This window comes from Arvicanthis niloticus, chromosome 12 (assembly GCF_011762505.2).
Source record: "Arvicanthis niloticus isolate mArvNil1 chromosome 12, mArvNil1.pat.X, whole genome shotgun sequence".
In the NCBI taxonomy this organism is placed as follows: Eukaryota; Metazoa; Chordata; class Mammalia; order Rodentia; family Muridae; genus Arvicanthis; species Arvicanthis niloticus.
Window position 1 is genome coordinate 33,911,796 of NC_047669.1, and position 69,229 is coordinate 33,981,024.

At 40.4% G+C, this 69,229-nt stretch overlaps 1 protein-coding gene across 1 annotated transcript; it reads right to left on the minus strand.

Annotated features, from left to right (window-relative positions):
* Positions 1-15,454: 15,454 nt before the first annotated feature.
* C12H3orf85 (chromosome 12 C3orf85 homolog) lies at positions 15,455-59,994 on the minus strand. Its single transcript, XM_076943001.1, has 5 exons — positions 59,917-59,994; positions 59,759-59,811; positions 49,073-49,209; positions 42,008-42,100; positions 15,455-15,618 (listed from the first exon to the last, which is right to left on the minus strand). Exons 2-5 carry the CDS (start codon positions 59,805-59,807, stop codon positions 15,490-15,492), a joined length of 408 nt encoding a protein of 135 aa, XP_076799116.1. The 5' UTR covers positions 59,808-59,811; positions 59,917-59,994; the 3' UTR covers positions 15,455-15,489.
* Between the last annotated feature and the right edge of the window lie 9,235 nt (positions 59,995-69,229).

Sequence of the window (69,229 nt, forward strand, 5' to 3'; positions counted from 1 at the left end):
GTCAACAAAAGGATGGACTGGGTATTAGGACTATCTTGTACCTCACTGGTACAAATTGGCATAATTATGCTCTAATTGTATTTTGAGAGAAAAGTTTCATTTTAACAGGAAGGGTGATGTGTAGGAGGAACTAAGGTAGGAAGAGTACTGAGAGGAAGAAAAGGAGTAAGAAGAGGAGAAGAAGAAGGAGAGGAGAAGCTAGGTGATGAAAGAGAGAAAGAGGGGGGAGACAGGGAGGCAGATATTCATGTATCTCCACCAGTCAAAGATAGTTGTTATATCTAGGTTGGTTAGTGGGTTACACCTCTGATTGAACAATTCCAAACTTATAAAGCTTATGATTAACATTATTTTAAAAAAATGTATAAATGCAAAAAGGAAAAGGGGGCAAGGGATAGGGGTTTTCTAAGGGGGGGGGAATGGGGAAAGGGGATGGCATCTGAAGTGTAAATAAAATATCTAATAAAAAAAAAAAAAAGAAAGAAACTTACCAATGCCTATAGCACTGAAGAAAATGCTTACCCCCTTCACAGTGAAGAAAATGTCTCCTCTCCCATTCACATATTAACTACCTATAGATTTTTTGGGCAAAGCAGACTCTCATGAACCTTTATCTCCTCCAAGACAGAACATCAAAAGCGACTTCATTTCAACTAAGTACCATCATGTAGTTTAGTATACTCTTGTCTATGACGTAACAGGAGTGCAGACTGTCTTCTAAGAAGATGTTGGAGGTCGCTCCTGGACTTTTTAGGAGTAGGAATGAATAAACATTTTGACTACGAAGGATCAAGAGAAGAAAACTGATGAGCTCTCTGTGTGAAAAGGTGGCAGAGTAGCAATTTGCAAATCAGCCCACAAGTATTTCCAGGGACTCTGCCAGTTTTCAGTGTTTAATGGAGAAGGTAATTGAGGGATATAAATTACATACAGGCATTTATCTATTTAGATAGCATGATCACTTCTGGCAGGACTCTAAAAAAGCTGGAGCATAGTCTTAGTTAAGAAGAAAAGGGTGGATGGTGTCCTTTGCTGAGTCGGAATGATGACAAACAGTGAATTATAACAGGCTATTAAAGGCTCAGCAGGAACAGAGCACTGCTATTGAGAAGATTTTAGGTATCACTCTGAACATCAAGTAAAAACCTACCTCTGATGTTGATGATAAGCAGAGGAAACTCCAACGTTAGTTGGAAACAAACTTTAGTTGTCAAAATATTAGTAAATTGTCAGATGACCTTAACAAGAGAAGTCCAAAGCAAGGAAAAGGACAAGATGACCAGGTGCCAAGTGACTGCTCCAACTTTCAGGGATTACTGGTTGAAAGTTCACAGCCAAGGGGGTAGGGAAAGCCAAAAGAGTCTTCAAACCCTATGTTCTGCCTCACTGTCCCTGTAGATGTTAACGTCGAAGTGAGAAACAGTTCGGTCCAAAGAGGAAATGCAGCTCATGGTTTTCACCGGTTATCCTGTCATTGTTGGGTTGCAGCCTCAATTATGGCTCAAATCTTGGTGTCTGTCCTCTGATCCTAACACGGGTCATTTCTGACAAACCGCAGGATTGTATAAATGGGATGGCTTTGAGATACTGAGCAATAGCAATACAGAGTGTTCATCTCTGGGGTCGACCAGATATCCCAGTGGGTGTTTAACATAGCTAACATCCCAGTATTTATTTTAAACTAGAGCTCAGTAACAAGATGCGTGAGACAGACACATCTTCAAAGATCCCTGAGTGGGAGAGTAAAGATGGTATGCAGAAGAGGTTAAGGCGGTTTATGGTAGGGAAGGAGGGAAAGGGCCTCTTGAAGGACTGGGAACCTAGCTTGTGGCATCTCTTCCCCTTGGCCATTTAGTGCTCCTGGTATAGTTTTATTATCTTGTTTAAAGCTGAAAAGATTAGAAAAAAAAATCCAGTGGTGGCGCGAGCCTTTAATCCCAGTACTTGGGAGGCAGAGGCAGGCGAATTTCTGAGTTCGAGGCCAGCCTGGCCTACAGAGTGACTTCCAGGATAGCCAGGGCTACACAGAGAAACCCTGTCTCGAAAAACCAAAAAACAAACAAACAAACAAACAACAAAAAAAAAAACAAAAACAAAAACAAAAAAAAAAAAAGAAAAGAAAAAGAGAAAAAAAATCCAGGGGTTCTTGTCAAAAGGAATGGGTCAAAGTACTTCTGCATGGAGAGCTGGGTAGAGCAGACTACTGTGCCTACTTGTAAGGCAACATGCCAAGTGGCACAGCACTTCTTTTTTCTTTAAAAGTTGTTTACTATTACAGAAGTAATAAGCACATGATGTAAAAAATTAACATAGAAAGAATTTTTTTTGTTTCTTTCTCTGTGAGAAGCCCATGGTAGCCCTTTAATACCTATCCTGTTAGAATTTTCTCTGTGCAAGGAGACACGGGGAGCCACATACTTACTACACATGGTATATGTAATATGGAGCACGTTCATATTTTAGTTGTATCTTAGGTCTATATAGATAATTTTACACTTACAGAAAAGGTAGGAAGAGGAAAACAGCAAAAATGGTACTCGTGAGCCTTTCCCGAGACTCCTAATGATAATTTGCCCATTTCCATGACTGTTTATACTGTCTCTCTGTCTAGAATTGTCATCCTTGAATTATTTGTAGTTTAATGCAGCAGATAAGCTATGTGTATAATGCTTTCTCCCTTAAGTACTTTTGGAGGTAATACTTGGTATTAGGTGACTTGGAATTTTGGAATAGGAAAGGTAATTTAGAAGCTGGCCTTGGAGCCGGGCAGTGGTGGTGCACACCTTTAATCCCAGCACTTGGGAGGCAGAGGCAGGTGGATTTCTGAGTTCAAGGCCAGCATGGTCTACAGAGTGAGTTCCAGGATAGCCAGGGCTACACAGAGAAACCCTGTCTCCGAAAAGAAACAAAGAAACAAACAAACAAAAGCTGGCCTTGGGAATAAAAGTCTATACACCAAATTCCTGAGGATATTCAAGACCTTCCTAGTAAAAAGAGAGTTAGTTTAAGGCTAGCTTGGGAAACTTAGTGAAACATTGTCTCAAAATAAAAAGGAAAGAGAGGAAGAAAGAAAGAAAAAGAAAGAAAGAAAGGCAGGCTGGAGATGTGACTCAGTGGTAGGGCACCTGCCTAGTATGTGTGAAGCCATAAGTTGCTAGTACCACCAAAATCCTTTAGAATGAATCTAGAATTGGGATAAGGTACTAGAAAATATTTAATATTTAAGACTTGCACTAATTGTATCTAGCAGATTTGTTCTGTATAACTGTTGAGTACCATTCAAAAAAGGAAGTATATGGATTTAATGGAATATATATATATATATATATATATATATATATATATATATTCTGATTTTGAACCTTAGTATCTATAACTTAATTCAGCTGCTCATTCTTTATTTGTTGCCTTTCCTGGAAGTGAATATTTTAAACATGGATGTTTACAGAGCAGGAAGTGGGGCTCGAGAGATGGCTTCATGGTTAGGAGCATTTCTTGCTCTTGCAGAGGACCTGGGTTCAGTTCCCTCGAACCCACATTGGGATTGGACTGGCCACAACTGCCTATAACTACAGATCCAGGGTTCCCTGATTTCCTGGAGCCTCTAAGAGCACCAAGTACACACATGGTACACATATATACATGCAGGCACTCAAACATAAATATAGAATAAATCTTTTAAAATGACAAGGAATGTTTTCAATTTCTCTTCTTAAACATAGAATAATTATCTTCCCAGCCTCCAGAATGGATTGTCTAGAAAAGCTGACTTGGGAAGAGGAAAGAGGCTGAAGGGATTGTTCAGAGGTAAAGAGAGCACGTGTTGCTCCTGCAGAGAACTGGGCTTCAGTTCCCAGCACAGTGGATCACAACCACTCTAGTTCTAGGGGATCTGCCTCCCCCTTCTGGCCACCATAAACACTGCACACACATGCACAGACCAAACACACATAAAATTAAATCAAGAATAAAAATGAAAGAAAGAAGAAGGTTATTTTCTTTGGCAGGGAAGGAATAAAGAGGAGACAAAGAGCAAAAGGTGGGAGGGAAAAATGAGATAAATACGGATTTTAAGTTTTCCCACATCATTTTTTAATAATCTGTTCTGATTTACAAAGTTTGTTGCACAAAAGTAAGTTAGTATTTCTGAAACCAGATGGAAGTGGCTTTGGATGGTGTATACTCTCACCTGTCTCTGAGAGTGCCAGCAATCAGAAGTGCAAAGAAAAGCAAGCTCAGGTTCTCTAATAGCACAAAAGAAGGCTGAGGAAACATAGCTTATCAATTAAAGCCTGTCAGTAAAATCAGACTAAAGCTAGAGATGAACCTTTCATATTCTAACTTCCAGTGTTCGAGTGACTACTGCACATTATTCTGTTTCTAATGAGTGCTGATTATTTGGAAAAAATATAATGTGTTATGGTTTGAATATAAATTGGCCCAGGGAGTGGCACTATTTGGAGGTGTGGCCTTGTTGGAGTAGGTGTGTCACTGTGGACATGGGCTTGAAGACCCTCGTCCTAGCTGCCTGGAAGTCAGTCTTCCTCTAGCAGCCTTCAGATGAAGATGCAGAACTCTCAGCTCCTCCATCACCATGCCTGCCTGGATGCTGCCATGCTCCCACCTTAATGATAGTGGACTGAACCTCTGAACCTGTAAGCCAGCCCTAAATATATGTTGTTTTTTCTAAGACTTGTCTTGTTCATGGTGTCTGTTCACAGCAGTAAAACCCTAACTAAGACAATATGTGAATTGTATATAATATGTGTATTATATATAAAATGCATGTGATACTTAGGTATATATACATATATATTTATATTACATATATTACATATGAAGAGACTCTGCTGGCTCACAGTGCTGGGTATGCATGACTGTGCTGTGTTTCTCGTCTTGCTGCTCAGATGGAAACGAAAGAGCCCAACCAGGTCATTTTGTCCACTCCTCATGTCTATTCAACTGCAGTGCCTCAGGTAACGAAAATTTCCCTGTGAGCTGAGAACCGAATGCAGAACTGAACTGCAATAAAAATTAGGCCTAACCCAGTGAAGACCAAGTCTGATCAGTTAATTTTTTATATAGTATTTTTGAGGTAAGCTATCACTATGCAGCCCAAGCTGGGTTTGAACTCAGGGAGATCCTCCAGACTCAGCCTCCCAAGTGAAGAGACTGCAGGCATATGTGACCACAACCTGCTCAAGGAAAAGAAAGAACAGGGAGAGGGGGAGGGAGAGGGAAATAGAGAAGGAGAGGAAGAGAGAGAGAGACAGAGAGAGAGGGAAAGAGAGAGGGAGGGAGGGAGGGAGGGAGGGAGAGAGAGAGAGAGAGAGAGAGAGAGAGAGAGAGAGAGAGAGAGAGAGAGAAGCAAAAGCAGGCTGGCCTTGAAAAAGCAGATGCAGATCTCCCATACCTTATCCAAGGCTGCCAGCAACTGAGAGATTGTACACCATCTGTCCAGGCTCATGACCAGAGTCTGTCACCCCTGGAAACTACTTTGCTGCTTCCTCAGGAAATCTCAGAGCAGCTTGTTAGAGATTCAAGTCACTTCCATTTTGTTCTTATCTCATAGATAAAATTTTAAATTAAGACAAATATTTCTTTTCAAACTTTTATTTTATTTATTATTACTGAATGTGTATTAAGTGCATGTGTGGGGGCCTGGACATGTATGTCATGGTGTGCCTGCAGAGGCTAGATTCTCTTCTTCCATCATGTGGCCTTCAGGGATCAATCTCAGGTAATTAGGCATGGTGGCAAGGATGTTTACCCACTGAGCCATCACCCACCTGAGAAGAGCAAGTCTTTAAAATTCTGAGGTTTTATTCAACACAGAGAAAGCTTTGCTAATATTGTTTGAGCTGCCTTCTGTGACCTCTGCACGATTGGTCCATTAAAAGCTTTGTAACCTGCTAGATCATTAGAAAAGGTGTTTGGTTAGTGCCTCTTCCAGTCCCTCCTGACTCCCTTAGCCACTCTCCTTTTAATTCCTTTGGCTTTATCTCTTGTTCTCTCTCCTTTTCTCTATTCCAGCTACATTGGCCACTACCCCGTTTCTCAAACATGGCAGAGAATTCCCACTGTACACAGTGGTACTCCTATTGCCTTTGCTTGAGTTTCTCTTTACCATGGGCTTCATGTGTTTGTGCCATGTCCGTGAGGTCTTTTCTTCTACTTTTGGTGATGTCAATCCAGGATACCTCATGGAGATTTCTATTCCTTCTCTATAATACATCCAAAATCACAGTCTTGGGTTAGTCTTTCCCCCTTGGTACTTAGCACTTTCCAGCCCAGAATATGTATAAGTATGTATGCCATGTTCCCTCTCAGTTAAACCATGTGATAATGGAATGTTTTCCTAGTTTTTGTTTTCTGCAGCTTTTCCTAGAATATGGAGAAGAGGCTGACATTCATAGAGATTTATTAAGTTCGTGAGAAATGAACGGAGCTTGCCTGTGAGGAGAGAATAGATGAACCTGTAATTTAATGGATCCACTGATGTCAGCTCAATAAATCCCCAGCACTCACTCATCCTAACTGAACAGGATCAGAAAACTCTTGCCAGAAATTTATTTGAAATCCCATGTTCAAAACAAAACAAACAGACAAAAACTAATTAAAGGGATAGTTATTGCTTGATCATGCGAGGGCCTAACTTTAGAGACATACTGCCAGACAAAAGGAGAAGATCTGTTCCTAAAATTGGCAAAAACAAAAAAATAATGCACAAGAATCTGATGAGAGAGACATACAGGAAACAGAGGGGCAATCAGGACAGTTCACATTTAAAGGACATGGTCCTGATAGAGATGTGCATCATGGGCCTAAATGGCTAATGTTGGGGGACATGGGGGTGGTCCATGACACAGCCAAAGATGAGAGAAACCACGTGACCAGGCAATCCAACATTAAGTAGTCCCCTAAGCTGTTATGTAACTATTCCTGGCAGCATGCTGCCTCTGTGTGGATTTTTTTTTTTTTTAATAAGTATGGCCTTGATGCCAGATGCCTTCACCAACCCCAGCCTTGTCCCTATGTGTCAATCTGTAGGTCTGTGTGTTCACCTCCATGTGACCATCTGTCCATCAACATGTGTGTCTTTTGCCTGCCCGTGTATGGCACATTTGTGCTGGTGTGTGCCTGGGTACCTGCTAGAATTTACCAGCTTAGTGGCCTTCATCCACAGTAAATGAAGCACATATTGAACAATCTCTTTAAGCTTCCAGGTTCCTTTGACCCTCTTCTTTTCCTGATGTTGGAGCTTGGATCTTGAAAGACCCCTGCATTGGATTCCTATTTCTTATCTTTCCTAATTAACAAATGAAGGATATGATGACAGATTATCAATCTCCCTGACATCTCTTTGTGTAATAGGTGTTTGGTCCAGCTACCCTGGCTGAAGCTCACATTCTTTCTTGTAAATTTCAGTCTACAGACAAAACAGCCTGAGCTTGATCTGCTCACTGCATTCTCCCTTGGATTATACAGATTCACTAAATATTTCCAGAGACCAAAGGGACAGTTACACAATTTAAATACATGGAGCAGACCCACTCTGAGTATGTGGAACGGATCTTCAGATGTCTTGTCTCCACAAGATTGGATTCTGGAATGCAAAGATAAATCAATAGCCTATGCTCTTTGAGATGCCACTTCTGAATTGGACTGTCTTATGAGCAGGTGAGATACATTTAAAAAGGAAAGTGGGCTTCTGAGCATCTCCCAAATTTACTCCTGTAACAGGACAGACGTATGCAGGTTAAGGAGCTACCCTAGAGTCACAGGATAGCTAATGCCACAGCTACAGTAGAATCTGCCTTCTGACCCAATTCTCTTATAAACCCTGCTTTACCTAGTGCTGTTATATTCGCTCCAGCTGGAGATATGAGCTCCATCCTCCTCCATTAGGAGGTCAAATATATTCAGTGTACTTAAAAACCATCCCCTGAACAATTCATGTACCTTATAGGCTCCGTCTTCTAACCATTCCCCAAGGTTCACCTGCACCCCACTGACAGTCTTCTAAGTCATTTCCTGTTTTTCCTCTTTTCAAAAAAAGGGGTCCAGAAGAGCAACAGGAGCGGAAGTTACAGGTGTGAGCAGTTATGGGTACCAGGAACTGAGCCTCGATCCTCTGGAAGAGCAAGTGCTTTTAACTGCTGAACCATCTTTCAAGCCCTGTTCCCTTTCCTCCCCTCCTCCTATTTTTAATATTTAGGTTTAAGTTTTTAAATTGTGTGTGTGTGTGTGTGTGTGTGTGTGTGTGTGTGTGTGTGTGTGTGCATACGAGTGTAGATGCTTTTAGAGGCCAGAGGCATTGGATCCCTCTGAAATTGGAGTTACAGGTACCTGTAAGCCATCTAAAATAGGTGCTAAGAACTGAACTCAGGTCCTCTGGAAGAGGAGCAAGTGTTCTTAAAGGCTGAGCCACCTCTCTAGCTCCATTTCCTTTTCAAAACTCACCTCTTCGCATGTTTCCAACAAAGTAATGGTGTCTTTTTTGGTAAAGACATCCAAATTCTTCAATAATCAATCCTCAGTCATTAGAGAATACCTGTGTGCATTTATTTGCTTATTTATTTTTTCTATACAATGTAACAATTCCAGCCTGACCTTACCATCTATGCATCACTCTTTAGCCACAACATACCTTCCAAGTCTCCACATTATTAGGATTTGATTTGTGTGCACTGCACAGGAAAAAGCTATCAGTATCTTATAAAAGATGCAAATTCAAATTTCTCTTACATTAAAGACAACTAAGAAGTAGGAATTCTAGAAAAATGCAGTAACTCTAGTTGTCAGTGTCTAGAGCCTCCATCTTATAATCCTTGATACATGGCTTGCATTATTTTTTTTAGTATAGAATAGAGTTTATTCAGAGCATGGGAGGGGAGTTAAGAGGGTAGTAGAGGTAGAGAAAGGCTGAGGGAGAGAGTAGAGAAGTAGAAGAGTAGAGGAGTAGAGGCCCATCATGAGCACTTGGAGGGGGTGGGGAAGGGAATGAAAAGAGAGTGGGAAAGGGAAGCAGAGAAAGAGCAAGAGAGGCACAAGAGAGCGGCTGGCATTATTTTTATTTATTTATTATGTTTAGTGCTGGACCTCAGACATGCTAGACAAGCCCTCTACCACTGAGTGATAATGGCAGCCCATTGTTTATGTTATCAGCATATATTAAATATATATTATTAGGTAATGATGGACTTCATTATAACATATTCCTACATGTATGTAATGGACTCTGATCATTTTCATCCCCCTTTACCCCCTTTTATCCTCCCTGCTACTCCTGCTGATCCTTTTTGTCTTTCTAAATCTCTCTTTCTTGTGTCTTCTCGATGATGCAATGGATTTCATTAGAATTACTTACCAGAGCATGGATATAGCTCTTATTTCAGGAGCATGGGAATCTTACCATAGCTACACTACTGAAGAAAATGTCTCTCCTTTCTCTAGTAACCATTAACTGCCTATAGATTCTCAAGTTACTGGGCTGCAGGAAAAAGCAGAATGCAGGGAACATTCATTCAGAAGGGGTTCTAGTTTTCCATTTGCCTTCACTTGGGAACAGCCTTAGTGACAGTTTTAACTCTCTGGACCAAGACTCCAGGCTATATTGAAAGAACTGGGCTTTATTAACTTCATTTGGATAAGTCAGAATTTTAGCTGCAAAAGCAAAGTATGCAAAGACACGTAGTATAAGCAGAAAGGACATCCCAGCAGAACTGACTGAAGGTCGACTCAGCGGCGTTGGAATCATGCTGGGGAAGCTGACATAGTCAAACAGGGTGGAAGATGTTAACTCTAGCCGGAAACCCTGATGGAAAGGGTCTCTGGCCAGCATTCACAGCACCATTAGACACAGGGGTTTTGGTATTCTGTGGGTTTCTGGCCCCAGAACATTGTCCCCTCCAGTAACGGTTCCTTGTGTGGTGTGAGCTGTGACACTAGCCTTTGTTTCTCATCAATTCCTGAAGATCTCCCAAACTTTCTCCCTAGGTATTATATATTGCAAAATATGAGGACTGGACTTTACCACAGCACCTTCCTCTCCAGGTGGTGGATCAATTTCCTTTTCTCCAGATGGCTCTCATGGGCTAGCCAAAGAGGAGACTGGGCTGGCCATCTGTTTCCTGTTGCCTTTTTAAGTTGCCTGGTTGCTCAGCAAGACTGACATAGCCCAGAGCACCAGCTGTCAGTCTTAGCTGCCCCCAGTTGGCCTCACACTTTGTCATAGTAGTCTGGATAGGACAGGGGCCATGCTCAGAACAGTTTGACACTCATGAAGAAAGATGGTTTGTTTTTCATCTGTTCCAGCCAACTTGCCTTAAGGCAAATAGAAAAGATGCTTCCAGGTACTTAATGTCCACAAGCTGGGGGTGGTGGTAGTGATTTTGGAGAGGGAAAAGGCAAGGATTGTGTGGGTAGGCAGAACATAACATAACATAACATAACATAACATAACATAATTCTGAATTAATGCATCAGTAAGCAGTTTGATCATAATTTACAATTTACCCTCTTAATTTTGGTTTGCTACCTATTCTTTCTAATTATACATTTATTTGTTTACACTGACAAAATAAAGATATATTCTTGGTAGAAAGTTTGTACATACAGCTAGAAAATTAAGATAATCACCTACTATCCTGCACACCATAAAGAAAACTACTATTTGTTTTATTAAGTCTCTGTTCAGTGCTCTGTACGGACAAATGCCTTAACTATATCCTCTATATCGTTTCTTCTGTAGGATTTATTTCTTAACACCACAAAATCAAACATTAAGTACTTTTGATGAGTAAGTGACATCATTGTGTGTGACTATAGCAGAATTTATGTGGCCATTCTCTAATTGTTGGATGTTATTTTTTCTATTTTGTTACTAGTTTAGATCATTCCATAAGGAATAGCTGTATATAAACCACATTTAAAGTATGTCTACTTCCTTGGTGTAGGTTGAAGATATCAATTCTAAGAGACAGGTTACTGCACTGTTTAATTGCCTCAAGAAGAGTATCATTGCCTTCATTGCCTTCAGTGGATTATGTTGTCTCCAACAGATTGCCTGCTTACCATATTCCTTCCTTCCTTCCTTCCTTCCTTCCTTCCTTCCTTCCTTCCTTCCTTCTTTCCTTCCTTCCTGATGCATTTTTTTCTTCCACAAGAGCCATCACTGAAGGATAGATGTGAGCTAAAGAAGCTAAGTCTGATACAACGGAGCCAGAGACACTCATTTCTGCCAGGTTCCCATAGTGACCTGGAGTGTAATCTGAACCTGACTCAGCAGGAGGAATGGATGATGATGATGCTTCATCCTGGGCTTGAAAGGGATCCACAGAGCTCTGCATCCCAGGAGGTGCTCCCCTTTGAACAATCTCCATTTCCATTAGCCAACTCTGTGGGGATCATGGCTGGCTCTGGGTCTTTAATGGCTCCTTTCAGTGGCCAGGTGGTCCCACCTACAGGGAAGAGCACAAGTGCTCTGAAGAGTGGAGAGTTGTTAGCCTGTGTTGGGCATGGTGGCTGGCTCTCAGAATAGTGATTCTTCAGGGGTGTTGGCATCCTCTTGAGCATCCAGGCTGCTTCATGAGTGAGGGTCACACACCAGCCTTCTGTGAGCTTGAAGAGATGACTTAGAATGCCTTGAGGTGGTGCTATACAATCATGTTCGATTGTTGTTATACCACCTACTAGCTTCAGATTTATGTTTAGTGTGTCTTTCAAGTATCCAACTTAGTATAGCCTTTCCACTTTCTGCCTGGCATAACTGTACTGTCTTCCCTGTGTGACAAACTAATTCTTGCCAGGCTGGTTCTCATCTAGTTCCTTCAAGTCACACACATTGGCAATCCTGGGCTGCATTTGTCATATATATATATATGGAATATTATATGGAATATATGTGTATATATATACATATATATGTATATATACACAGATATATACATATATACACACATATATGTATATATGTGTATATATATATATATATATATATATATACACACACACACATATATATTCCATACAATTCTAAATGTTAGGTCTATAATAATTAGCTCTGATGCCAGACATTTTGTCACTTGACAAACAACACTCTTGTATTTTCTCCGTAACTTGTCTAGATAAGTAAGTCTGGTGGCTTCAACAACATCATGGTTTTGTAAAAAAGAAGCTTGAGTCTTTGCTTTATGCTTCTGTTTCATACCTTTCCTTGAGTTCTGGCCCCTCAAGGCAAGCATCCACTTCATTTTCTAGGCATAACATGACTCAAAGTCTGTCCTATCCAGATCTAAATCTGTTCTTGAATTCCCTGTCTACACGACATCCTGTGACCTCTCTTCTTCTTACACCAATCCAAGATCCGAATTTTCCATTGCTCAGATCTGACTGCTTATGTCCATTTTATTTGTGTCCTCCTGGACAGGTTAGGCTCTAGCCAACCTCCTTCAATCCATATCATGACTAAAGTAGTCTTTGAGAAATCCTAGTTAAACCATGCTACATTCTGTAGTCATGTCTTAAATTCATGTGTTTTTTTTAAAAAATTAACCCTATAAATTTGTAATATTGTGGCAAAATATATAGAGAATTTACCTTTTAATTCACTCAGTGGCATTAAATATGTCCATGTTGTACAGTCATCACCGCTAGTTCTAAAACCTTTCATTACCACTAGACAAAGCTCTATAACCATTTTCAATTACTTTTCCTCCACAGCTCCTGTAACCTCTATTATATTTCCTGCCTATGAATTTGTCTCTTGGGCCTATTTTTTGTCAATAGCCTCAGACTATTTAAACTTTTTATTCAGGTGTCTTTGCTTAGCACGTTTCCAAGGTTCATCTTTGCTGTAGTATGTGTCATAAAATCATTTTTTTTGATTATCGAGTAATATTGAATTGTATAAATATATGGTATTTGTTGATCCAATCATTTGTAGAAGGACGCTTGATTGCTGCCTCCTTTTAGCTCGTATGAACGATGCAGTATTGATGTTTGGCATACAAGTGCCTGACTTTTCGTTTTTAATTCTCTTTCCTCCTATTTAACATTTTAAAAGCAATTTTATGAACATATCCTATAAGGTTTTGCATTGTTCAGCCACTGCCCCTCTGCTTCTCAGAATTTTCTTCTCTCTGTACTCTCTTCTTCAGAATCCTCATGTGCAAGGCTCCTTCTTATGTTGGGGCCTTGGTGTAGCTGTCCTATGTGACCATGACTCCGGTTCCTCCAGATTTTCATCTCTATTTCTCATCTCCACATTTTCATTCAAGTGCTCTTACTCAGGAAAAGGTCCCCTTCCCCTAACTCCCTCCCTTCTTTTTCCTCTTCTTCCCTTCCTCATTTGATCAGAATGGAAATAATGTGTATACCCCAAAGCAACATTAGTCACTATAATTTTGATATCCCAATTACAATACAAATTAGAGACAAAGATTTCAACTCAACTGTGTCACTGCTTCAGAATAAATAAGATTTTTTTTTTTGAAGTCACAGTAACACCTAGAAATGGTAAGTACATATGTGTTGAAATTTGGTTGGAAAGCTAATTAATTAAACTTTCAAGCCATTCAACAGAATTACAAAAAAAGAAAAAAGAAAAAGAAAAAGAAAAGGGAAAATTGAATTCCCATGAGATGCGGTGCTCTGGAATCATCAACACTGAGCAGGAGACATTAGAATAGCTAGAGTGGAGATGCAGGACTCCACAAATCCTTTAATCAGTCTTCTGTTCGTCTTTCTTCACAGTCAGAGACCTGCAAAGACCTGAAGATGTGTAGGGTGAGTCCTACCATGAGCAGCTATAACTGTGGCGAGAGTCCGATTGTCTGCCTCCATGAACAGCACGTGACAAGGGTAATGCACACGATCTTTAGGTCTTCTGATTCATTTCCTGCCTCTTCCCGCATGTCTACATGAAACCCTTCAGGATCATGGCACTGCACACAACGGCAGTCCTTCCCGCAGGTCTTTGGTTGGTTGACCTGACTTTCAGTTTCTATGAATAAAGGCCGGGGGTGGGGGTGGGGGTGGGTGGACTATGAGACCACAGCGCTCTGCAAGTGAGAAATTGCTGCTGTCTGGGCCTTTCTAGTGTCCTGCCCAGTTTTCCCACAAGCCATTTCAAGTCCTGATGAAGCTCAGACAAGGCAGGAAAAAAAATAAAGCCAGTCAGATGGAGAGGTGAGCCCTCATCTTTCTCCCTCATCACTCCGTAACTCACCCACCTAAGGAAGCATCTTCAGACCTTGAAGTCCAGATTCCAACCACAGTGTCTCTGGGCACTGTGCATTTCGCTTTGATTGTCTCTTCAACAATTTGCTTTTCCAGGTAGCATTTCTTTAGATTTTCTTCAAGTTGCATGTCAAGACTTTTAAATCCCGACTTGAATTCTTTCCTAGCCCTGGTGAGTGCCTCTTGCTAGATGTTCAACAAGTATTTGTTAAAAGAAGGTTAAAAGAAGACAAGGTAGAAACACTATGGTTTTTTTTTTTTTTTTTTTTTTTTTTTTTTTTTTTTTTTTTTTTTTTTTTTGAGTCCCTAGTATATTTTTTAAGGGCTCTTGGCACATGGTATATATTCAATGATTTTTTTTTTTTTTTTTTTTTACTTAAGCTTACAATTATTCATGTTCCATTTTATGTTGTAAGAAGAATACATTATGCCAGAATAATGAAACCACAGAGATTCTAGAATTCAAGAGGCATCTGCTAATAGCTTGCATATTTTTTTTTGGCAATGATTATATCTTCATAGCATCCAAGAAATACTCTTTGTCAGGTACCAGAAGATGCAGTGATTCAAAGTATCCATTCCTCAATATGGTAAACACTGAGTTACCTGATGACATAGCAATTCCACTCCTCAGTATAAACCCCAAAGGGATGAGAACATATGTCCACACAAATACTCACACTCGAGTGTTCATAAGACTCTATTTTGCTTGTCAGCCTAGCCTTTAACAGCTGAGACTTCTCTCCAGGTAGTTCATAAGAATCTAAAGCTGAAGCAACACAGATGCTTTCTTCAGCCATTTAAATGGATACATAAAATGTGTGTACGCATGCAGTGGAATGTTATAGAAGAAGTGGATTACTGATACATGGACCATCAACAGCAAAGGACCACATATTGTACACTTGCATCCACCCAAAAGGCCCCAATACAGGCCAGGGGGAACATTCAGAGGTAGATTACATTCAGAGGTAGATTAGTGCTTCCTAGGGTTGGGCAACTAGAGGAATGGGGAGTGAAGGAAATGGATATGGGGTTTCTTCTGAGTGATAAAAATATTTTAAATTTCATGATAGTGATGATCTTCAAAAATACTAAATACTAAAAAAATACTCAAAAATAAAAAATAAAAAAACACTGTTTTTTTTTAATTTTTATTTATTTATTTATTTATTTATTTATTTATTTATTTATTTTGTTGTTTTTTTGAGACAGGGTTTCTCTGTGTAGCTCTGGCTGTCCCGGAACTCACTCTGTAGACCAGGCTGGCCTTGAACTCAGAAATCCACCTGCCTCTGCCTCCCAAGTGCTGGGATTAAAGGCGTGCTCCACCACCGCCTGGCTGAATTTTGTGTTTTTAAAAATAGCTTCCATTACCTGAAATACATACCAATAAAGGTTTTATTTTTATTTAAAAGTAACAGTGTGCTTCAAACCCGCTGTCTGGGTTTAACCTATGGCCTCCTCACTTCCTAGTGATGTGGTCGTGAGCGTGTTGCTTTGTTTTTCAGAGATCGTAATGGTAGCCACATGATGTGAAGTGTTATGAGAAAGATTAAGTGACTTAGGTTGGGCGTTGTAGCATGCAATTGCAATGCCACAACAAAATATGCAAGCACCCTGGAGGCCAAGGCAAGAGGTTCACAAGTTGAGAAACAGCCTGGGTTACATGGCAAGATCCTGTCTACACAACAGACAAAGCCTAACTAACTAACACATAGCAAATGAATGGACCAGAATAGCTAAGTCTTTCCGCACTTACCTGCCATGTGTGAGGCCCCAGAGAGAAGCCTCAGTGCCACAAATAAGTAAACAAATAAAGAACAAGTGTGCATGTAAAGCATGCATAAGGATCTGGAACTTAGCAAATGTTCAAGAATTGCAGTCTTTTTCTAAGATTGTTTTCGCACTGTCCTGGAAGGATCCATTTGCAGTTACCCAGGTCTTCCCATTTAAGCACTATGTTCAGCTGACTGTGCCTCAGGGAAGGGCTCACATCTCACTCATTGCTGTCCTATCATTTATCCTGCTAGTCGCTGGTCTCTGGTTCCCTCTTTTTTAACAGAAATTTCTTTTCATCTTGATTTTAATATGTAAAATAGATTTTTCTTGCAACTACTACCCTTATTTATTAAGTTACTGATGTCTTCGGGTAATTTCACTTTGCTTAGGACTGCTTTATCACCTTTCCATGTGAGAACGTGACAAGCTCAGTGATGGATATTCAGAGATAACACTGAGGGTTGAATTGTGTTCATGGAGGCAGGACAAACCATCATCAGAACACAGTTGTCCAATAGTAAGTACACTCAAGCTACAACATGTCGTAGTCTTGACTATGTGCCACCTGACCATAAAGGATTTATAGGATGAAGGCTGAGTAACTTGGGTGAAGATCTGACACAGTAGCTGATCCCAGTCCACTGAAAGATGTAAGACTACCGTGAGCGTCTGTAATTGTGTTAACCATGAAACCCTGTAACACTTTTTCCTATAGTAAAGCTTTCTTTCTTTCTTCCTCTTTCTCTCTTTCTCTCTCTCTTCCTCTTTCTTTCTTTCTTTCTTTCTTTCTTTCTTTCTTTCTTTCTTTCTTTCTCCCCTTTCTTTCTCTCTCTCTCTCCCTCCCTTCCTCCAACCCTCCCTTCCTTTCTTGAGACAGGTCTAACTATGAAGCTCTAGTTGTCCTGGAACTAGCTCTGTAGACTAGGCTGGCCTTGAAATCACAGAGATTCCCTCCAACTTTGCTTCCTAAGTACTGGGACTAAAGGCATGATCCACTATGCCTGGCAATAAAGTTTAACTTATAAATTAGGTAAAGAAGATTAAAAGTTCAAACATAAAATAATTACAATAATGTATTATCAAGTTAAGAGAAAATCGCTCATCTGTCTATCTATCTATCTATCTATCTATCTATCTATCTATCTATCTGGGTTGTAGCTCAGTATAGCATTTACTTAACATATACAAAACTGTGAGTTCGGTGCCCAGCATTGCAAAGAAATCATTCTTACTGTGCTGTATGCACAGCATTCTGTCAGCAACACCATGCAGGTGTACTGAAGAGAATGCTGACTAAGCACTTTTCATGTATCATGAATTTACCTCTTCTTATCAGCTTATTTTATATTGACACGTAACAATTGTATGTTCATATAGGCCGCAGTGAGATAACTAATACACATACATATTATGTAATGATACGATTAAATTAATTCCTGTTCCCATCACTTTACGTTTTTGTTATTTCTGTGTATTGGAAAACCTTGCATTTCTCTCAATTAGTTCATAAAGTGTATATTAGGTAAATGTGAGAAACCATGCTGACATGTGGTAGAGGACACTAGGAGTTAATTCTTGCAGGTGTACTGGCACATGCCTGAAATCCTTACACGTGTGAAGCTGAGAAAGGGAGATTACATGCTCAAAGGCAGTCTGGACTACATAATGAATTTGAAGTGTACTTGGGCATATAGTAATACCCTGGATCAAAACAAAACAGGAAAACAAATGAACAGTCTTCTTCCTCCTACATAACTGTCTTCTGGTGCCCATTATCCAGCCTCCTCTGACATACTGCTTCCTAATCTTCAGTGATCACTCTCCAGTTTTATGAAATCAACTTGAGTTTTGCTTCTTTTAAAAAGTCAGTTTATCCACTGATAGACATCTTGGATGATTCTGCGCCATGGCTATCACGAATAGAGCTTTAATACGCATGAGTCTCTCTTTTCTTTCCTCCTTCTCTCTCCTCTTCCCCCCTTCTGCTTTCTGCACATAGGCTGGGCCTGAACTCTATATGTAGTCTGGCTAATGGCAAATTCATGATCCTCTTGCCTCAGCCTTCCAAGTATTGGGATAACAGATACATGTTACCACATTAGCATGAAGATGGTATAATGATTTTTTATTTCTTTTGAATATATAACTACTAGTAGTTAAGTCCTATTATACTTTTATTTTTAATTTCTTGAAAAAAACTTTTATACTATTTTCTATAATAACTGTCCTAATCTATTTTTCTATCAACTATATATAATCATTTTTTTTTCATGGCTGGGTATGTAGCTCAGTTAGTACAATGTTACTTAGCATGCATGAGGCCATGGATCTTCTCCTAGCACGGCATAAACCAAGTGTAGTCACATCTCCAATACCAGCACTTAGAAGGTGGGAACAGAAATTCAAGGCCAACCCGAGCTATAAAGGAAGTCTAAGCTTGGCCTGGGCCGGTGATCATATTAAAAGCATCATTTCCCTACATCTTCATCTGATCTTATTTATTTCTGATTATAGCTATTCTAATTAGGCTACAGTGGTATCCCACTGTGGTTTCTATTTTTATTTTTTTTGTAATTTGTATTGAGCATTGTCTCACATAATTGCTGGCCGAAGAAAAAGACGGATGCAGCAACAGAGAAGAATCCCCAGTCAGGAGTACAGATATCTTATACTTTGAAGTATGATCATCTAGAGGTATTGGCACAAGTAAGCTGGTAGATGTGGTTAGGAATATATGGTTACCTTGTTAGTGGTTCTATTTTTTAAAATATTTTTATTCATTATTATTGATCATGCATATCTGAGTGTATTATGTGTGAGTGCAGAGGCTTGCTTGTGCCAGACCATACCTGGGGAAGTCAGAGGACAGCTTCTGGAGTTGATTCTCTCCTTTTGCTGTGGGTTGGTGTGGTACTTTGAATGGAATGGGCTTATAGGCCCATATATATTCAATGTTTGGTCATTAGAGAGAAGGATACAGAGGTGTGACCTTGTTGCAGTAGGTGTGGCCTTGTTGGTGAAAAAGTGTCACTGGAGGTGGGCTTTTGGGTTTCAGAAGCCCCATCCTTGCTCAGTGGCTTTCTCTCGATTTCTTCCTGATGTCTGCAGATCTGGATGCAGAACTCTCAGATACCTCTCAAGCACCAGGTCTGCATGCCGCCATGTTGCCTGCCATGCTGAAAATGGACTAAACCTCTGAGACTGTAAGCAAACCCCAATGAAATGTTTTCTCTTATAAGAGTTGCTGCTGTGGCCATGCTGTCTCTTCACAGTGATAGACACTGACTACGATGGTTGGGTTCTGGGAACTGAACTGTCAGGGCTGTGTGACAAGCATTTTTCACTCACTGAGCCATCACTCCAACTTTGATCTTATTTTCTTTGATCTTAGAGGAAGAAAAACTAAGGTTATTGAACAAGAGTGGGAAGAGAGGAAGGGTGCCTGCCAGATGCTCGTCAAAGGGAAGAGGTGTTGGCTCAACGCTGGTCTGTCAGGAAAGAAGTAAGAAAGTGTTTTTTTTTTTTTTTTTTTTTTTTTTTTTTTTTTTTTTTTTTTTTTTTTGCATCAAAGGTTCACAGGAGAGATTTTAGGTCACAAATTAAAGCAAGATTCTCTCTCTCTCTCTCTCTCTCTCTCTCTCTCTCTCTCTGTGTGTGTGTGTGTGTGTGTGTGTATGTTGTGTGTGTGTCCAACTGTAGCATAGTTACATGAATCAAGCAAAGTATTACGTTAATCAATATCTAGGATATTGTTTTAGTCAGGGTTTGTATTCCTGCACAAAACATCATGACCAAGAAGCAAGTTGGGGAGGAAAGGGTTTATTCAGCTTACACTTCCACATTGCTGTTCATCACCAAAGGAAGTCAGGACTGGAACTCGCATAGGACAGGAGCCTGGAGGCAGGAGCTGATGCAGAGGCCATGGAAGGATGCTGCTTACTGGATTGCTTCCCCTGGCTTCCTCAGCTTGCTTTCTTATGGAATCCAGGACTACCAGCCCAGGGATGGCACCACTCACAAGGGGCCCTCCCATAGTTGATCACTAATTGAGAAAATGCCTTACAGCTGGATCTCATAGAGGCATTTCCTCAAGGGAGGCTCCTTTCTCTGTGATAACTCCAGCTTGTGTCAAGTTGACACACAAAACCAGCCAGTACAGATATCTAGAGAGGCAGTCGTAGATGTTTACAAGAAACTCACAATAAAGGACCATGTCCCTTATGCTCTGAGAAGAGGGAAGGAAGGACTTGGTGTGACAGACAATTAACGGTAGTGGGGACTCTGGATTTCAGACTGACCAGGGTCAACGAATGAGTGGACCTGGAGTAGAGGAACTGAGCTGCAAAGCAGGAAGCGCTCAAGTCACATTGCACGGTAATGACTCTGCTTCATCTCTGTGTTCTCTCCTCTTACTTCTGCTTGTTTAAATCCAGTGTGACAAGCCAGCTTTGTCAAAACCAAGGCTCATTTGAATTCTTTTCATGGGAGCTCAGCCGATGATAGAAAAAAAATAAAAATAAAATCCTTCCATACCTTTCCCTTTTCTTACAGGAGTAGCAGCTGAATGAGCACTGGCATTGCTTGGGGTCAGGAAAGTTTATGGCTAAGTTTGTTAGTGCTTAAAAAATGTCCCAAGAGTTAATATTTAGTTAACAAATTGCCATGCTGATTTCACAGATGGCACATAGGAGAGGTCTATGTATGGAATAAGAACTAATGGATCCTTAGTTTGGGAAACATTGGAATTGAATATATATTTATAGGTATACAATCTCTGTAACCAAAACTTCAAATTGAGAGAAAGTGACAGAGATCTAGGAGCAGTTTTAAAATATCCTTATGTAACAATAGCCAAAGGAAGCCGCTTACCTAAGGCTTACTCAAAAGCACATCTTCTATTTGTTTAACTATTTTTTCCACTTATTTGTTTATTCGTTCACTTTATACCAGGATTGCACCCAATTCTCCTCCTAGTCCCCCCACTCACATACCCCTCCTTCATCCCCTTCTCCTCAGAGAAGGGAGGGCTCCTGGGTATCACCCCATCCTGGCATATCAAGTCATTGCAGGACTAGGTGCATCCTCTCCCACTAAGCTCAGACAGGGCAGCCCAGATAAGTGAATGGAATCCACAGGCAGGCAACAGATTTAGGAAAAGTCCCCTACTCCAGTTGTTGGGGTACCCACATGAACATCAAGTTTCACATCTTCTGCATATCTGTTGGGGGGGCCTAGGTCCAGCCCATGCTTGCTCTTTGCTTGGTAGTTCAGTCTCTGGGAGCCCCCAAGGGTCCACATTAGTTGACTCTGATGGTCTTCTTGTGGAGTCCCTATCACCTTTGGGTCACTCAATCCTTCCCTCAACTCTTCCACAAGACTCTCAGAGCTCCATCTAATGTTTGGCTGTGTCTCGGCATTTATTTCTGTTGGCTGCTGGGTGGAGCCTCTGAGAGGACAGTTATCCTAGGCTCTGCAAGCCTAACAGAGTATCATTAATAGTGGCAGGGACTGGTTCTTGCCCATGGGTTGGGTCTCAAGTTGGGGCAGTCATTGGTTGGCCATTCTCTCCACCTCTGTTTCATCTTTGCCCCCGTGTATCTTGTAAGCAAGACACTTTTTTGGGTCAAAGGTTTTGTGGGTGAGTTGGTGTCCTTATTCCTTTACTGGAAGTCCTGACTGTGTATGGGAGGTTGCCACTTCAGGCTTCATATTCCTCACTGCTAGGAGTCTCAGTTAGAGTCTCCCCAAACTCTTGATAACAATAACCCCCAAATGTTTTACACACAGTAGTATTTGTTCAGTGAATTGAATGAATAAGTAAATGTTGTGAACTACCCATCTCTCCATTATGATGTTTATGTTTAGTAAAATATCTCCCAGTATGGCCCTGATGACCACGGTGGAGACCATTCTTTGTGAGTACTCCATGCTTCCTTGCCAGACACTGCATGCCATTCCCTATGATGATTATTTTATCTCCTTTACCTTTAAAAATACTATTCTTACTCTGAAAATCACTCACTGTTTCTTTGTTGGTCATCTATGATGGCTCACACCCATTTCCCAGCTTGTCTATTTGGACATCCCTTCTTCCCTTTCTTTCTTTCTTTCTTTCTTTCTTTCTTTCTTTCTTTCTTTCTTTCTTTCTTTTTTTCTAATAATAACTCAAGCACCACTCACCACCTTTGTTTGCTTTGCTCCCAATTTGTGCAGTTTCTCAGGCTTCTTCTGGAACTTGGCACTTGTTCAGTGAAAAGAGAGTGAAAAGAGTCATCTGACGTGGGTACTTGGGTAATGGAAACTCTCTTCCTTTGTCAAAGCAATATGTACGCTTACCTACCAAGCCATAGCTCCAACCCAATCATATTCTGCATATTTTAAAATTTTCTTAGTGCATTTGCACTCCCAGTGCTTTATTTAATGCATATAATGCTCATAACCACCTGTGTATTCAGTGCCAATCAGTCCAATGCCCTCTTCTGGACTCTGCAGACACCTGGACCCCTGTGCAAATACATACTTGCACATATAATTAATAAAGACACAAAAGGACAATAATTAATTAAATGATACAATAACAAAGTTATTTTAAAGGTAAGTACAAAATATGACACAGAGAGCTATATGACATACAATGTTAAAATATTTGTGATCCCTTCATGCAGAGTCTGTGAAAGCTGGAGATATAGCACAGTTGGGAGAGTGCTTGCCTAGGGCACACAAAGCCCTCACTTCTATCCTGAACACTGCCTACTCAGGCATGATGGTACTTGCTTGCAATCCCCGAATTAGAAAAGTGGAGGCAAGAAAATCACAAGTTCAAGATTATCATCAGTTAAATAGTGAATTCCAGGTCAGCCTAAGCTACAAGAGACCTTGTCTCAAAACCACCACAAAACAAAACAAAAAATGAAAACTCACTTCTCCAATATGGAATTTTGTGTACTCTTTTATTAGAAGGAAAACAAAATGTATTTATCGGGAATAAGATTGTGAAATATGAACTATGTAATTTTAAATGCAAGTCAGTTTTTCATACAACTGTCTGAAAATCTTGCAGTTTGTGTGATACGGAAAAGTCAATGATCTCTCATAATGACACATCATGACCAGAGAAGATGGTAGCTGTGCCTCCAACCATGCACCTGATGCTGCTCCTAGTGCCTGGCCCTGCCCTTACAGATATGCCATTTCCCCATTTCCTGTCTTGTTATTCAAACCCAATGAGAGCATGTTGTTCATGTTATGTCTGGAAGGTCCTCCTGCTACAGTGTCATGTGCAATGAGACTCTTCCCAGTGTTGGGTCTCCAGATCATTGCCTGTTCTGAAAGATGAATGCAACTCCAAGTGAACATCCCTTAGACTCGGATAGATGCCCTACCACATCGCAATTTTTGTTTGATTTTTATGTCTGCTCTGCTTGGAATAAATCTATCATATCTCTGTCTCTATCTCTGTCTCTGTCTCTCTCCATTTATCACCTGTCTTATCTATCTATCTATCTATCTATCTATCTATCTATCTATCTATCTATCTATCATCTTTGATAGGAACAGCTTTTCTTTCAGTCCTGATGTAAATGTGAACTGTAATAAAAACTTGGAAATGAGAAGGTGATTATTTTCAGTGCATATTTTCTTTCCCTTTGAAATGTAAATTGTTGTGCCCTTTTCAGCTGGCTGTTTGCTAGCTCATTGCTGCTAGATAAAGGTTACATATGCCAGGAAGTATTCGAAGGTGCCAGAAAAACAGCATAAGCACTCAGGTGGTGTTGGTCATCTGCTCTTTTGAGCTGATCACCCCACACCTGTTTTCAAGCATCAATTGAAAGTAGCAAGAAAGTAATGGCTAGTTTTTTGTTTGTATGTTTTGTATCTAAAATACATTGCTTAATAAAACTTATAAATTAGAGTAGAAAGTACTGTTTCATTCTGGCACATGCACACATTACTTGCTTTTGCTCAGCCCATGCCCCACCCTCTCATCATGATCCTGCACCCCAGGCCCCTTCTACTGTTCCAACCCAGTAGTCTCCTAGCTGCCCTTATGCCACCTGTGATTTATTTTCTTTCTCTTCTTCAGAAACTCCTTTCACTTTCTTGTGTTCCTTTTCTAGTCTCATAGCTTATACGTATACTCCCCCATATATGTGTGTGTATGTGTGTATGTATGTGTATATGTATGTGTATATGTGTGTATGTATGTATGTATGTGTAAATGTATGTATGTACATGTATATGTATGTATGTGTATATGTATGGATGTATGTATGTGTATATGTATGTATATATGTATGTATGTCTGTGTATATGTATATATGTATGTGTATATGCATGTATGTATGTGTATATGTATGTATGTGTAAATGTATGTATGTACATGTATATGTATGTATGTGTATATGTATGTATGTATGTGTATATGTATGTATATATGTATGTATGTATGTGTATATGTATATATGTATGTGTATATGCATGTATGTATGTGTATGTATGTATGTGTATATGTATGTATGTGTATATGTATGTATGTGTATATGTATGCATGTATGAATGTATGTGTATATGTATATATGCTCATAAATATTGGAGTCTAGGATGCTCTTGAGCAAATTGGTTGGAGTCTGGGAGTAATTTTCTTTTATCTTCTTCTCTTCCTCTTCCTCCTCCTCCTAAAGGAGCTCCAGCTTTCATTCTTTTAACTGCTCTTACTTTAGTGATGTTATACTAAAATGAGAATTGTGGTACAATGCCACAAACATGCTTAAGTTTATCTGTGTGTTTGTTTTCCTGAGAGTTCGTGTAAAAGCAATAGAAAGATGATTTCTATTGCAGTAGGCCAGAGACTAGTCTAGCAACTTAAAATAACATTATTTGAGAATTTCTCGCAACATATCTTGACTCTATAGAACTCCAACTCATCTCCTCAACTCCTCCCATAGCCACGACACCCAACTAGATGTCCAACCCAACTACCTCCCAACTTGATGTCCTTTCATTTTATTGTTTTAACCCATTGCCTCCAGCATGTGTTACTCATACTCCTGGGTTTGAGGACATCCATTGGAGTACTAAAAGGAGCATACCCTGAAAGAAAAAAGAAGTGATTCTCTTTCCCTCAGATTTTATCAACTGTTTATAGCTCCTCAGTTAAGGATGGGGCTCATGAACCCAGTCCCGTGTCATGCTAGAGAACTGACTGGCTTGGTCTTGCTCAGGTCTTCTGCAGGGAACGACAGATGCTATGAACTTACAAGTAAGTAACCCTTTCATGTCTGGAAGACACTGTCTTGCTCCAGGCTCCCAAAGTCTCTGGCTCTTACAATCTTTTTTAGCCCCTGAGCTTTAAGGAGGAGATGTTGTATAAATGTATCTTTTGTGGCTGAGCTGACATTTATTTTCTACACGTTGGTTGTTAAGTTTCCACATTAGCTACCCTCCATTGCACAAATAAACTTCTGCAATGAGGTCTCAGAGCTGCCCTCATCTGTGGGTAGGAAAACACATATTTAGAAGGCAGTTTGATACTATATCCAATTAGCAGAATGACCATAAAATGTTCACCTATGGGTTCACCTATGAGCTCCACAACCATTTGTATTTGGCTACGTTTACAGTAACAGGCACATATGTTCCCCACTGTGGAGTAAGCTATAAATTCCATTCAGAAAGTGCTTGGTTCCCTCCTAACACCCTCCCCCCCCCCCCCCCCCGCTTACATTCAAGCCACTATTGCATTCTTGGGTATATCTTGCTACTCTGATCAGTTTTGCATTTCACAGGCTTCTCAGCTTGGTAGGGCTATTGATGACTATTTTCTCTTAGGAGTTTGCATAGCACCTTCTAGTACCGGAAGAGCTAGCCAGAGAGGAAGCTTCCTAGCCGTAGCAACTTGGTTTCTTCATATCCTATGACCAATATGTATGATGTCTTCAGCAATAGGGTCATGCTGAGATGCGCTGGTGCCAGCTCATCAACGTGTCTTTGCTTGTGTGTAGTCTTTCATAAGCTAATTCCTTCCTCAAAGCCTCGGGTTCTTTCTGCTAAAACAGAATGAAGGGCTAGAGAAATGGCTGATCTGATAAGAATGCTTCCCATTCTTGAAATGGATCCTGGCTTAGTTCCCAGCAACCAGATTCAGTGGCTTATAATTGCCTGTAATTCTACTTCCAGGAGGTTTGGCGTCCTCTTCTGGCCTCTTCACGCACCTGCATGTGTGGTGCTCATACAGACAAGCATTACCGTGTTATTATCCTCTTCATAGATATTTTAAAGAATGAATAATGTAATGTCTATGGAGTATTTCACTATTCTTTGGTGGGAAATATGTTTAAGGCTATCTGTGGTGGTACTTGTTTGAAATTCCAGCCTCAAGAGGCAGAGGCAAGTGGATTTCTATGAATTCAAGGCCAATCTGGTCTACACAGTGAGTTCTAGGACATCCAGGGTTATATAGAGAGATCCTGCCTCAAAATCCAAAGGAAAAAAATTTAAAAAGTTGTAGTATTTTATTTTTTATTTAAATGTATATGTCTGTTTTGTTTGTATGTATGTATATGTACCACGTCTGTGCCTGGTACCCATAGAGGCCAGAAAAAGGAATCAAATCCTTTGGGACTTGAGTTGCAGAGGACTGTGAGCCACCATGTAGGTACTGGCAATTGACCTCTGGTCCTCTGGAAGAGCAGCCAGTGCTCTTAACCTCTCACCTATCTCTTTAGCCTCTAATGCAGCATTTTAAATACAAATTTTCTGAAAAAACACGAGCATTGATTTGAGGTGTACTGGGCCTGTCACCAAGAGCACACTGTGAACCCTCTGAATGGTGTATAGTCATAAACAACCCAAAGGCTTCTAAAGGTTGCCTTTTGGTTTTTCAACTACAAGAGTATTCTCTTTGGAAAATGTTTTATCAGCATATATTAATTATACACGATAACGGGTTTCATTAGGACATTTTCATATACATAATGTATTCAAACCTTATTCACACCCAAAGCTTGTCTTATTCTTCTCCCATCTCACCAATTCCTCTTAATTCTCAATTATCCCTCCTTCTGTTTCTTCGTTTTGGTTTGGTTTTGGGTATGTGACCCAGTGAGTTTCATTAAGGTTGTTTACAGGAACATGGACACTCGACTAGTGGCTACATCGCTCAATGTCTTCTTTCCCCCAACATCGATTAACTGCATATATATCTTCAGGGAGAGGTGGGTGTGGGTGTTCCATGAGCACCTCCACACTGAGGCAGGATGTTGATGGTCCAAGCCTTGTGCAGATATTGTGAAGCCAATCACTGCTGCTGTAAATTCAAGTGTGTAATAGCCATGCCATGCCTGGAAATGTGCATGCCACACTGCCTTCCTCCTGGTTATGCATGCTTTTTACCACTTTTTCTGTGACATTCCCTGAGCCTTTATGGAGTTGACATAGATGTTCCTCTTATAGCCAGAATATTCTGTCACAAACATTTCAGAGTGTGCATGAGTCTATGTGCATAAAGTGTGTGTATATTTTTGGATGTGAGTATACACATGTGTGTGTATCTGTGTGTGCATTTATGTGTGTGAGCATGTGGATGTGAGTATATGTGTGTGACAGCATCTGTGTGTACCTATGTGAGTTCACATACATGTGTGTACATCAATATGTGCATTCCCATGGATGTGAGCACACACACACATGCACATACACAGACACATTTATCTGTGTGTACCTAAGGATGTGAGCACGTTCATGTGTATTTGTGTATCTATTGATGTAAACACATGTATATGTGTCAGCTTGTGAGTGTACACACATGTGTATTCCAATGGATGTACTCACACGTATCATGTTCTACTGCAAGGCAATGAGTGCTTACCAAGCTTTTGGCAAGGTCATGTACTAGGTAGATGACAAGACTTGGATTTTCTCCCAGAGCAAAAAGAACTTATTACAATAGTTGGAGTCCCCAATGAGAGACAATTTTCTGAACTCAGAACCATTTGACTTCCCAACTGGAGCACACACTAGTTTTGTTATCATAGAACAATTTGGTTGTTGAATTGAAACCTAGATATAATCTCTAGAGAGTATCTCTGTCTTAAAGGTGGGGTTGAGAAAGAGTCGTGGTAAGAGCTTTCTTGTGCTCACATCAGCTCTTCCCATCAGTCCACGAACCCACTGAACCCCTATGCATTGTTATGGAGCACAGGAGCTGAAGTACCATTTGAGATGACCAAATTACCTAAAAAGACGGCTCAGTCATTTAGAGCATTTGTTGCTCTTGCAGAAGACAGGGGTTTGATTCCTAGCACTGGCATGGTTGCTCACCATTCATGACTGCAGTTTCAGGAGATCTGAATGGCCTGCTCTTGGGCTCCAGGGATGCGTGTGGTACACATACATGAACACAGACAAAATCTTCATACATGAAATAATATAAATAAATAGAAAGAGACTTGTCAAATCTGAGGCAAGTACAGGACAAATATTCTCACAATAGACCAAGACAAAAGCACTTCAAAGTTTTTAGGGAATATGTTGGTCAGGTCCTTTATTTTCTGCTTTCTGATGCTTGACGTCTGATGTCTTGCTGGTCCCAAAGGGAACTCCTTTATTGGGGTTTCATACTCCAAACTGTTACTCACCTGCTCCAGAACTCATCATTTTTGAACCAGGTACCAGACATCACAATACATCCTTCACACCCTATAGAACTGACTGAAGTTACTCACATTAGACAATCCCGAGTCTACTTACTCAGCCTTACTGACTCCTTCCCCACAGCAACCTTATCAAAGGTTATTGCCTATAGGTTCCCCTTCCTCTACCTCTTGTCTGCTTCAGTGCATTCTCACATACCCTGCTGCCTTTGGGGAATCAAGATCTACAAACTAGCTTTCCAGTAGTGATCTTTTCGTCTGTCTGCCTTATCATACTTAAATTGAAATAAAGCTGATCAATACAGGAAAGGAAAATCATTGCAAGGACTGAAGAACCACACAAGGCTGGGGTCAACAGAAGCAGGGAAATAAGGGAAAGCCTTTTCAGAAAGATTATTATGCAACTCAGCTAGATCAATTTTGTTGGACTATGTGGAGGAGACAACAAAACGAGGATGGGAGAATTCAGTTCTCATTTGGTTGCAATCCACGGACTAATGAATTTAGACATCGATTCATTTGAGCAAGAGAAAGCATTAAAGCAACACTTTCAAATGAATCTTAATTGGTAGTTTGGAAGCCAGGTGTGGTGGTGCTTACTGATAACCCTAGAGCTTGTGAGGTAGTGCAGGAGGATCAAGAGTTTAATGTCATCTTTGGATACATATCAAGTTTTAAGGCAGCTTGAGCTACATGAGACCCCATCTCAGACAAAGCATGATTTGGGAAGCTGGAAGCTGGTCCAGCCTTAGGACCTGAGTTTGGCACTCTACAACCTATATATAACTAATGTTTTGAGTGAGAAATACTTCCTGTGTTAGTCAGTGTTCTATTGCCAGGAAGAGACACCGTGGCTATGGCAACTCTTATAAAGGAAAGCATTTAATTGGGGCTTGCTTATAGTTTCAGAGGTTTAGTCATGAATTTCATGACAGGGAACATGTCGGCACAGAGGCTGACATGGTAGCTCAGAGTTCTATAACCAGACTCTCAGGCAGTAGGAAGAGAGAGACACTGGGACCAGCTTGAGCATTTGAAATCCAAAAGTTCACCCCCTGTGACACACTTCCTTCAACAAGGCCACACCCACACCAATAAGGCCACATCTTCTAATCCCTCTCAAGAAGCACCACTCCCTGATGACCAAGCATTCAGATAGATGAGCCCATGGGAGTATTCCTATTCAACCACTACACGTTCCATAGGCTCATGTTGGGGAGCACAACCATTTACTGGGAAGAGAAAAACCTCCTAAGGTAAGTACATCACTGGATATGAGTTTTACACTCAGGCCTAGCCATTCTCTCTCTGTGTATCTTTCTCTTTGTCTATATGTCTGTCTGTCTGTCTCTGTTGGTATCTCAGTCTGTTTGTCTGTCTGTTTCTATCAGTATCTGTCTGTCTGTCTGTCTGTCTGTCTGCCTGCCTGCCTGCCTGTCTATCTGTTTCTCTTTCTCTCCTTTTCTTATGTACTAATGAAGTGGTAATCTTTCTGCTTCTTGATTGCCAGACCAGCTTCAGGCTGGAACTGTAAGCCAAAATAAACCCTTTATTTCCTAAATTGCTTTTGGTCAGTATTTTATCTGCCAAAGAGATAAAACCATAACCCAGTGTAAAGTTGTATTAGATAGGCAGTATCTAATCATAACGCTTTTATAGCAAGATGGAAGGAGGAAACAGAATGGCCAGCTACTCACAGTGCTGTTCACAGCACTGAACTGAACAAGAGACACTGTCTCAAGCCAGTAGATTGCAAGGACTGACAACCAAGGTTGTCTCTGACCTTCCCGTGCGTATCATAACATGTGTATGCCTGCAGTCACACATGAATACACGTGCATGTATACACACATATATCATATATATACAAAGATTAAAAATAATAGTGAGTTGGATACTTTCAAAGAAGAGTTAGAAAGAGCTGCCATATGAAACAGCAAGCCCCTGTGAGTACAGCATCCAGTGCAGGTGGGGATGTCACTTGGTGTGAAGTGGCATATCGCAAATAAGCAAACAACTCAAAGATACTGGTAAAACACAGTCTGATTTAGCAGGTCCAAGAAGAGGCTTGAAATCCCACATTCCCAGCAAGCTGACTGTCACCAACCACACTGTGACTTGCAAGGAAATGGATGACCTCTACTTACAATCTGTCCAGTTCTTTGATTTTTGGTACTAGCATGCTGAGAAACAGCAGGGTGAAGATTTGCATCCAGTATCAGCTCGAGCTATTCTGCTTGTCCTTATTTGAGAAACTCAGTTCCAGAACACCATATCAAGCTATGCAAAAAGCATATGCACACAGTCTCTTGTCTCAAAGTTACCCCACAACACAATAGATTGATGGGACAAAGGGAAAATAAGCGCCAAGTTGTGCAAAGGTTAGAACTAGAGGGGACTAAGAGGGGCACCGAGACAACTGTGGAATCTCTAGAAAGTTACAAAAGAAGACTTGTGGGCCTTAATAATGGCGTAAGAATATAACTTGACTTGCTGATAAGAATGCAAGATTTAATTTCAGCACATCATGTAATTTTTATAAAAATTTACAAAGAAATATTAATATTGTCATGTGTGCTCATGTGTGGAGGTCAGAGGACAACTTCCAGGAGTCTCTTCTCTCTTTCCGCAGTGTGTTCCTGGGATCACACTCAGGCCATTAGACTTGTAACTAAGCACTTGCAGCCTCTAAGTCATCTTCCTGGCCCTCCAGCTTGTAATTATTGTGAAGCTGCGTATGAAAAAAATTCCTCAAATCATGCTCTTCCTGGTGTGTCCTTTTGGACCTTGAAGGTATGATCATATCAAAAATACTTCATCAGAAGAATTAAAAGTACTTAACCATAAGCTTTTATTTAAAAGGAGGTTTTATATGCTTTTAGTCTCCGAATCATGAGTTTTCCAATATTAGGTAAAAATTATGTTTAATTTTCATTTAACCACTTATTCTAGCACCTACATATTGTTTTTATCTATTAGCATATTTTAATTTTACAAAATAGTAGATCTTCTTGTGACATTTTCATGGTTCTGTGTTTTGAAAAGGCCCAACAGTGAAGAACTTGGGGAAGCGGATGGATACTAGTACCACTGTAGTTTTACAATTCAGAGCGGTGCTTTTAAAAATCCTTGTTAAAAAAAAAATCAGGCATCATTTAAAAATATTTACTTTTAATTAACATACAAGATATTGTTTGATCATGGCATTTTCCAAACAATTATCCATGTTGCCTCTCTTCCCACATCTCTTTGTAATCTTCCACCCACAACAGCTTTCTTGCCATATTCATGACCCATGTGTCCTATTGTTCACTTTTTTGTGTGTGACTAGGTCAACAATAAGCACGGATGGGAGTGGTATATCTGAGGTATATGGTAGTTACATTTTTTATTAATTAATTATTTTATTTATTTACATCCCAAATGTTCTCCTCTCATTTCAGTCCCCCCTCAAAGAGATCTTCCTCCATCCACCTTCTCATTCCTCCCTGAGAGACAACATCCCACTGTGGCAACAAGTCTCTACAGGATTAGGCATATCTTCTCCCACTGAGGCCAGACAAGGCAGTCCTCTGATGATATATATATATATATATATATATATATATATATATATATATATATATATAATTGCCTCAGACCATCCTGTGTATGGTCTTTAGTTAGTGGCTTAGTTTCTGGGAGTTCCCATGGATCCAAATTAGTTGACACTGTTGGTGTGTTATTATGAGGTTGTCACTCCCTTCAGTTCCTTCAACCTGTCCCCTAACTCTTTCATAGGGGTTCCAGACCTCAGTCCAATGCCTTGCTGTGGGTATCTGCATCTGTCTCAGGCAGCTGCTGGTAGAGCCTCTCAGAGAATATTTTTAGTATTTTGAGATTGCCAACACTCTGATTTCCTTAGTGGCTAGACTATTTCATCCTTCCACCTACAATGAATAAGGGTTCCTTCCCCTGTACCCCCCACATGCTTGCCAACAGCACTACTTGTTATCAATTTTCTTGATGATATCTATTCTAACTGGGGTGAAATAGTATTTCAAAGTGGTTTTAATCTGCATTTCCCTGATGGCTACATGTTCAGGCACTGTTTTAGATACTGTGATAGTTAATTTTGATTCTCAACTTCAGGCCATTTAAAATCTCCACGGAAAGAAATGTTTGGGCATGGCAATGATCTATATTGATTGAGGTGGGAAGTCCCATCTTAACTATGGGTGACATCATTCTATAGTCTGGAGGTCCAACAGAATAAAAGAAGCCTCTTAACTATGGACACTAAGTGACCCCTTCCTTTTTTTGTCCTTCTGCAGATCTTCCATGCCAGTGTGGTCAATGTTCTCTGGGAGTGTTTTTAAAAATATGAGCATGCTTGTGTATATGTGCATACTTACTGAACTTGGATCCAGGCTGGCAGTGGGCAAAACCCTATGAACCCTCTTGCCTCAACAACGATGTCATTACAAGCATGTGCAACTATCTTTCATTAGCCCATTTATTGATTGGTAGTATTTTTACTTTTTTCTTTTATTCGATACTTTATTTTACATTTCAGATGTTATTCTCTTTTCCCATTCCCCACCCCCCATTAACCCTATATTGTACTCCTCCTCCTCCTTTTTTGCTTTTATGCCATTTAAATTACATGCAAGTATTTAGGTCAGTTCTAGGATGAGGAACTAGCAATACAATAGATGCAAATAGTTAAGGAACAAGCAGGAGAGTAAACAGAATCCCACAATCACTCCCATGATCACTGTTTCTAAGGGCTTATCAGGATGATCAAAATATCTAAGCCAACTTCCCTGTCCTAACCTAAAGTAATTTTCAAGCCTGAAGCCTACTTCTTTGTTCTAGCTTAAGATTTAAATTCCTGCCTGAAATTACTTCTTTGTTCTAGCCTAATGTCAGATTCCTTCCTAGCAGCCCATTTCCTTGTCAAATTCCTGCTAAGCAGCCCCAAAACCTCTCCACATCTCCCCCTTTTAATTGCACAAACCAGACTGAACCTGTTTTAGGTGGTTCTAACAAGAATGCCTTCCTTACCCATCATGGAGTATGCATTATCAAAAGCAACACACTTCTGTCTTAGGTTGGTAGGGCTCTGTGCAGAATCTTACCCATGCTTGGCTTGGCAGCCTGTTAAATTAATAACTCTGTCTGGGGGTCTATTTTCAGTTTCAAGTCAAGTACTTTCGCTGCCAACATGTCAATGTTGTTAGAGACAAACTTTAGCATGATGGGTGGGAATAAAAGTATTCCCAGGACAAAAAGGGCTAGCATGATCAAGCTATATATGTTATTCTTGGGGTTTGACCAAAATGGAAATACTGACCTCAAGCCATGGATAATTTTAATTCTGCATTTCTTATATAGTCTAGATGCTAATTCTCTGACTGAGCACCAGTGCCAAAGGTTTGCTCCTATTCTGTGTGCTGTCTGTTTACTCTGAGAGTTTCCTCTGCTGTGCAAGTTTTTCATGCAGTCCCATGCATTCATTCATTCTTGGGCCTGTTTCCTGTGCAGAGAGTTCTTGCTCATGTCTCTATCTTAAAGTCATTTCTTGTGTTTTTCTTTAGCAGTTTCAGCATTTTACCTTTAAATTGAAGTATTAGATCCATATTATATCGATTCCTCTGCAGGGTGAGAAATATAGATCTAATATCATTCTTTTTTCAGATGTTTATCAAGTTTGCCAGCATCACTTGTTGAATAGGCTGCCTGTTTTCTAGTGTATGTTTTTGACACTTTTATAGAAAATTAAGTGACTATAGCTGTGTGTATAGGTTTATTTTCGGTTTCTACTTTCCTTCATTGATCCACTGTTTTTATGCCAGCACCATCCTGTCTTTGCCACTTTGGCTTTGTGGTATTATTCAGTGTCAGACACTATGATACCTCCAACAGTTTTCTTTCCTCAGTTAGGATTACTTTGGCTATATGTAGTCTTTTGTTGTATTTCTGTCTCAAATTTTTGAGTTTTAAAAATAGTTCTCTGAAGAATGTCATTGGAATGTTGATGGGGCTTGCTTTGAATCTGAGATTACTTTTGGTGAGATAGCCATTTCACACAATATTAATTCTGTCAGCTCACGAACATGCAAGGCTCTTTCCTTGTATACTGGCTTCTTCAGTTTCTTTTTGAAGTTAGACATCAAATATTGGAAATGTTAGAATTATAGAAACTTAGCAGACAATTCACATGTATGCAATATAATATCCCTTATAAATATCTTGTACCAGTACAGTCTGTCTATTATAATTAATAAACCAATGTTACCTTATTATCACTACCACAGCCTATAGACTGTAGTAAGGCAAGGTGTCTGTGTTGTACAGTTCTATAGATGCATAAACTCTGCAGCCTCCAATACATCAGAAATTATTTTTAAGGACACATCCCCATAGCCCAATTCTTCCCTCTCAGACCCCAAGCCTCTGACATCACAGATCTGGTTATCATTATATTCTTTAGAGTTATGCCTTCCTAAAGTGTCATATACTTAGATTCATATAACATACAATCCATTCTACTGGCTTCTCTTACTTAGCATGGTGGCTTTTCAAGGCTTGATAGTTTTTTTTTTTTAATGGCTGAATAATATCCCACTGTGTGGATATACCTTTTTTGCTTGTTTGTTTTATTCACTGAAGGATGTCTTGATTGCATCCAGTTCAGGACAATGAGGTGCTGCTATAAACACTCATATTCAGGTTTTTATGTTGATCTAAGTTTTCAACATAATTGGATAAAGGCTTAGAAGGGTGCTTGATGGAGTTTATAGGACTGTGCTTAAGCTTCGTCAAAATCTTGAAAAATGTCCTTCAACGTAGATGTGTTATTTTGGAGCTTCACCAGCAGCAAATAAGCATTGTTGTTGCTCTGTCTCCATGTCAGCATTTGATATAGGTGAGTTTTGTTTTGTTTAATCTTTTTGTCCCTGTAAGATTGTTTATATGTCATGGAGCCCTCAGTGTGCAGCTAAATACTCCTCTTACTGCCAGTCATTCCATGCTTGTGTTGTGGCATTAGTATCTCTGCCTCACTGCAAAGTTCCCTACAGTGCAGCCATTGTGATTAATCAGGAGACTGTCTTAAGTACTATATTGACTAGGTTTATGTCAACATGACACAAGCTAACATCATCTGAGAATTAAGAAAATGTTTTCATGCCGGGCGGTGGTGGCGCACGCCTTTAATCCCAGCACTTGGGAGGCAGAGACAGGCGGATTTCTGAGTTCGAGGCCAGCCTGGTCTACAGAGTGAGTTCCAGGACAGCCAGGACTAAACAGAGAAACCCTGTCTCGAAAAAACCGGAAAAAAAAAAAAAAAAAAAAAAAAGAAAAGAAAATGTTTTCATAAGATTGGGCTGCAAACGTGCTTACAGGGCACTTTCTTAATTTGTGATTTATGGGGAAGATGCAATCCATTGTGGGTGGTGCTAGTTCTGAACTAGTGGTTCTGGGTTCTCTAAGAAAACAGGCCGAGCAAGCCATGTATAACAAGCCAGTAAGCAGCACCCTTTCAAGACCTCTGCATCAGCTCCTGCCTCTAGGTACCTGTTCTGTGTAAGAACCTGCCCTCAAACTGTAAGTGAAATAAAACCTTTCCTCCCCAAGTAGTTTTTGGTTATGATATTTCATCAAAGCAACCATAACCATAACTGAAACTATTACTAACAATGAGTAAGGCTTTTTGGATTGTTTAGGGTAATATGCAGGATTCCATAAAGTAATATTTATATGAACTATTATTTTGAAATATACTTTCTTTGAAATTGGAAAGTAAATAGACCTCCATGTCTCATTAAAATCTTGTAAAATTTTCTGTATGGAAATGAGAAAAAATGAACAGGAGAGGCATGCTGTAATGTATCCATTACTTTGGTTTTGTTTGTTTAATGCTTTATCTGCATCACTGTTGCTAAAGTAACACTAGCCAACCACTGTCCATGTCAAAGTCTTTGATTAGAAAGCAAGTCTGGGAGCTAGACACATGGTGCAGTGGTTTGATTAAGAATGGGCTCTATAGGCTTATATATTTGAATGCTTGGCCACTAGGAAGCAGCAATATTTAAAAGGATTAGGAGGTATGGCCTTTTTTGGAGGAAGTGTGTCACTGGGGAGGGGCTTTGAGAGTTCAAAAGCCCAAGTCAGGTCCCACATCTCTCTTCTGTTCCTGTGGATCTGGATGTAGAACTCTCAGCTACTTCTCCAGCACCATGTCTACCTGCATGGCACAATGCTTACTGCCATGCTGAAAATGGATTAAACCTTTGAGAATTTAAGCAAGCCCCAGTTAAATATTTTTAAGAGTTGCAGTGGACATGGTGTCTCTTTACAGCAACAGAACACTGACCAGCAGTTATGAGAATCACATGTTCAGTTCTCAACACCCATATTAGGCAGCTGGGATACAATATTTCTGGCCTCTGCAGGCACCTGCACTCATGTACAGGTACCCACTCACAGATTCAAATGCTCATAAAATTAGAAATGGAAGTAGGAAACTTAGAAAATAAAACAAGTCCAAAACTTCCCTAACTTGGCACCTGTTTTTTTTAATTTAAAATGATTTTGATTTCATGATTAACATGTAACTTAGCATCTTATAAGGATACTAAATTAAAGATCTGTTTAAGCTCATTTCCAATCGTGCCCTTCTCCCTCCACAGACGTATGAAGACATGTCTTTTCCTCATAGACAACTATCAACAAGCTTGGTTTACATCCTTCCAGATCATCTAGATTATTTCATGGAAGATAATGACACAATCTTGCCTGCTTCAATTGTCTGAGATGCTTAGATCAATCCGAGGGAAATACATGGAATTAGTAAAATCAACACATGAAAATAAAACTCCTCATATTTAACTAGTGCTGTATGTACAGTAGTTGCCATTCCTGCGATTCTATTTAAATTGTAATAAATTGTCACAGAAGGATGGATGCCTCTTGATATCGGGTCTGCTGTGTAGATACAACTAAAGACCAAGAATAGGACAATGCATTTGAGTTCCCATTCATGTCTTTTATGGATTCACTGGACAGCATGGTGAAAAATTATCTTATTTACTCATCCTGTTAGTAACAGAAGGGTAATAATAGAATCTTGCAAATGCTACTTCTATGCCACATCAGTATCATCGACTCATCAAGTACTCTCTTCCTATCAGACACTGTTCTGGATGTTGCTGGAGTTACAAGCACAGATTTGAATTGAACCCTAACTTGAGAAACATACCCCAAGTGTATAAAATATATGCATGTACACTATAGCAGTAATACTATATAAGCACACTGTAAGGATAAAATATATAACTAAAGTGTAGTATAAATGTAAATATGCATTATATAAATATATAAAAATAGAGAAAAGCCATCATGCAGTGTGAGGAGCCTCATTCGCCATTATAAGATGGCACCGGCTTCTGCTTCCTGGTTCTTCACGGAAGGTTTACTTGAGAATGCGCCTGCACATGGCGCGAAAACCGAGTATGACAATTGGATGAAAGATTTGAGCCAATGAGGGATCTGCACGTCTCCCAAAGCTCTATTTAAGCAGCGGGCTTTTTGAGCTCGGCGTCCTTCCCTCCACCTCACCATCTTGAGAGCTGTTCAATAAATGCTGTCAGAAAAATCCTGAGTGTGGCGTGCTCCTTATCGGCGAGGTAGCGCGTTGCAATACAGCAATTGAATATATGACTCTTACTCATCCTTTAAAAATCTAACTTACAGCTTATTCCTCAGTAAAGCCTTCTCCGTCCTCTGGCTGAGAAATTTCCTCCAAACAAAGGTTAGTAATTAGAGCTTCTATGATTTCCATTGGTATAAACAAGTGAATAGTTGTCTGTCTTACTGAATTAGGACTGTCTGTGGGAAGGGAGGTGGCTCAGTCTCTTTAGATCTTTACCATGTCTGTGCCAGACAAAGATAGCAAAGCTGTTTGGTAAATAACTGAGTAAACGAGTCCAAAATCATATACAGAATAATTAGGGGGCCTGTGTGGATCTGACGTAGGTCCCCTGCATATATGTTATGGTTCTGGAGCTTGTTGTTCTTGTGGGACATCTAACAGGCGTGTCTCTAACTCTTCTGCCTGCTTTTAGAACCATTTCATCCTACTATGTTGCCTAGTCCAGTCTTGATATGAGGGTATATGCTAGTCTAATTGTAACTTGATATTACATGTTTGGTTGATATCTCTAGAAGGCCTGGACTTTTCTGAAGGAAAACAGAGGAAGAATGGATCTTGAGGAGAAGGGAGGTGGAAGGTGGGACTGGGAGGAGAGGAGGGAGGAGGGAGGAGTGGAACTGAGGTAGGGATGTGATGATATATGAGAAAAGAATAAATAAAAAGGAAAAAAGAAAAGAGAAGAAACAAGTTGGCAGAGGAAGACCAGAAACCCTTTCCCACCTGGCCTCCATGTAATTAACAGACCAGGCACAACAAAAATCTGCAATATGGAAATAAGAGGAGGCAAGCTCTACTTAAATTATCTATAAAGGGTTTCATGCCTTGTGGCCCAGGACAGTTGAAGGCTTTACCCTTAGCTCCCTCCCCAATTCCTATACCCAGGATGCTTTTTTTTTTTTCCTTCCCTCGCCCCTCTTCCCTCCTCTCCCCTTCCTTCCTCCTTCCCTTTTTAATTTACACCTATGAGTGCTTTGTCTTTGTGCATTCTGGAAGAGGGCATCAAATCCTATTACAGATGGTTGTGAACCACCATAGGGAATTGAACTCAGAACCTCTGGAGGAGCAGCTAGTACTCTTAACCACTGAGCCACTTCTCCATCCCCCTTCTTTCCTTTTAAAAATTAAACTACTTATCACTTCTTTGAGAACTTCATGCACGTATACAATGTATTTTTACCATTACCACCCTCATTTCCCCTCGTTTCCCCAATGATTTCTCCAAAATCTCCTCCTCTGTTTTCCAAATCCGTATCCTCTATGTTTTTTTCTTTATAACCTACTGACTCCTATTAAAAATGTCCAAATGTATATGGACATTTGATCATCTAGTGCCCACCAGAGGGCATACTTCTAAAGAAAACGGATTCTCCCTCCCCCAGAAGGCAATGGCTAATAGCTCCTCAGCTAGGGTGGGGCCTCATGTGCCCCTTCCGATCAATGCTGGGACATTGACTAGCTTTATCTTGTATAGTTCTTGTGTAGGCAGCTACAGCTGCTGTGAGTTCATGAGCACAGTGGTCCTGTCCAGAAGACACTATTTCACCCCGATCTTCTCTTCCTTTTGACTGTCATAATATTTCTACCCCATCTTCTGAGGGTGAATGTGTGAAATCTCTCTCTCTCTCTGTCTCTCTCTCTGTCTTATACACACACACACACACACACACACACACACACACACACACACACACACATGTCTCAACACTCCACTGACACCTATTCTCTGTACATTAACCAGCTTTGAGTTTCTGCATTAACTGCCATCCTCTATTCCTCTTGCTTCGATTCCTATCTCAAACAATGCACTTGTGGGTTGCTTTTTCACTGTGAGACACAAGAACCTGCATCCTAGTTAATGATTCCTGTGTGGAAAAAGTGAGGGCTCGGAAGCTCCTCCTGGCTGAGGAGCTCCTGGCAACTAGGAAGGGATGCTATATTTCTTCTGGGGTGTGGACACTGGTGTGTTGTCCATGTTCATAAAAGCAGCACTAACTAGATTCAGTGGGTCATTAAAAATCACAACAAGACATGAAGACGAGAGGGTACATACTAGAGGGTATAGGGATAGTTGGAGGGAAGCTGAGTATGAATATGATCAAGATATTGTTCATATATATCAAATTGCCAAATGAAAATATTTCTAAAAAGGAGCCCAGACCATTCTGAAGGTGTCCTGGGACTCAGGTCCTTACCCACCACAGCCATCTATTTATTTACTATCTCAGCCTTAATTTTTGTTTAATAAGATAGAACATATATACTGGTTGGTACAATGTATAGCAAAATCTATACCATCATGTTATTTCTTCACTTTCATCAGTGAAAGGTTCGTAAGGAAAAAAAGTTTTTTTTTTTTTTTTTTTTTTTTTTTTTTTTTTTTTTTTTTTTTTGGTTTTTCAAGACAGGGTTTCTCTGTGTAGTCCTGGCTGTCCTGGAACTCACTCTGTAGACCAGGCTGGCCTTGAATTCAGAAATCCACCTGCCTCTGCCTCCCAAGTGCTGGGATTAAAGGCGTGCGCCACCACTGCCTGGCAGGAAAGCAAGTTTTGAACATGTTATATAATAACTAACTTGAGAACTACACTTTTTGTATCAATAAAGGAAGACGTGGAATTGTTCTCTTGGACTTGCTTAGCATTGGAATTTCCAACCAGAGACAGTGTGACTCAGCCTTACAGAAATTCTAGAAGGTGGAAAGTCCAGGACACCATTAAGGGTCAGGCTGAACTTTGGCTTGTTTGTCTATTTATCCTATAAAAAAATGTGGAGATGCCTAGGCAGAACACATGGTGTATAATAAGAGTTGGTGAGCCTCAAATTTGGAAAGAAGGCTCTGGGGACTTTGAATTTAGTGAGGATTGTTACACCTGGTTACTTTTATTGAAATAATGGGCTTCTTTAATTATTCGTATGAAGAGGCCAAGCAAAGATGACTCCCTGAAGACCTCAGAGCAGACATCTTCTATTTCAGAACTCAGTAGCTGCAATATTTACAGTCTGAACAACACACTATAATAAACACATCACAATCTCCACCATAGAGACCACAATCAGCAAGTAAGTGACAAACAGGTTCTTAGTCCCCAGTCCTCTTTGCTTGTTCTCAGACTTGTACATAGAATTTAAAACTTGCTGTCAGAAAACAAACGGAAGGTTCTTAAGTATTGCTTATGTCATCTCACATGTCATCGTGAGAATCATCCATAAAATTGAGCCTGTCAAATAAGGATTCCTCAAGGTCTTCAGCTGCTTGCGTGCCAAGTTCTGAGATGTGTTGCCCAATGTTGCTTTTATTATAGACACTACTGATATGGTGACTCTTCGTTCTCACAACCTGCCTAAACCTCTGGATATGCTTCACTTCCTACTTGGCTCTGATGCAGTTGTCTATTAGATTGCCAGGAACAAAATTGTTTTTCTTAGGCCTAGGCTGCTTTTGTTTTGTTTTGATTATTTGTTTTCTGTTGTCCTCTATGTTTCCAGAAAGAAAAAAAACATTCTCACAAAATTATATTTGGGTAAGAAATCTCGATGTGCCTGTTTGATAGCTATCTAACTGCAGAGGGGCTTGTTGGTGTTACTTAAGTTCTTTGGTAACTAACTCAGAGTTTCACCTTCTTGGTGACTTGCAACTCACCCAGCTTTCACTGACCAGAACGAGGAACTCAGAGTTCTTCTCTCTTCCTCCACTACCACAGCTGTATACGTGAACACGCTGTATGCAGGCCATCTAAATAAAAGGTTGTAATGATTAATTTTATGTCTTGACTGAGTGACTGCCTAATATGAGGGTGGACCCCCTTTCTGGATATATATATATATATATATATATATATATATATATATATATTGTGAGAGGATCTTGATGTGAAATTTACTTTGAAACAATTGAAATTTAACAGATGCAGACTATCCTTTATAATCCAGGCCACCCTCATCCAATCGGAGGCTGTGAGTAGAAAGGTCTGTTCCTCTCCGGCCTAAAGGGACTTCTGTAGCACACAGCCCTGAACTTTGCATTGCTTCCCCGACTCCTCTTTTCTCCCATATTACTAGCCCGGTCTGTGCGTTTGGCATTGCTAGCCTCCATAATTGCAGAAACCAACACCTTAAAATAAAACAAGAATAAGCATTCTACTGTTTTTGCTTTTCAAGAGAACTTTAATACCCTAGTATTTTCTAAGTTTTTATTAACTCCTTGAAGCATAGAATTCTTAAAACAGTAAAAATATGCTCATAGGAAATTCCTAATTTATTAACTATAGCAGAAAGCAACATCTGAGTTCTCTGCTTTGCCTGTCTGTCCTGTGTTTTTTTCTCTGTTTATATTTCTTTGTGGTGCTGGAGAATCAAACCCACAGCTGTACTTTGCTCAAAAAAAGAAAGGATTCTATCATGAAGCTAGGTCTTGAGCTCCACTCTGTTGTGTGGACTGAAAAGGTACAGCAGTTACCACTGTAACTCACAAATCAAATTCAAGTTTCTCTTGGAGAATGCATGCACTTAGTCCATGGGCAGGCTGTAGGCCATAGGGAGCAGCAGCCTGTGTCTTCAACACCTGGGGAAAGTGTTAAGGTGTAGCTTCTCAGCATCTGGCTGTTCTTCATGTAGCTTCTCAGGATCTGGCTGTTCTGAGTTACTTACCACTAAGCAATTGCTTAGAATGGCTATAAGACCAGAAGAACTATAATCTTCAGAGGATTAAATGACCTGGAAAGGCCAAAAGAAATTGTCCCAGGAAACAATTGACCTAAGAATATGGAGAAAATAAACTTCTGGAGACAACTGTCTTACTTATATATGATTTGGAACAGCAATCTTGGCAATTGGTTATAGCATCATCCCTAACTGGGGAAGCATTCCAGAGACTCAAGGTCAGAGGAGAAAAAAGCAATCCACTTTTCTCTTGAGTCAAATTTTCTGCACCATTGAGAAAGATTAATAATGTACCCAGAAAGCATGTTAAACTGTTATTTCCTACTAAAACAAACATAAATACATTTTGGAAACAAAGTATAAAATTTTCACATTTTCCAAGACTTCCATAGATGAGTGGCTTCTAGTAGATTCCTAACCACTAATGTCAGTCAATATCATATTTCCTACTGCCCACAGCAGGATGCCTTTGATGGAAAAAGTTTCAAATGCATGAATAGAGGATTAGGTAAAGAAAAAGTAGTACATATACACAATGGAATTTCAAATATCTGTAAAAAAAAAATGAAACCATGATATTTTCAGGAAAATGGATAAAACTAAAAATCATTGTGTTAAATGAAATAAACCATACTAGAAAAACAATGAACTGAATATTTTCTTTTGTTTGTAGAAACCAGATTTAAGTTGGTTGTGTATGCATGTGTGTGTGTGTTTCATGAAGCTAGAAGGTGGATCATAAGAAGGTAGGAAGAAATCTTGGACAAGAGATGAAACAGAAGATAGTGTGGTATGTATAATAAGAAAGCAGAAAAGGAGACTTGTGGGGGATAAAAAGGAATCAACTAGAGAGTGAGAGGGAGTGCACGGAACGGACCAATGAAAACAGAGTACTGGGACACATATGTATGGAGATGCCATGGTTGAAACTGTTACCTTGTATGCTAATCTAAAAATAATAAGATAACAATAGAATGGCTTTAGGAAGTGACAAGTCTTGGGAAAAGGGGCTGGGTGCTGGCATGCCAGCTCTGTTTGAAATGACTATGCTTTGACTTAAAAAAAAAAAAAAAATGAGCCAACTCTTTCAAAGAAGAAGCCACAAAACCGAGAGCTGAGAACAGAATGTTTTAATGTTAGTTGAATTTTGCATCCCATTTCTCAGAAAAGCACCCTCTTTGGGTGAATGCTTTTACTTTAGTCTTTATTTTCTTTCTCAAGAATGGGCATTTACGGAGAATTTCCGATTTCATCCAGGTGTCTGCAAGGGTTTTCACCAGTGCTCTTGTCAGCGTCTCCATGAGTTAGACATAATATATAATGTAGCAAAGGCCACATTAGATCTTCTCGTTTCTCCAAGCCTGTGGTTTGAGCACACTGCTGTGCTAACTCCTATCATATTTATTCTTTTCTTTGAAACACTCAAGTCCATTTATGGGACAGCAGATATATCAAAGGCCAATGTGTTCATGTCAAAATATCGGTGTGCACTTGCTTTCAAAGAAGTCCATGTTTCCCAAGCCTGCAAAGGAAACACAAGTCAGGATGTCTGAGCAGGTGGGACATGACTGCACTCATCATTCTCTTTACTTAACACGTGTACTAATCTGTTCATTCTGGTGCTCAGATGTGTTGCAGGGTTTCTGGGGGACACTGTGAATCAACATGGCTGCCTTGTGACAGTGCAGAACCTATCAGTTGATTACTGAATTGGTCTATGGTAACAAGCAGGAGTACACTTGAAAATTTAACATCCCATAAAGAAAGCACCGGGTATCAAGCCAATATACTTATTTTATTTGCCAAAATAAACAATGTTGCAGAGTAGTAATTGTAAATGATAGTTGCTAGAGAAAAGGGAGCACAAAGCTACATGCATTATCTAGCTGGTGGCTTTCATCAGCAGCTGTTGAGCAAAAGCGAAGTGGCCCTGGTAGATCAATTAAGACTTGGCCATGCAGAGAAGGCTAGGATTGGGTCTGTACAAAACAGGGACATTCTACTTTTTTATGTTTTTATAATGCACTCATGCCTGATGACAACAGCCTGAGACAGAAAGAGATAAAGAAATGGGGGGAAGCAGGGGAAAGGAGGAGGAAAAGAGAGAAGGAAGAATGGGAAGAATGAAGGAAAATTTAATAATTTGTCACAGACATATTTTTAAGTTGTTAAATTGTAAGAGGGCAATCATGGGTAATGGGCATCCTCAGGTAAGTTAGCAATTTCACAGGGCTCAGACGTCCATTGTTTTCTTCTATCAGAAAAGTAAATGTGAGAGACGACTGACTAATGCATGTGGATTTTTTTCTTGGAGCTAGAACAAATGAATAGAAAAATGCACAAAAGATAAGCACACGAAGGGGCTTCATAGGCACAATGATGCTCACAGAGGAATACTAGTCAGTAAACAACTAAGAGTAAACAAAAATGTGGCCGCTATCCACTTACCTACGAACCCAAGCATTCAATAATGTATTAAGCCTTAACAGTTATGATTTGTATATATGCGGCCCAGGGAGTGGTACTATTAGAAGGTGTGACCCTGTTGGAGTAGGATGTGACACTGTGAGTGCCAGCTTTAAGACCCTCATACTAGCTGCTTTGAAGTCAGTATCCTGCTAGCAGCCTTCAGATTAAGCTGTAGAACTCTGTGCTCCGCCTCCACCATGCCTGCCTGGATGTCGCCATGTTCCAGCCTTGATGGTAATGGACTGAATCTCTGAACCTGTAAGCCAGCCCCTGTTGGGAGCCAACTTTAAGCAGAAAGTGGCTAGAAAGCAGCTATCAACTTTGCAGCCATCTCGAACCATATACCCTGATAGAGACTTGTTTTTCAACAGCCTACAACAGCTGAGCACACTCTGACAAACATCTTGTTTATCCCACATAGCTTGTTTTGCTGTTTAGTGACCCCAGCTTCACGGTGCACATGGTAAAATGTCTTCACCCGAGTTCTCCTGCTTGTGCTTATAAATGCCCAGGATTTCCTTGTTATCATGCCCCACAACTAGGGACTCTACAAAAGACAACCTTTCATGGTTTCTAACACAATCCTCACAGGAAGGTTCCAAACACACAGGACTGTAGGAACCTTTTCCCCCAGTGTCCTCAGGCTTCATCACTTTAAGCTCAGAAAGATCAGGGTCGCAATTAAAACACTTCATTGCAACAGAAAGGACAGGGCTTTCTTCTTTACAACCTTGGCTCAAACTGCTCTAATGCTTGCTCTCAAGAGCTATTCCAGTTGGCCTGGCACTGCGTTTCATAGGCTGCCATCATTTTGTTTTTTAAGAACTTTTAAAAACTTTTCCAGACTACAGGACTCTCTCTTATTTGTTTTCATCTATGGTCATCCACACACCATAGATGAAAAGACGGCAGGGACAGGAGGATGGCCAGGGCAAATCACAGCAGGCGCACCGGCTCATGCCACAAGACTCGGGCTCCATTGCAGGTGAGGTGGCCAGCAACTGTGCCGAGCCTTTGAGCATGTGCACAGTAACATGTGTTCTGTGTTAATCTAGCAAACATTAGTGTGCATTGGCCACAGCTAACTACAGTGAAGGACACCAAGGGAATTGGAAGCGGCCATCCTTGCCCCTGCCCTGGAGAACCAGTCAACTGATGGAGCTGGCTGAATTCAGAGGTGAAACAAAGGTGATTGCAGGGAGACCAGTAGGTCATAGTAACGAAAATGGGGCAAGAAATAAGTAAGCAGAAACAGATGAAAAAGGTTTTAAAGATGCAAGGAGTAAATTGCAGGCTGCTCTGAGTCAAGAGAGCCAAACAGATAAATAGATAAAGGTTATAGTAATGAAAATGGGACAAGAAATAAGTGAGCAGAAACAGATGAAAAAGGCTTTAAAGATGCAAGGAGTAAATTGCAGGCTGCTCTGAGTCAAGAGAGCCAAACAGATAAATAGATAAATAGAAGGTTGCTCTAGGCAGAGAGCTGAGCAGAATGATAATGTTAATTGATTTAACTTTTAAAATGGGTGTGATTCTGAGTTGTATAGTTATATTTTTCCTCTGGATAAAAGGTCAATATAAAGGCTTTTCTGGTTACTGGCTAAAGGATAAACAGATTTGGGAAAAAAGGTTTTTCTATGAGTTTTCTGATGAGGTCATTAAGGTAGTAGTTATATCTTCCAGAATTATATGGATCAGACATGACAAAGGTAGGCCTCCAGAACACTAGATTCCAGAGAATCAAAATTATTATCTTGATACTAAAATTTGTTTTGAGATTTGTATATTCCAGAATACACAGCCTTAGTGAATGAATCTTCTTATCACCTGCATGTTCACTGATGCCCTGGACTTCCAGCTGGATGCAGTTAACACAGACATCAGAGGCTTATCAATTTACCCTCCCCCGCATCCCTCTTCTAATATTGAAACGCCCATATTCAGCTTGAAGAAGTTAATGAAGAATCGGCGCTCCAATTCCCTGAACTTGGGGACTGAGGTTGTTAATATTAGGCTGTCTTTCTAGGGAAAAGTAATGGTTTTATTGGAACAGGAAAGAAGAGCTAAAATTGATTATATAGCCATAATCTATTGGTAGAAATCTGTATAATTGTTACTAAGCTGATGGAAATTCAAGGATTTCATTGGTATAATTTCTTCTATTGAAAATTTGTGGGTACAAGGCTTAGACCTTTTACTTCTCCAACAGGGGAAGTTGGGTGTTGCCTTAAAGAGTGTTGCTTTTATATCAACTATTTAGGCATTAAGTCTCCTGTCTCTCGGGCTCATGCTTTTCAACAAACTGATGGCTTTTGTACGGCAACAGATAGCAAATGAAACTCATACAGGTCCACTATTACAGGCTGGAAGCAGGGAACTCTGAAACCTCTGTCATCAAGACTGACGAGGATTAACCCCTAACTCGCGCTAAGCCGGATAGTCAATGACAGGTAAGAAAACACTTCAAGACCCTTGCTCCTAACTCTGGGAGGCCTCACCGTCTTAAGTGAGGCTGCGGTCTTTGTTCCGACCTAAGGCAGGCATGGTTTCCATAAGTTTTCCCAGCCTTCCCTTTTGAAAAAAATGTAAAAAGGGGGACCTGTTGGGAGCCAACTTTAAGCAGAAAGTGGCTAGAAAGCAGCTATCAACTTTGCAGCCATCTTGAACCATATACCCTGATAGAGACTTGTTTTTCAACAGCCTACAACATCTGAGCACACTCTGACAAACATCTTGTTTATCCCACATAGCTTGTTTTGCTGTTTAGTGACCCCAGCTGCACGGTGCACATTGTAAAATGCCTTCACCTGAGTTCTCCTGCTTGTGCTTATAAATGCCCAGGATTTCCTTGTAATAGTGTCAATAGGAGACGTCAAAGAGAGGTCAATAGGAGGTCAATAGGAGGGAATATAGTGAATGGGAGACAGTAAATGAGAATTGACCACACACCCTGTCTTGTCTCCATTCTTTGTGTCTCTTGCCCCTTCATCCCCACTCTCTTTCTTGATCAGAGCACTTAGCCCCAAAGTGTGGGGCAGTGTGGACAGCAACATAGTAGCCCCAAAGCATGGAGCAGTGTGGTTGCCAACAAGTCCCAATTAAATGTTTCTTTATAAGATGTGCCTTGGTCATAGTGTCTGTTCACAGCAGTAAAACCTTAACTAAGACAACCGTGTAGCAGTAATTGTTTAAATCCAAAGGATAATTACCTTGATGGATAAGACACAGGCCTGACTTTGTAACTTAGTGAGGTTGGGAATATGATACTAATAATCCCCATATTGTTTTGAGAACTGTTCACATATAAATAGCATGCAAACGGGAGGGGGAAGGAAGCACACATGTCCCCTTGAAATGAAGAAGAGGATATCAGAAAGAAAAGGACATTTGTGCTCAATATTTCAGCAAGATGTGGCATTTACTAGGTAAAAGCCACATTATGGGGAGGGAGAGAGATTACAGCTCAGAGAAGCTAAAAAGGGAACTGTGAGCAAGGCTGGTATCGTCAGAATGCCAAGGAATGGAAGGCTAGTTTACAAGATTACAATAAAGGACTACTTGTATCAAATACCAGTACCTCATCAGCAAGTGATGTTCCCTTCCCATCTTGGTGATGGTCTGGGTCCCAGAAATCTTGCAAGTGTACCACTTGTCTTTTCAGGCGTAGGAACTGGTTTGCTGGGTCCTCCATCAAAAATGGTGCTCCCAACACTTCTGCAATTAGACCAAGGGCACAGAGTCTTAGGACATGCATAATGTATCGATGTTTCCTCGAAAAACAAGCACAGCTCTGTTGTTTGGGTAACCAGGTTTCTGAGGTGGGGCACTCTGGGAAAACTAAGCTCTGGGGGTTATGATGGGCCCTCTGTAACCTGTGTAGTGTCACCACCATAATCTACAAGTAGATAGAAAAGTATGGTAGAGTTGTGGTACATGTATGTCTTGACTTGTGTGACTCACAGTCTGGATTAAAGTCCCAACTATTCTGAAATTCTGCAAAACTTATTGCTTAATTCTAAGCTGTAGTTTTCTCAGAGGTAAAGGGCTCTAGTAACAGCACATAATAAATTGCTATAAATGTTGCATAAATTAATAGATACTGGCTCCTGAACTTAAACCAGCCAGTCAATATTTGTATCCTGCTACATAGAGACTTCTAAGCCAACGGGGGTTACATGAGATTCTGTCTCAAAAACTAAACAATAAAACACATGCAAATTCCCAAGGGGCTAGAGAGTGGTTAGGAACACTGGCTGTTCTTCCAAAGGACCTGGGTTGGATTCCCAGTACTCAACGTAACCATCTGTAGCTCCCATTCCAGAGAATCTTGTACTCACTTATGAAATCTTATGGTCTCCACGGGCGTCAGGCATGCAAATGGTACATAGACACATTTGCCAACAAATTACCCATACATATTAACAACAACAACAACAAAACCAGACTTTGTTAAAATATAGCTCACAGGGGGGAAATTGAATATATACTAAAAATCTCCACAGCCTGAAGTAAGTTTAAGAATAATGTTCAAATGATATAAAACCAAGCCGGATAAAAATGAGAAATATTCAGAAAAAAATAGAATATGTATTTTAATTATTGCTTATTTAGTTTTCTTTAAAGAATTTTCTTTGTGTAAACAGTGGTCACATTATTTTCATTTTCACCTCTACTCTGCCCTCTAGCTCCTCCTGTGTCCCCATTTCCTCTCAAATTTGTGACCTCTTCCTTTTAAATTATTATTGTTACATATGTACACATAGGTGCATGCATACTCAATGTTCTCAGCCCACTTAGTATTCCTCATAAGTATATGTGCTTAAAATTGACAAGGGATTGCTTAACCTATCTGGGGCTCCTTCCTGGAAAAGACTGATTCTCCTTCTCTCTAAGAAGTCATTATTTGCCTGGAGTCCTTCATCTGGTAGTGGTGTCCTGTGACAGTCTCCTCATCTTGAAATCTCCATGTTGATAGTAGACTGTCTTTTGTTTCTAGTATAACAACCCTGCTCAGAATTGCAACAGAATGTAATCCATGCAGAGAAAAAAGTGGGACTCCTCCCTACTTTTGCAGTAACAGTATAATCTGTGCCTCATATTTGATAAACATTTCTTACAAAATGAAATGCTAAAAAATGCTGCATTAGGAGCTCTCCAGCCTCAAAATTAACAGGGCTTATGACCAACACTCTGTATGGAGCCAGGTTATAGTGAGATATAGCACTCTCTCCCATAGGACTTGCCAGTTAGCTGGGGTCAAAGGTCAGTGATATGCAGCAGAATGAGACAGCACGAGGTCCACTTACATTGTACTTGAGGATGGGGCATAGGGCACAAACAGCTGTTTCCATGGTTTATGATGAAAATATTAGACCAGGAAGGTAGCAGAAGAGGCTGGGATTTTCAGTTTAAATTAGAGGAATGATGTGTAGAAACAAGTTTTAATGGGAATCTACAAAGCTTACATCTGAAAACAAAGGCTAGAAGTAAGTAGAAGAGTCATAACTGTTAATATTTAATTTCAGAGCCCTGTTGTGACAGGTGCCAGGGTAATACTGTCTTAATCCAGTTTCATGTAATTGAGCTGGGATATTTGCAAAGCTTCTTTAACAGCTCCCAACCACCCCCACCCCCCTCCATCCCCTGGCTTCCTGATATTCATACCCTCGGACATTTCCCTCTTTCAGTTCATAAGGCTGTGCTGTATAGCCCAGGACACTGCTAAAGTGATGCCATGTTCTTCTTTTGTGGCTAGCGTAGAGCTTCTGATGTGTTCTTCACTAAGTTACATGCTCTAAGAAAGTAGATGCTATGATCTGAAAACACCCAAGTAACCCCAAAGGAGAGACCCACTCACCAAGGGAACAAAGTTTTTCAACATCTGTGCATACTACCACCTCAGAACCTGATGTCTTTGCTCCAGCCAGGCCTTAAGATGAATGTTTACCCACATAACTGTTATATCATTATTTAAAAAAAAAAAAAAACAAAACAGCTGGGCAGTGGTGGTGCAAGCCTTTAATCCCAGCGCTTGGGAGGCAGAGGCAGGTGGATTTCTGAGTTTGAGGCCAGCCTGGTCTACAGAGTGAGTTCCAGGACAGCCAGGACTACACAGAGAAACCCTGTCATGAAAACAAACAAGCAAGCAAACAAACAAAACAGAACAAAACAAAAATGATAAAAAAACAGAGCCAAAACCAAGGCCCTAAGCTACTCACAAACCCCTATCTCTGAGATGGGAATAATAAATACTTATTGTTTTAAGCTGCTATGGTTTGAGGCAATTAGCTACATCATAGTAGATAAGTACCGCAGTAGGCACGTGGAGTATTAGGTCCAGTAGGTTGCCGTAGGTCCAGGAGAAACGTTGCTCACAAGGGTGGGTGTATAGTGAAGTAAGGAAGGGTCTTAAGGAAGAACATTAACATTCAAGGAACACATTCTCAGAGGTATGTAAATTTTCTGCACCAAGGCCCTCATGTTTTCTTCTTTTGCCTCTGTTCTGATAATTGTCTTTGCTTGGTAAGATATCAGAAGATATCCCTGATCCACAACCTTGGTATGCATGCAGCGATAGAATAAGCCACCCGTGCCATGTGGGAATTCATAGAGTTAATGTGTAATTTGAAGAGAACACATTGGAATCAGACAATCTATAGTGTGTGTAACTACTTTTTAGGGATATTTTGTTTTATTTTATTTCTTTTAATTTTTAAACAAGGTCTTCATGTGTAGCTAGGCTAACCTGTTAGTGACTGTGTACGCAGGCAGTCTTAAACCCTCATCAGTCCATCAACCCTTCTACCTCACCCTCCTCTGTATTGTAACTAGAAGCACACATCATGTTGAACAGCTTTAAGAGTATAATTAATTTGCAAACCACTGTGGAGACCTTGAAGAGCATCTGGTTTTGTCAGTAGACACATAGATCTCAATAGCTTGGAAAAGACAGTGCAAGAGAAAAACATAAGTTGAAAGGAGCCAACCCCCAAGAAAGAGTCTATCCAACCAAGACCATGTTCAGAGATATCCACTTTGCCAATGTGACAGAAAGGAACCGCTGAGCTGTAGACATGCTTAGAGAGTGTTGAAGGGTAAGTTGAACCTGGAGCCCCAGGTATGTTGAATGCAATGGCAAGGGATTTGGATTTTAATCTGTAAATGCTTTATAATAATTTCTGAACAAGAAAATAAGGGGCCAGATTTACTTCTAGTTGTTTTTTATTTTGATAAAAATGTATGAAATGTAACAATGGTTATTTATTTATTTATTTATTTATTTTTGAGAAATTACCTCACTGTGTATCCCTGACCAGCATGGAATTCAGTACCTAGGCTAGGATATTCTTAAATGCATAGAGATCTTCCAACTCACTGGGATCAAAGGTCTGTGCTATTATCAACAAACATTTTAATTATTTTTGAGGTTATGATTCAGTGGCATCAAATTCATTTGTATGTTTTATAACCACCATCTCTGTCCATCTCCAGAACCATGTCCTCATCCCACACAGAACAGTGTAGCAGCGACTCTCAACCTACCCTCTCCCAGTTTCTGGTAACCACTTCTCTCCTTCCTGTCTTCTTAAAGATACATTCTAGGTACCTCGAGTAAGTGGGCTCATCTGTATTCATGGTTTATTTCACTGAGCAAACTGTATTCAGGGTCCACCATGCTGTGATGGGCCTATTCTCTTTTAAGGCTGAACAGCATTGTATAAGCATGCCACATTTATCTTCCCATTCACAGCTCTACTTTGTCAGTGGAGAGGTAGATGGAAAAAGGAGAAGGCAGATCAAAAGACACGAGGTTGAGACACTGATCTGAAGCACTGGTTTCTGTTTCTCTAAGAGGTGCTCATGGGGGACTCCTCTGATTTCTCATTTGTCCTTCCTTAAGAAAAGGCATTAAGTCACATTATATTATTCCATATCCTGGGCCTGATAATCTGTTTTAAACAGTATTTTCCAAACAAGGCGAATTGCTATGCAAAGTAGACCAAATATTACCAGGAAATAATATTATTGCTAAATATTGGTGCTTAGGTTATTCCAGGTAGAAAGAGAAAATGTAGTAGTTGCTCGACACAGTGTTACTTAGGATCGTCCAGAAGTAAAACTCATATTCTACAGCCCAATTATCCTGGTGCATTGTACAACCTCTGAGAACAAAGGAGCGATTGCATAAGCCTCAGTAGAGAAGCGTGATTTAAAATATATGCTGTTGCTATTTTAAGATTTAATCACTCTATCTTTGGAACTCTGCTCCCCTTTTCTTCATGGAAAATGTTTTACTGATAGAATCCTCTCTTCCTTCCCAGGGCAAAGGACCCAGCTCAGCAGAACAGGTCCAAGAGGCAGCCAATAAATATTAATCGGTGGTGATAATAGCATCACCCAGGAGACAGAGGGAGCAAGTGTTATTTATTATCTGGCATTACAAACGGGAAAATTGACCCTGGAGGATGAGATGACTCAAGGTCACATCGGAAGCCGGTGGCCAGGATGGAAATAAAGTCTAAGGAACGTAGCGGAGCGCTCGATTACCCTCTCTGCTTCAGAGATTTCTCCTCCCTTTTTCGTTTCACTTGATCAACCTTGAAAGTTACTGAAAGCAAGAGCAGGGTTTTGAGTTTGTGGGTCTATTTAATGTGTCTGGGGTCTCGAAATTCAACCCTGAGTTTTATTGCTTTGTTGGTTTTCCAAAGGGTATTAAGAAAACAAAATCACAAAGTACCACAATTTACCACAATACCAAATTACCAAAATACCACAAAATCACAAAATTGTGGTATTTTGTGATTTTGTTTTCTTAATGCAGTTAATACCAGCCAGGTTAATGCCTTCCTTAAAATCTTTGTAAGCCATAAAAGCATTTCTCTCTTTTTAACTATTTATAGCTTATCCTTTCCTCATCCCCTATTAGTCAGACTTAATAAGTTCTGTTTACGTTCTAACAAATGTTATCAAATACCCTCCAAAGAAATGCTAAAGGCAGAAACTTCTGGCTGGATAGCTCACCAGGTACAAGAGACCTATGCTTGTCTGTATTTGCTGGTGACTGCCTACTTTACAGAGCCACTTCCCATATGCCTCCTCTCTGTTGTCAAGGGAGGCAGAATTGTACACTCTCTGGGATGTACTAGAATAAAGGAGAAAGGGTCTCTAAGAGGCAAGAATAGAAGAGGATGGTGTGGAAATGATATACAAACATATACAAACATACCAATAAAGCCAAAAAAAGAAATTAGATCCTATAAATGTTGGGGGAAAGGGTAAGACATTCTCTATTCTCTCTCTCTCTCTCTCTCTCTCTCTCTCTCTCTCTCTCTCTCTCTCTCTCTCTCCCCCCTACTCTCTCCCCTACTCTCTTGGGAGACAATTTAGCTTTATACCCCAAGATGATCTCTAATTCACTGCTGTGTTCACAACTCAGCTCCCTAGTGTTGGTATCCCAATCATAAGCAACGTGCCTACCGTTAAGTCCTTAAAAAAAAAAAAAAAAAAAAAAGGAATAAGAAAACCACTTATTTTATTCTCTTCTTATACTTGACTTTGGTCATTGAATCAAAGACTTCTGATTAAGAAATGGACAACTTGGTATTTAGTACAAGAAATAAGTCAGGTGAAAATGGAGCAGGAGGTGGGGTGGTGGGGGGATGGAGTGGGGGAAGAGTAGATGAATGAATATGAGAGAAGGGCCAATTTGGGTTATGAATGAAAAAAGTGAAGAGAAAATAAATTAGAAAAAAAAAAAGGAAGAGGACATCTTCATATCGTCACATGTGCCTATAGTCCTGGGTCTGGGGAGGCAAAAGCTGGAAGACCAAAAATTTGAGGCCAGCCTCGGTTAAATAGTGAAAGTTTGTTTCCACAAATCTAACAGGAGAGCCTTGGTGTGCGTTTGTAATCCCAGAATTTGGAAAATGAATGGAGGTGGAACCAACTTGAGCTACATGAGGCCCTAATCTCAAAGGGAAGAAAGACTTAAAAAAGAGAAAGAAAGAGTAAAAAGAATCAAAGGAAGGAGAGAAAACTGAAGAAAACAGAAGGGAGAGAACGGAGGACAGACGGTCACAGAAGGTGAGAAGCCATGAGGCAAAGGAACAGGGTTGGGAGGGGTAAAGAAAAGACATCAATGGAGGAAGAGAGATGGGAAACAGAAAGGTTGACTAAATTCTTTAATTTAGCTTGGCTTTTCAATTGTGGTGTATTGAAATATTTAACATGATTCTTCATATCTGAACCTTTCGCTACGAAACCAGTTTTATTGACCTGAGAATTGCTGATGGTTTCGAATTCACTGCTGTGCCCCAGACTCCGCTTACTGAGTGGCGATGTTATAGCATCTGTGGAGAATCTTGCAAAGTTGCATCACCTGAGTTTAACTGAAGTCTGTTCCAGCTTTCAGCACAGATATAGTGACACACAGATGCAGGCGGACTTATTGCACAGGTCCTTGGATATGTTTTGGGAGCAGCAAGGATCTCACGACTTTTTAATTACATGGACAGGAAAGTTGAGACCCCATGAAAGGCAGCGTTTCATACAATATGACAGTGACAGTCAATGCCATTTCCTGGCTGTGTTTAGGATATCCATATCCCCAGGGCCACAACACATGTTGCCACTGGGCGAAATAACCAGTTTCGCTAGCCCATCCACTACTCAATGAATCTGGTCTTTAGCTATACCTCCTTTCTCTCCAATCAGATTATTTCCTGTCATTATTATTCATTGTCGCTATGCATGTCCTTAAGAGTATCAGTCAATCCTACATCAGTACAGGCCCATACTTGTTACCCCCAGCATTTGGGAGGCTGAGGCAGGCAGATCTCCTGAACTTCCTAGACAATTCCAGGCTACCGTAAGCTACATAAGACACCACTGTCTTGCTCATTCTTAAATACAATTAATCAGGTAAAATTATAAAAAAAGCAAAATCTCATAAAATAGAAGTTGTATCAAGAAATACCAAGTCTCCAAAAAATTAGAGCCTTTGAAGGGGCAGCTGCGAAGAGCCACTCCTATGACCGAGAAGAAAGTTGGCAAAGGGGGGACTGAAAGCACAGACGAGCTTCTGAAGGAAGTGTGAACACAAAAGTCCTTGTCCAAAAAGATGAAGCTGAAAATGAAAAGTCCTTCAAAACAGAGAGTCACAGCTTACTAACTGGAGAGTGAAAACTAAAGGTTGGAATGACCAGAAACAAACAGGCCAAAGGTGGTTGATTTTTCTTCCTGTCTCCAGCTAGCAGATGTCCTTGTACTTTATGGATAGACAGGATCACAGGTCAACAACACGGACATGGACCTCCACGTTGTTTTACACATGGCTCAGCTCCAGCTGCTAAATCAAAACTGAAGGGTGTAAATGCTGAGGGAAAGGAGTCTGGTTTTTATTTTAGCAGACTAGCAGTGAAAAGTACCCTTTACAGGGCAAATTAGAAACAACCAAATTCTTTTGCAGTCGTTCTGTTTCAGGCAGGGGCTCACCATGTAGCCTAGGTTAGCCCCCTTACTCACGATCCTCCTTCCCCAGCCTCATCAGTGTTGGGATGGCAGATATCACTATCACTCCTTACTCCACTTAATCCTCAGTGATGTTCAAAGATCGACTTACCAGGGAAAGGCATTTTAAATCTGTTTATTTTCCATAGTGTTCCTTGCAGCCCAGGGTTGCAAGCAGCTCATTCTGTAACCAATGATGACCTTAAGCTTTTTCTGATCTTCTTACCACGCTACCAGTGATGGGATGCACTACAGTGTGCACTACAATATCAGGTTTATGTAGTTGCATATTAAGCAAATACTCCACTACCAGAGCACGAGCTACAGCCCCGGTCTCCATATTTACTCCCTCCTCCCTGCTGCCTAAAGTACCTGGTATTCCTAGGAGGTTTCCCATCCAAGCACTAACCAGGCCTGACACTGCTTGGCTTCCAAGATCAGATAAGACCCAGTGTGTTTAAAGTTTTTTGGCTGTAGATCTAATATTTACTCTCTAGGTTTGATTTTATTAATTCCCTGTTGAGATAGATACACATTGACTTGAGCACTACTCTGAGCATCGATAGAATAAGGAACTGCCTGGAAAAACTGCTGGCTGGGCCCTGTTACCTTGTCAAATATGCTTACCCAGCTTGCTGGCTTCTGTTCTTTTGGTGAGGAACCATTGGCCACCTTACGGGGACTAATTCTCTAGGACAAAGTTTGGTCTGTGTTCTGATGCCCATTTCAACTAACTTCAGTGCAGCAATAAACTGTAGCAGGATTGTGTAGCAGGAAGAAGGGGCTTGCTTTCAGCTGCACTCCATGTACAATGTGAACTGCTTTAGCACCCACCTGGGGATAACTGTTCAGTGTGCTCACGACACTTCTCAAAGCTCCCGGTTTTCTTTTGATAAAACGGGGGCATGGAACCGACTTTCGGATTGATCAGGAGACTTGAATTACAAGAATACAGAATGTCCCTGACACATAAAAGGAACTTAGCTGGCAGAATTAATATTTGCTGACTTTAATTTAGGGAAAGGCAGTTCTTGACCTAAATGTTCAAAGGAGGTATAATTTTCTTTAAATCAAACTATGGCACTCACACTTCTAATTCCCTATCCAGGGAGTGTCTATGTTACTATTTTGAAAACAGAATCAGTGAGATGTTTTGGGAACTCTGCTCTCAAGTTTAATGACTTGAGTGAAGCCAGCAATCATTTTTGAAAATGGGTAATGAGGATCTCTCCCTATCCACCGAAGTTAAGTTGCAGGGGAGAGTCATGTGTTGCACAGATAATCTGTTGTGGAGAAAACTTTGTAAACAATAAAAATAAACTTTTAGGTTGTTCAACCAGAGCTCCCCAGGGTCTAAACCACCTGGGAGCACATAGGGAGGGACCCATGACTCCAGCTGTATATGTAGGGGAGGATGGCCCTGTCGGGTATAGGTGGGAGAGGAGATCTTTGGTCCCATGAAGGCTGAACACTGGGGGGGGGGGAATTCTCGGGTGGGGAGGTGGGAGTGGGAGGTCTGTGTAGCACACCCTCATAGAAGCAGGAGGGGGGGATGGGATAAGGAGTTCCTGGGTGGTGGGGGGAATGGGGTAAGGGGATAAAATCTGAAATGTAAATATAATATCCAATAAAAAATAAAAAATTAAAAAAAACCCTTTTAGGTTGTTTATTTATTTTATGATAAGAAGGGTCCTGGGGTTGTACAGGTGAGAAAATTCTGTTCTTACAGGAAAAAGCAAGCAAGGGGGGAAACAAAGAAAGTTGATTCCACAACTGCTTCCTTCTCTAGAGCTGTCTAATTTAGAAGACGTTTGTTAAACCTGTCATTAGTCCAAAGATTGAACATAATTGTAAAGTCTCCGGCTTCTACAGCTTGCAAACAGAACAGGCTCTGTCCCTGAGGATGGGAGGGCTGAGCAGTGCAGCAGATAATTCTCTCATCTTCCTTTCCAGTTCTCATATTGTGTTTTCTTAAGCTTTAGCTACACAACTTCATTTTCTTTTTATTAAAGCAAGGTCAGCCATATTAATTGTCCCACAGGTAGGTGTATTTTCGTCTCAGAGCTTCTGAATTAACGGCTAAATACGCACAAGGCACACATAAAGCGTTGCTCCTATCAATGGGAAGAGCTTCATGAAAAAATAATTTTTGCATATTTCCAAGCCTTATGAAAGAAATTTATTCTAGGTTATATATCCTTATCAGAGATATTCATAACTCATATAGGCTTAACCAGTAAGTTAACTGAAGTATTTTAGGTTTGGTTACCAGGAAAACAAATGACTGCTCAGTTCAGTTCAGGAATATTACAAGTTTCCTGAATTAGTTTGGCAGTAAATTGTCTGGACTCTGGTGTCTTCCTTGATCTGTCTTTAAAACATGGAGCTCAGTGAAAGTTAATGAATTCATACTTCCAAATTACTTTGAGGTCTCCTAATACGACCATGTGAGTGTTACAATTCTGAAAAGATATTTTAGTCTTTCCTTTGTTCAAGGACACCAGAATCCTCCTTTGGAAGAAACAATTAAACCTGAATGTTAATATTGTTAATGTATAATTAAGAATAAAACAATCCCACGCTCACTACAGTACTGGCTTCAAAAGCATACTGTGGCAGGTTTCCTTGGTTCCCTCAAGGATTCCGAGGTCTACAGATGAGACATATTTGTTCATATCTTTCAGAAGCCAAAAGGAGTTACCACCCTGATAGTTGAAAAAGATATGACAAAATAAGAAACAAACCAGTCTCTTACCTATTAGCAAGGTGGAGCACACAGCTGCTTGAAGCAATTTATAGGCCATAATCCTGTTTTAGGAAAAAAAAAGATGTATTTACTTTAATCTATCCCAGACAAAGCTTTAGGGCACACTAGATATATTTTCCCAGGCATATAAAGTACTTACTATGTACCTGAATGCCTGAAAGGAGTCAGAGAGAGGCACATGCTTGACGTCAGTTTTATATGCCTCCTGTCCCTTTACCCTTTGGACTTTTTTGAACTAACTTTACAGGCTGTACTTACAGGAATCATTTATTTACTTAGTGATTTAACTATCCACACACTTACAGAATATGTCAAAAAGGAGGAAGAGGAGGAAGAAGAGGAGGAAGAAGAGGAAGAAGAGGAAGAGAAGGAGGAAGAGGAGGAAAATTACCATCACTACCACCACCACAACTACCACAACCACAACCACCACTACCATTACCACCACCACCACCACCACCACCACCCCTCACCCCCAAGGTCACATCCACTTTTAGTGGGAACATTTTTAAAATATACAATTGTGTCAGAAAATAGTTTGGTATTTCTTTAAAAAAAAAAAGTCACAGCACAGGCTGGAGAGATGGCTCAGTGGTTAAGAGCAAGGAGGCTCTTCCAAAGGTCCTGAGTTCAATTCCTGGCAACCACATGGTAGCTCACAACCATCTGCAATGTGATCTGACTCCCTCTTCTGGTGTATCTGAAGACAACTACAGTGTACTTATATACATATAATAAATAAGCAAATCTTTAAAAAAAAAAAAGTCACAGCACGCAATTAACATCCAACCCACAATTCCAGTACTGGACATATATCTCAGAGATTCAACACTCATGCCTAATAAATAGCTTTATTATTAGAAAGCAACCCCATGAAACATACCAGATACTATTCAATACCGAATGTTAAGTTGTAGTACACATGTATTATGGAGTATTATCAGTAAAAAGTATCATTTGTAGATACAGTAGTTTGGGTGAATATCAGGGAATTCAGTGAAATGATGGTTACATCCTTTATGGTTCATGTGTTTAATGTTTTTGAAAACAACAAAATCGTGGATATTCAGAACAGATTAGTGGTTGCCATAGATTAGCAACGAAGAGAGAAAAGAAGGCCAACATGGATTACCGATGGGAAATGTGTGGGTGGGTATCCTCTGTATTCTGAATTGTGATGAGGATGTGACATAAAAATGTGTTCAAATTAAATGAAACTTACTACACATCATGCACAATGAGCCCATGCAGAGCCAGGGAAATCTGTGACGTAGCAGTTAACATTCCCTCTACATGTTAGAGGCTTTACTGTACTTTTGCAAGATGCTACTATTGGGAAAAGCTTGGTAAAGGGCACATGGGACCTCTCTAGGTTATTTCTTAAAAGTGTGTGCAAATCCATGCATCTCAAAATAAAGCTTAATCAAGAGCAGTGTTTAGCTGCACTGTAATATTTGTTTCCAACAACAAAATGCAAAGCAAACCACCACTTCACTCTCACGTTGCCAACAATTGTTTATGCCTGGGTGTGATGAGCAGTTAGCTGAGTGAATTCATCATCTGACACAATTTGTTGTAAATGGCAAACTGTATATCTGTTGCCCAGTCTCACCAAGACTTCCAATCTGGAATATGTATAAAGATATAAAAGTGGTGAAAACATCTTCTTGATGGCCATCTGTATTATGCAGAGTGTTGAAATACCTGGATCTCTGATTGGGACCATGTCTCCATAAACTTAGATGAAAGGCTTGGAAGAACTCTATCAGAAAAGAAACACGGTAATCATGGAAGCCCATCCTAGGTGCCAGCCACACCATACCTCCCAGGTGTTCATCTACACCACAACTCCCAGATATCCACCTATACCACACTTCCCAGGTGTCCACCCACACCACACATCCAGGTGTACATCCATACCACAACTCCCAGGTGTTCATCCACAACACACTTCCCAGGTGTTCATCCACACCATACCTCCCAGGTGTTCATCTACACCACAACTCCCAGATATCCACCCATACAACACTTCCCAGGTGTCCACCCACACCACACATCCCAGGTGTACATCCATACCACAACTCCCAGGTGTTCATCCACAACACACTTTGCAGGTGTTCATCCACATCATACCTCCCAGGTGTCCATCTACACCACAACTCCCAGATATCCACCCATACCACACTTCCCAGGTGTCCATCCACACCACATTTCCCAGGTGTTCATCCACACCACACCCCCAGGTGTCCACCCAAACCACACCTTCCAGGTGTTCATCCAAACCACACTTCCCAGGTGTCCACCCACACCACACTTCCCAGGTGTCTACCCACACCATATTTCTCAGGGCCAGGTTTCACCTCCACAATTCTTTGGGTCTCCTTTGCTTTTAGTTGTGTGTTGTGTCCTGGAATCTTGGGGGAAATACTTAACTTTAAAGTCAGGATAAAAAGAGAATTGTTATCTTATCTTCCCTAACTTTCATAACTTTACAGCTTATGAACTTAAAAACAAAGCATATGGAGAAGAGGAAGGGTGGGGTTATTTAGCCTATTTTTATTGTTGATATTGTTATTACTATTTGCCTCTTATTATTATTCTCACATAAGTTGTTATTCATCTCTGTTGCATGGGATGCAGGAAAGAAGTAGAAAATCATAATATGAGATGGGTGTGGTGGTGCATCCCTTTAATCCCAGCACTAGGAAGAAGCAGATGGATCTCTGAGTTTGAGGTCAGCCTGAGCTACTGAGCAAGTTCCATGACAGTCAGGGATACACAGAGAAACCCTGTCTTGAAAAAACAGGGAAAAAAAATAAGAAAAAAGAAGAGTGAACTCAGGTTCACAGACATTCCCTAGCTTGTCCAAAGAGTGTTCAGAAATTCAGATCAACCTTCACAGAACAATCCAGATGATGCTTGTGTGTACATATGGGATCTGAGTAATATATCAAATCAGGTGTTTTCAGTCCCAATTGCAAATTTTGACCTGGGCACCAAACTCAGTTTCTTAGAAGTGGAATAGATATAATACAATATCCTTTATGGGCCAGAATACAGTCTTTCCTGTGAGCAAAGCCTTCCTTGAGATTCAAGTGTGACAAGGTTCCTCTCTAACATGTGCCTCCCTGTTGTCCTCAGGCCAGGCTTCCCTGCATTGTGATATTCCCAAGTAAATGACAAGCCTCCTGAAGGCCATTGCTGCATCCTCCCTACCCCGAGTCTTCAGTGCATAGCAGGCTCCTGTCATATAACAGTCCTTACTAAGCGTTACCGAAGTTAATGGAATCAATCGATTCAACTTTAATTAAACTGCCTTACATCCAGTCAGGATTTCCCTGGACAGGTCTGTCAGTTTGTAGCTGTATCTGGCCACTTGCACAAAATAAGCATCATGTAGCAGTTTTGTTTTTGTGTTGAGGCTTGGGCTTTTAACTACTTTCCTCTGGAGCTTGTCTCTTCTAGTGATCTATGAGTGAAAGATGCTATAATCTGTGAAAATCGGCAACTCCAATTCTAAGCAAATGGAAATGTTCTTTGAAATGAAATTGAAATAACTATTTTTGGAAAAAAAAAATAGATCAAGGAGCATGGATTAATGAAGCCCATCCTTGGGCTGTTTATTATTAAAACTTTCCCATTTGAAAATTGCTGCTTTTATATGATAGGACAGACCCCTATCAGCTACCACAGTCTCTTGCATACCAATGACATGTAAATGTGGGAAGAAAAGAGGGTGGATCACATCCAATAACATCACAATGATGTTTTTCTAAAGAAGAAAAACAAAGGAGAGAAAAGTTTCTTCTGAAGGGGAGAAAGATGAACTTGGTGTCTGTGCTGCGTCATGCCACCAATGCCATCGGACTTCATAAGCTACAAAGCACCTAATGCCATCAGACTGCATAGACTGCAAAGCCACCAGTGATATTAGACTTCATTAACTGCAAAGCCATCAGTGCCACCAGACTTTGTAGACTGCAAAGCCTTGGAGAGCACAACACTCCTTTATAGGGTTCTGGTATTGAGCTTGAAGGGCATAGTATAGCCTGGCTTGATTCAACTGTCTCAGCATCAATGAATGGAGAGGGCCAGCCTGTGCTCAGGAGAAGATGGAAACATTACTGAATGTTGTACTGAACTTTGAATTGTAGGTGCACTCTGGGAATGAAACTGCTAATGGTACTCACTTTTGTGAAGTTAACCGAAGGATTCAGAGTAGCTAAAGGAGACCAGCACTTCCTCAGAGTACCTTTCAAGGGGACATTTGTAAACCAATTAGACAGCCAGTATTGGTTTACCGCAATTTGTATTATGAGTATCTTACCACGGAGGGCATAACCATGAGAGTTACTGCCTCATATTTAGGCAGAGAATGACACAACAACAAATGAATAAGGGCTTCTGTCTAGCCTTCTTACCTGCAGAGCAGCCCTTCACAGGGGTGCACAGTCAGATTGAAATCCACCTGTGTAATACAGAAATTACTATCGAATTATCGTACAGAATATACATTAGTCATGGAAGGTGGATTTTTTTTCCATTTTACTCACAATGTGAATTGTGACAAATGGCAGACACTATTCCTCTTCATCCTTCTACTTCCATTAAAGAACACTGACTTCTCAGCACTACGTTCATTGGAATTTGATTGCTGTCGTCACTCACTGTGTGCCAAATGTGAGAATAGAATTAGTTTAAAGAAATCAGCTACACTCTTGGGGAGATGACATTTTGCCCTTGGATTCATTTTTGGTATGCTTGATGCAGATTTACAATTTTGCTACAGCCCGAGAGGCCTAAGATTTAATAGCATTTGGATATTACTTTCAGGACTTATGTAATAAAGTTCCCTTTGAGGAGGTACAAGCTACTCACTGTCTTTGGAATACTGCACTGATCCTACTTGATCTGAAGAAGAGGGCGGAGCCACCCTTGGGACTGTCATGTCCAGGATCTTCCTCTTCCTCTTTCCCTATTTCTATGCTAACTTTTTAAAAATACAATTTAATTTTTGTTTGCTCAGGATAAGATGTCTATAGGCCTGGCTGTCCTGGAACTCATTCTGTAGACCAGGCTGACCTCAAATGCAAAGAGATGCACCTGCCTCTATCTCTCCAGTGCGGGAATTAGAGGCGTGTGCTACCACCCTCTGATTTTGTATTCTAATTTGTATGCTCCAAACTGAGTATAAAAGTAGAGAAAGTGGGGACTCTCATAGTTTGTTGTAATTTGTTCCTCAAACAACTATTTTATGGGTATTTTCTATGCTTTATGTAATTTTCAAAATCTGTCTATTCTAGATACATTATATATATATTTGTTTCAAATGCTAGAATTACAAAAGTGCAATAAAACTGTTTCTACAGGGGAAGAAAACCCTTTCTTGGACATTTGAGGGAGCAGTGGTGCATTGAATTTTCCATGAGGATGTAGGTGAAAAGCTGGGAGAGAATTACTGGGAAGAAAACCCACTATAAACATATCAAAACCAAGTGTACTCACACATTAGCAGGGCATGTATTCATAATAATGCTTGGGATTACTCCACTGATGGAATTAAAAATATCTTTTGTTACACACACACACACACACACACACACACACACACACACACACAATAAAATTCTTATTAGCTGAGAATGGTTGGTCACATCTATAATTCCAGCTCTTAGGAGGCTGAGACAAGAGAACCATGAGTTTTCAGCTAGTCAAAACTATCCAGCAAACATGAGGATAGCCTGGGTTACAAAGTAAGACACAATCTTCTAACTTGTTGAATTATTAATTATTGTTATTATTTATTATTATTAGAGAATATGAATTGTATGTGGGGCTGTGTGGATTTTTGTACAGCAGAGTACAAATTCAGGAGTTGGTTCTCTTCTACTTTGGGTTCTGGGGATAAACCCAGGCTCAGGTTGCAAATACCCACTAAGCCAGCTTGTTAACCCATGACACTGTCTCAAAACAATAAAACAGCATAAAAAAATCAGGGCATAGGGTAACTTCCCTGTTTTTGATGTTTAATAACATTGTGACTTCCACCAATTGTCACTATAAACAAATTAGAGTAATTTGAAGATGTGTCATTCATACGAATGTGTTCAGTCTCAAACTTTATGGCCAAGTGACCATCTGTTCTGTGATAGTGTTGGAATTGCACAGCTTCTTAGCTAAGTTTTGAAGGTATCGCCTACTAAGGCATTTTTTTCTCTTTACACACTGAATAATTGATAGTTGACAAATGTGACATTTGTTGAGCATCAGCAATGTGCTATAAAGTTTACAGAGCACAGAACTGTCAAGGATTGCTGTCCATTTGGCTCACTATCAAATCGAAGTCTGTTATTTGCTAAGTCATCCACGCTTCACTAAGCCAAAAGCAAGGAAAACATTGCTGGAGATTCAGGATAGAAGTGAATGGGACCGGATTTTCTCTGTAGGTATCCCCTTGGGGATTAGAATTACTTCTGTGGGGAGGCAATTTGCTCCCATGGTGCTGGTAATCTCACAAGATAAACTTGATAAAGAAGGAATAGATTTAAAATGAGGGCTGCAGGCTGTGCTGTCATTTTATGATGGCCATCTTCCTCCTTCAACCTGTAGTTGAGCCTTCAACAGCAGCAGCATGACTGGGGGTGGGGGCAGCAAACTGAGAATTCTTAACTGGCAGGAAGAAACAGGAAGTTAAAGGGATAGCAGAAATCTGGCTTGGTGACCCATGTCTGTAATTCCTATACTTGTGAGGTTGAGGTGGGTGGACCACTAGTTAGAAGCCAGCCTGGGCTATGTAGAAAGACACCATTTCAATGAGGAACATGGTGAGAAAGAGCAGAAATCACTTCCTATTGTTTCCTACTGATGGCTGTTTTGTAGCAATATTAATTTTCCAGGTCTGTCCTTGTGAAATGCCACAGATTGTGTGGCTTAAAAAAAAATCAGAATTCTATTCCTTTCAGTTCAAGGAGATGCAAGTCTGAGATCACGGGGTTGGTAGGCTTTGTCTCCTCTGAGCTCTTATTGGCCATTCTCCTGCTGTCTCTTCATGTCATGGTGTCTGTGCATGGATGTATACATCCCTGATGTCTCTCTGTGTCCAAACCACCTCTTCTTAAAGGAAACTAGTCAGATTGGATCACAGCCCATTCTAAAATCTCATTATAAAATAATTACTTCGTTAAAAGCTCCTTCATCAAATACAGCTACACTCTGAGTGTTGGGTTTAGTTATGGTTTAGGATTCAACCTATGACATTTTTTTTTTCCCCTTTTCATTTTGAGATAGGTCTCACTAAGGATCTCTGGTTAACCTGAATCTTGCTATGTAGATCAGGCTAGCCTCAAACTTTTATGGGCCTCCTACTATGGCCTCCTGAGTTCTGGGATAATGGATGTGGAACAATGCCTTACTTGATGTCTAAAATTTGAAGAGACACTTTGAAACTTTGCAATCAAAGGATTCCATGCAAGGGATCAAGGAACCTGTGGGTGTATCTTGATAGCTTTGTCTCCTGACAGTTAAAATAGCCCTTTGTAGTTAAACATCTCAGTTGCACTTGGGTTTTTCACATTATGTAGAAGGTAAAGGCCACCAGGAGCTTTCCAAATTGCCACACATGCAAACGAACAAGGGTCTGTGTCCTCAAAGGAGCCCAGCTGCTTGGAATATCAATTGTAATGTGGTTGTGACCACCTCTTACCTTTTCCAGGAGGATCATAGAAGAAATGCCCTAAGAGGGACATCAGTCTACCAAGATTTGGAAGAAGAGGAAAGGTTATCTTACTTCCCATGAGTACCGCTCACCTCATAAATATTCATAAAAGAGTCTTAGGGTTTTACAGTGCAAAACCCCTTTAGGTCAGCTGGCTCTAGGCTTTGTAGTAGTCAGTGTTTTACTGTGCTAAACTCTGTTTTAATTGTTCGTCTTCTGCTGAATTTTTTCCTTGAAGAAAACAAGAACCAAGGTTAAAACTTTCTCCTGGCCTCGTGGGGAGTGGGGGGGGGGGGAGGAGCAACAACCTTAACTGGCCAGACCCCAGGAGCTCCTGGGGACTGGACCACCAACCAAATAGTACACATGGAGGCACCCATGACTACCATGGCACATGTGGCAGAGGATGGCCTTGTTGGACATCAGTGGGAGGAGTGGCCCTTGGTCCTGTGGGGGTTCGATGCCCCAGTGTAGGGGAATGCCATGGTGGAAAGGCAGGAGTGGGTGGGTGGGGAAGCACCCTCATAAAGGCAGGGGGAGGGTAGATGTGTTGGGGGTTTCCAGAGGGTAGACCTGGAAAGAGGATAGCTGTTGAAATGTAAATAAGGAAAATATCCAATAAAAGAAAAATAAAAACTTTCTCCTGAGAAGAGGTTTCAGTCTGTAACAGTAGGAAAGGGAAGACCCTTCAAATGTGGGGAGCTGTGCTCTTCGCGAATGTCATTTCCACATAAGAACTGAGAGTTTGGAAGGTCTGTGGAGATGTCTGAGGGCAGAGCTGCAGGGAGGTCTGTCTATGATGCAATGGTTTTGGATTGGCGAGGCTGCTGAGAGCTTTAAGAAAGACAGGAAACACTGTCCCGCCATCTTCTTGAATAGTTGTTCCAATTCAGCTTCTTTCTTAGGAAAGAATTACAAGGTGGTTAAATTATTTCTATCTCTGCCTCAACAGGTCAAAGTTAACATACAATTAGCTAGTGTTCATATTGAGGTTGGCCAGTGGGTGAGGATATTCTTTCTGAAGCAAGGACAGGTACAAGTGGGCACTAATGGGCTGGGGATGTAGACTGGGTTGCTTTTACCTATAGATAGGAGGTACTCAGAATTAACAAGTGTGTGTGAGTGTGTGTGTGAAACAGAGAGAGAGAGAGGGAGAGAGAGAGGAGAAAGAATGTGTGTGTGTGTGTGATTGTGCATGTGTGTGTGAGTGACCAGATTATTTTGATCATTCCTGACATTGGAATAAGGAATAAATGAATTATTATAGTCATTTTTCTTTGTTATCAGTTGTAACAGACTTCTCACACCCATCAAAAACTTATCCTTTGGAGCCAGGAAATAAAATTTAGTGCACATTACATGGATGGCTCTTGAAATTATGAAAAACCCCAAACAGAGAATGCCTTTAGGGGACATTTAGGACTGTAACTGTTAACTGATGTCTCCAGGTCCTTTTTGTGCCCTCGGTGTCCTTTATGTAAGACTGGCGCCTTCTTCTGCCATTGGAGATTTCCACTGGAACAACAGTCCTCTGATTATTTTAGATGAGAATTATGACACTATAAATAATGAAGTTTTCTGTAGAGACATGGGTGGAATGTTTGTTTTGTGAAGGAGAATGAGAAAGAGAAACGATAAACCCAGAAAGAATAAGCAATATCACAATGACATAAAGCCATCGCCATTACATGATCTAGTTGCCATTACATGATCTAGATGCCATTACATGATCTAGTTAGATACAG

Bases quoted from the DNA above. Each gene is read 5' to 3' on its own strand.
- C12H3orf85 (XM_076943001.1), bottom strand. From the start codon at position 59,807: ATGGCCTATAAATTGCTTCAAGCAGCTGTGTGCTCCACCTTGCTAATA. The intron at 42,101-49,072 runs GTACTGGTATTT...CCTTTTATTTAG, and splicing joins GAACATCACTTGCTGATGAG to ATGGCCTGCATACAGCGTGT. The intron at 15,619-42,007 runs GTGAGTTGCAAG...TATGTATTTCAG, and splicing joins TTCTGGTCAGTGAAAGCTGG to GTAATGGAAGCTATTTTTAA.